The 72,089-nt window shown below is 45.3% G+C and overlaps 2 protein-coding genes across 2 annotated transcripts; one reads left to right on the forward strand and one right to left on the reverse strand.

The window, feature by feature from the left end:
- The first annotated feature begins 21,746 nt into the window (after nt 1–21,746).
- LOC119281656 (probable WRKY transcription factor 30) lies at nt 21,747–23,014 on the forward strand. Its single transcript, XM_037562125.1, has 3 exons — nt 21,747–22,100; nt 22,220–22,327; nt 22,415–23,014. The coding sequence occupies exons 1-3, from the start codon at nt 21,838–21,840 to the stop codon at nt 22,851–22,853; spliced, it is 810 nt and encodes a 269-aa protein (XP_037418022.1). The 5' UTR covers nt 21,747–21,837; the 3' UTR covers nt 22,854–23,014.
- Nucleotides 23,015–23,431: 417 nt separating this feature from the next.
- LOC119277415 (protein FATTY ACID EXPORT 3, chloroplastic-like) lies at nt 23,432–28,854 on the reverse strand. Its single transcript, XM_037558693.1, has 7 exons — nt 28,437–28,854; nt 27,624–28,020; nt 27,263–27,433; nt 25,449–25,495; nt 25,311–25,348; nt 23,959–24,042; nt 23,432–23,805 (listed from the first exon to the last, which is right to left on the reverse strand). Exons 1-6 carry the CDS (start codon nt 28,677–28,679, stop codon nt 23,961–23,963), a joined length of 978 nt encoding a protein of 325 aa, XP_037414590.1. The 5' UTR covers nt 28,680–28,854; the 3' UTR covers nt 23,432–23,805; nt 23,959–23,960.
- Between the last annotated feature and the right edge of the window lie 43,235 nt (nt 28,855–72,089).

A 72,089-nucleotide genomic window follows, 5' to 3' on the forward strand; every position in this document is an offset into this window, starting at 1 on the left:
CCGGAGCCCATGTATGAGCGCCTCATACTTGGCCACATTGTTGGAGGCGGCAAAGTGGATTTGCAGTGTGTATCTGAGCTTGTCGCCCTTGGGAGAGGTGAGGACGATGCCGGCTCCCAAGCCGGTGCGCATCTTGGATCCGTCAAAGTGCATCCGCCAATGAGTGGAGTCGGGGGCCGGCGGCAGGTATTGGGTCTCGGCCCAGTCGACGAGGAAGTCGGCCAATGCTTGGGACTTGATGGCGGTGCGGGACTGATAGTAGACTATGTAAGGAGCCAGCGCGATGGCCCATTTCGCCACTCGGCCGGATGCATCCCGGCTGCCTATGATCTCGGCAAGTGGGGCAGTGCATACGACCGTGATGGGATGTTCTTGAAAGTAGGTCTTGAGTTTCTTGGAGGCGAAGTACACACCATAGCACATTTTCTGATAGTGCGGGTAGTTCTGTTTTGAGGTGGATAGTACTTCGCTCAAATAATATACCGGCCTCTGGACTAGCTGAGCTCGGCCTTCTTCGGGACGCTGGACTACGATGACAGTGCTGACTACCCGGCTGGTAGCGGCGATATAGAGGAGCATGGGCTCCTTCTCAGTTGGGGCCGCCAGGACAGGTGGTGTGGATAACATCTTCTTCAGCTCGTGGAAAGCTTGGTCCGCCTGGGCATTCCACTCAAAGTGAGTGGACATCTTCATGAGTCGATAGAGGGGGAGAGCCTTCTCTCCGAGCCGGCTCATGAAGCGGTTCAAAGATGCCAAGCATCCTGTGAATTTTTGGACGTCTCGCAGCTTGGTAGGGACCTTCATTCTCTCTATAGCCTTGATCTTTACTGGGTTGCACTCGATGCCGCGTTCGGAGACCAGAAAGCCCAGGAGTTGGCCGGCTGGTACCCCGAACACGCATTTCTCCGGGTTGAGCTTGATCTGAAACCGGCGCAGATTCTCAAAGGTCTCCTTGAGGTCTTCCAGCAGGGTGTCGTGCTTCTCCGTCTTCACCACGACATCGTCTACGTAGACGTGGGCATTTCTGCCGAGTTCTTGAGGAGACATTTTTGCATGCAACGATGAAAGGTGGCACCGGCATTTCTCAAGCCGAATGTCATAGTCAGGTAGCAGAAAGCTCCGAATGGGGTGATGAAGGCGGTCTTCAAGCGATCTGCCGGGTTCAACTTGTTGGGGAACGTAGCAGAAATTCAAAATTGTCCTATGTTTCACCAAGATCTATCTATGGAGAAACCAGCAACGAGGGGAAGGAGAGTGCATCTACATACCCTTGTAGATCGCTAAGTGGAAGCGTTCAAGAGAACGGGGTTGAAGGAGTCATACTCATCGTGATCCAAATCACCGGAGATCCTAGTGCCGAACGGACGGCACCTCCGCGTTCAACACACGTACAGCCCGCTTGATCCAGCAAGGAGAGAGGGAGAGGTTGAGGAAGACTCCATCCAGCAGCAGCACAACGGCGTGGTGGTGGTGGAGGAGCATGGCAATCCTGCAGGGCTTCGCCAAGCACCTGCGGGAGAGGAGGAGGTGTCACGGGAGGGAGGGAGGCGCCAGGGCTTCAGGTGCGGCTGCCCTCCCTCCCCTCCACTATATATAGGGTCAAGGGAGAGGGGGGAGGCGCAGCCTTGCCCCTTCCTCCAAGGAAGGGGTGCGGCCAAAGGGGGCGAGGAGTCCATCCTCCCCAAGGCACCTCGGAGGTGCCTTCCCCCTTGAGGACTCTCCCCTTTTTCTTATATCTTGGCGCATGGGCCTCTTGGGGCTGGTGCCCTTGGCCCATATAGGCCAAGGCGCACCCCCTACAGCCCATGTGGCCCCCCGGGGCAGGTGGACCCCCCCGGTGGACCCCCGGACCCCTTTCGGCACTCCCGGTACAATACCGATAAAGTGCGAAACTTTTCCGGCGACCAAAATAAGACTTCCCATATATAAATCTTTACCTCCGGACCATTACGGAACTCCTCGTGACGTCCGTGATCTCATCTGGGACTCCGAACAACATTCGGTAACCACATACAAACTTCCTTTATAACCCTAGCGTCATCGAACCTTAAGTGTGTAGACCCTACGGGTTCGGGAGACATGTAGACATGATCGAGATGTTCTCCGGTTAATAACCAACAGCGGGAACTGGATACCCATGTTGGCTCCCACATGTTCCACGATGATCTCATCGGATGAACCACGATGTCAAGGACTCAATCGATCCCGTATACAATTCCCTTTGTCTAGCGGTATTGTACTTGCCCGAGATTCGATCGTCGGTATCCTGATACCTTGTTCAATCTCGTTACCGGCAAGTCTCTTTACTCGTTCCATAACACATCATCCCGTGATCAACCCCTTGGTCACATTGTGCACATTATGATGATGTCTTACCGAGTGGGCCCAGAGATACCTCTCCGTCACACGGAGTGACAAATCCCAGTCTCGATTCGTGCCAACCCAACAGACACTTTCGGAGATACCTGTAGTGTACCTTTATAGCCACCCAGTTACGTTGTGACGTTTGGTACACCCAAAGCATTCCTACGGTATCCGAGAGTTGCACAATCTCATGGTCTAAGGAAATGATACTTGACATTAGAAAAAGCTTTAGCATACGAACTACGATCTTTGTGCTAGGCTTAGGATTGGGTCTTGTCCATCACATCATTCTTCTAATGATGTGATCCCATTATCAATGACATCCAATGTCCATGGTTAGGAAACTGTAACCATCTATTGATCAACGAGCTAGTCAACTAGAGGCTTACTAGGGACATGGTGTTGTCTATGTACCCACACATGTATCTGAGTTTCCTATCAATACAATTATAGCATGGGTAATAAACGATTATCATGAACAAGGAAATATAATAATAACTAATTTATTATTGTCTCTAGAGCATATTTCCAACAGTCACCCACTTGCACTAGAGTCAATAATCTAGTTCACATTGCCATGTGATTAACACTCACAGGTCACATCGCCATGTGACCAACATCCAAAGAGTTTACTAGTGTCACTAAACTAGTTCACATCATCATGTGATTAAGACTCAATGAGTTCTGGGGTTTCATCATGTTTTCCTTGTGAGAGAAGTTTTAGTCAACGGGTCTGCAGTATTCAGATCCGTATGTACTTCGCAATTCTCTATGTCATATTGTATATGCTGCTTCCAAGTTCCACTTGAAGCTATTCCAAATGGTTGCTCCACTATACGTATTCGGTTTGCTACTCAGAGTCATTTGGATAGGTGTTAAAGCTTGCATCGTCGTAACCCTTTACGCCGAACTCTTTATCACCTCCATAATCGAGAAACATGTCCTTATTTACTCCAAGGACAATTTTGACCGCTGTCCAATGATCCATTCCTGGATCATTCTTGTACCCCTTGACTGACTCATGGCAAGGCACACTTACGGTGCGGTACACAGCATAGCATACTACAGAGCCTATGTCTGAAGCATAGGGGACAACCTTCGTCCTTCCTCTCTCTTCTGCCGTGGTCGAGCTTTAACTCTTAACTTCATACCTTACAACTCAGGCAAGAACTCCTTCTTTGACTGATCCATCTTGAACACCTTCAAGATCATGTCAAGGTATGTGCTCATTTGAAAGTACCATTTAGCGTTTTGATCTATCCTCATAGATCTTGATGCTCAATGTTCAAACAGCTTAATTCAGGTTTTCTATTGAAAAACACTTTTCAATTAACCCTATATGCTTTTCAGAAATTCTACATCATTTCCGATCATCAATATGTCAACAACATATACTCATCAGAAATTCCATAGTGCTCCCACTCACTTCTTTGGAAATAAAAGTTTCTCATAAACTTTGTATAAACCCAAAATCTTTGATCATCTCATCAAAGTGTATATTCCAACTCCGAGATGCTTACTCCAGTACTTGGAAGGATTGCTGGAGCTTTGCATACCTTTTAGCATCCTTAGGATCGACAAAACCTTTCTGATTGTATCGCATACAACCTTTCCTTACGAAGACTGGTAAGGAAACTCGTTTTGACATCTATCTGCCAGATTTCATAAATGCAGCTAATGCTAACATGATTCCGACGGACTTAAGCATCGCTACGGATGAGAAAATCTCATCGTAGTCAACTCCTTGAACTTGTGGAAAAAAAACTCTTCTCCACAAGTCGAGCTTCATAGATGGTGACATTACCATCCACGTCTGTCTTCTTCTTAAAGATCCATTTATCTCAATGGCTTGCTGATCATCGGGCAAGTCCACCAAAGTCCATGCTTTGTTCTGATACATGGATCCTATCTCGGATTTCATGGCTTCTAACCATTTGTCGGAATTTGGGCCCACCATTGCTTCTCCATAGCTTGTAGGTTCATTGTTGTCTAGCAACATGACCTTCAAGACAGGGTCACCGTACCACTCCGAAGCAGTACGCATCCTTGTCGTCCTACGAGGTACGGTAGTGACTTGATCCGAAACTTCATGATCACTATCATAAGCTTCCACTTCAATTGGTGTAGGTGCCACAGGAACAACTTCATGTGCCCTGATACACACTGGTTGAAGTGATGGTTCAATAACCTCATCAAGTCTCCACCATCCTCCCACTCAACTTTTTGAGACGAACTTTTCCTCGAGAAAGGACCCGATTCAAGAAACAATCCCTATTGCTTTCGGATCTGAATTAGGAGGTATACCCAACTGTTTTTGGGTGTCCTATGAAGATGCATTTTATTCGCTTTGGGTTCGAGCTTATCAACCTGAAACTCTTTCACATAAGCATCGTAGCCCCAAACCTTTAAGAAACGACAACTCAGGTTTCTCCAAACGGTGTCGTCTCAACGGAATTATGTGGTACCCTATTAAAATGAGTGCGGTTGTCTCTAATGCCTAACCCATGAACGATAGTGGTAATTCGATAAGAGACATCATGGTACGCACCATATCCAATAGGGTGCAACTATGATGTTCGGACATACCATCACACTATGGTGTTCCAGGCGGTATTAATTGTGAAACAATTTCCACAATGTCTTTGTTGCGTGCCAAAGCTCGTAACTCAGATACTCATCTTTATGATCATATCATAGACATTTTATCCTCTTGTCACGATGATCTTCAACTTCACTCTGAAATTACTTGAACCATTCAATAATTCAGACTTGTGTTTCAAAGTAAATATACTCAACATCTACTCGAATCATCTGTGAAGTAAGAACATAACGATATTCACTGCATGCCTCAGCACTCATTGGACTGCAAACATCAAAATGTGTTACTTCCAACAAGTTGCTATCTTGTTCCATTTTACTGAAAAAGAGGCTTTTCAGTCATCTTTCCCATGTGGTATGATTTGCATATCTCAAGTGATTCAAAATCAAGTGAGTCCAAACGGTCCATCTGCATGGAGTTTCTTCATGCGTATACACCAATAGACATGGTTCGCATGTCTCAAACTTTTCAAAAATGAGTGAGTTCAAAGATCCATCAACATGGAGCTTCTTCATGTGTTTTATACCAATATGACTTACATGGCAGTGCCACAAGTAAGTGGTACTATCATTACTATCTTATATCTTTTGGCATGAAAATGTGTATCACTACGATCGAGATTCAATAAACCATTCCTTTAGGTGCAAGACCATTGAAGGTGTTATTCAAATAAATAGAGTAACCATTATTCTCCTTAAATGAATAACCATATTGCGATAGACATAATCCAATCATGTCTATGCTCAACGCAAACACCAAATGACAATTATTCAGGTTTAATACTAATCTTGATGGTAGAGGGAGCGTGTGATGTTTGATCACATCAAACTTGGAAACACTTCCAACACATATCGTTAGCTCACCTTTAGCTAGTCTCCGTTTATTCCGTAGCTCTTTTATTTTGAGTTACTAACACTTAGCAACCGAACAGGTATCTTAATACCCAGGTGCTACTAGGAGTACTAGTAAAATACACATTAACATAATGGATATATACTTCTATCGACCTTGCCAGCCTTCTCATCTACCAAGTATCTAGGGTAATTCTGCTCCAGTGGTTGTTCCCCTTATTACAGAAGCACTTAGTCTCGGGTTTGGGTTCAACCTTGGGTTTCTTCACTAGAGCAGCAGCTGATTTGCCGTTTCATGAAGTATCCCTTCTTGCCCTTGCCCTTCTTGAAACTAGTGGTTTCACCAACCATCAACAATTGATGCTCCTTCTTGATTTCTACTTTTGCGGTGTCAAACATCGCGAATACCTCAAGGATCATCATCTCTATCCCTGATATGTTATAGTTCATCACGAAGCTCTAGCAGCTTGGTGGCAATGACTTTGGAGAAACATCACTATCTCATCTGGAAGATCAAATCCCACTTGATTTAAGTGATTGTTGCACTCAAACAATTTGAGCACAAGCTCAACGATTGAGGTTTTCTCCCTTAGTTTGCAGGCTAAGAAAATCGTCGGAGGTCTCATGCCTCTTGACGTGGGCACGAGCCTGAAATCCCAATTTCAGCCCTTGAAACATCTCATATGTTCCGCGACGTTTCGAAAACGTCTTTAGTGCCTCAACTCTAAACCGTTTAACTGAACTATCACATAGTTATCAAAACGTGTATGTCCGATGTTCGCAACATCCACAAACGACGTTTGGGGTTCAGCACACTGAGCGGTGCATTAAGGACATAAGCTTTCTATTGTCCGCATAATCGCTACTTTCAACTTTCAACTATATTTTCTCTAGGAACATATCTAAACAGTGGAACTAAAGCGCGAGCTTACGACATAATTTGCAAAGATCTTTTGACTATGTTCAGGATAATTAAGTTCATCTTATGAACTCCCACTCAGATAGACATTCCTCTAGTCATCTAAGTGATTACATGATCCAAGTCAACTAGGCCGTGTCCGATCATCACGTAAGACGGACTAGTCATCATCGGTGAACATCTTCATGTTGATCGTATCTACTATACGACTCATGCTCGACCTTTCGGTCTCTGTGTTCCGAGGCCATGTCTGTACATGCTAGGCTCGTCAAGTTAACCCTAAGTGTTTTGCATGTGTAAAACTGTCTTACACCCGTTGTATGTGAACGTAAGGATCTATCACACCCGATCATCATGTGGTGCTTCGAAACGACGAACTTTAGCAACGGTGCACAGTTAGCGGAGAACACTTCTTGAAATTTTAATGAGGGATCATCTTATTTACTACCGTCGTTCTAAGTAAACAAGATGCATAAACATAATAAACATCACATGCAATTATATAGTAGTGACATGATATGGCCAATATCATATAGCTCCATTGATCTCCATCTTCGGGGCTCCATGATCATCATCGTCACCGGCATGACACCATGATCTCCATCATCATGATCTCCATCATCGTGTCTTCATGAAGTTGTCTCGCCAACTATTACTTCTACTACTATGGCTACCGGTTAGCAATAAAGTAAAGTAATTACATGGCGTTGTTTAATGACACGCAGGTCATACAATAAATTAAGACAACTCCTATGGCTCCTGCCGGTTGTCATACTCATCGACATGCAAGTCGTGATTCCTATTACAAGAACATGATCAATCTCATACATCACATATCATTCATCACATTCTTCTTGGCCATATCACATCACATAGCATACCCTGCAAAAACAAGTTAGACGTCCTCTAATTGTTGTTTGCATGTTTTACGTGGCTGCTATGGGTTTCTAGCAAGAACGTTTCTTACCTACGCAAAAAAAACCACAGCGTGATATGTCAATTTCTATTTACCCTTCATAAGGACCCTTTTCATCGAATCCGATCCGACTAAAGTGGGAGAGACTGGCACCCGCTAGCCACCTTATGCACCAAGTGCATGTCAGTCGGTGGAACCTGTCTCACGTAAGAGTACGTGTAAGGTCGGTCCGGGCCGCTTCATCCCACAATACCGTCGAAACAAGATTGGACTAGTAACCGTAAGCATATTGAACAAAATCTACGCCCACAACTACTTTGTGTTCTACTCGTGCAAAGAATCTACGCAATAGACCTAGCTCTAATACCACTGTTGGGGAACGTAGCAGAATTTCAAAATTTTCCTACGTGTCACCAAGATCTATCTATGGAGAAACCAGCAACGAGGGGAAGGAGAGTGCATCTACATACCCTTGTAGATCGCTAAGCGGAAGCGTTCAAGAGAACGGGGTTGAAGGAGTCGTACTCGTCGTGATCCAAATCACCGGAGATCCTAGTGTCGAACGGACGGCACCTCCGCGTTCAACACACGTACAGCCCGGTGACGTCTCCCATGCCTTGATCCAGCAAGGAGAGAGGGAGAGGTTGAGGAAGACTCCATCCAGCAGCAGCACAATAGCGTGGTGGTGGTGGAGGAGCGTGGCAATCCTGCAGGGCTTCGCCAAGCACCTACGGGAGAGGAGGAGGTGTCACGGGAGGGAGGGAGGTGCCAGGGCTTCAGGTGCGGCTGCCCTCCCTCCCCTCCACTATATATAGGATCAAGGAAGAGGGGGGAGGCGCAGCCTTGCCCCTTCCTCCAAGGAAGGGGTGCGGCCAAAGGGGGGGAGGAGTCCATCCTCCCCAAGGCACCTCGGAGGTGCCTTCCCCCTTGAGGACTCTCCCCTTTTTCTTATATCTTGGCGCATGGGCCTCTTGGGGCTGGTGCCCTTGGCCCATATAGGCCAAGGCGCACCCCCTACAGCCCATGTGGCCCCCCGGGGCAGCTGGACCCCCCCGGTGGACCCCCGGACCCCTTTCGGCACTCCCGGTACAATACCGATAAAGTGCGAAACTTTTTCGGCGACCAAAATAAGACTTCCCATATATATATCTTTACCTCCGGACCATTCCGGAACTCCTCGTGACGTCCGGGATCTCATCCGGGACTCCGAACAACATTCGGTAACCACATACAAACTTCCTTTATAACCCTAGCGTCATCGAACCTTAAGTGTGTAGACCCTACGGGTTCGGGAGACATGTAGACATGACCGAGACATTCTCCGGTCAATAACCAACAGCAGGATCTGGATACCCATGTTGGCTCCCACATGTTCCATGATGATCTCATCGGATGAACCACGATGTCAAGGACTCAATCGATCCTGTATACAATTCCCTTTGTCTAGCGGTATTGTACTTGCCCGAGATTCGATCGTCGGTATCCTGATACCTTGTTCAATCTCGTTACCGGCAAGTCTCTTTACTCGTTCCGTAACACATCATCCCGTGATCAACCCCTTGGTCACATTGTGCACATTATGATGATGTCTTACTGAGTGGGCCCAGAGATACCTCTCCGTCACACGGAGTGACAAATCCCAGTCTCGATTCGTGCCAACCCAACAGACACTTTCGGAGATACCTGTAGTGTACCTTTATAGCCACCCAGTTACGTTGTGACGTTTGGTACACCCAAAGCATTCCTACGGTATCCGGGAGTTGCACAATCTCATGGTCTAAGGAAATGATACTTGACATTAGAAAAAGCTTTAGCATACAAACTACGATCTTTGTGCTAGGCTTAGGATTGGGTCTTGTCCATCACATCATTCTTCTAATGATGTGATCCCGTTATCAATGACATCCAATGTCCATGGTTAGGAAACCGTAACCATCTATTGATCAACGAGCTAGTCAACTAGAGGCTTACTAGGGACATGGTGTTGTCTATGTACCCACACATGTATCTGAGTTTCCTATCAATACAATTATAGCATGGGTAATAAACGATTATCATGAACAAGGAAATATAATAATAACTAATTTATTATTGTCTCTAGAGCATATTTCCAACACAACTTTATCTGGTGGTAGCCTGAATAAGCATCCAAGAAACTCAACAGCTCGCATCCGGCTGTGGAGTCTATCACTTGGTCGATCCTTGGCAGGGCGAACGGATCTTTAGGGCAGGCTTTGTTGAGGCTGGTGTAGTCGATGCACATGCGCCATTGCTTGTTCTTTTTCAACACGAGGACCGTGTTGGCAAGCCATTCTGGAAAGAATACTTCCATAATGAAGCCGGCTGCCAGAAGCCGGGCTATTTCTTCTCCGGCTACTCTTCTCTTCTCTTCCGACAGGCGGTGCAAGGGCTGCCTGACCGGCTTTGCATCACATCAGACGTGTAGCTTGTGCTCGGCGAAATCCGTCGGAACGCCCGGCATGTCTTTGGGGGACCATGCAAAGACGTCCCGATTCTCACAGAGGAAATCGACGAGCTCGCCTTCCTATTTGCTGTCAAGGCCTGTGCCTATGACAGCGTGCCTCTCCGGATGCTCCGGGTCCAGAGGTATCTTCTTTGTCTCCTTGGCCGGCTGGAAAGAACCTTGAGCTTCACATTCTTTGGGGTCAGGGGACAGGGCCGGCTGCTTGCCAGCCAAAGTCACAATTCGATCCAGCATCTTCTCTTCGGCGATCACGAGGGACTCGGCCAGCCGACTACTGGCAGATGCGCACTCAGAGGACTTCTTATAGTCTCCGGCTATGGTGATAATGCCCTTGGAACTCGGCATCTTCATCTTGAGGTAGGCGTAGTGGGGCACAGCCATAAACTTGGCCAACGCTGGTCGGCCAAGCAATGCGTGGTACGGGCTCTCCAAATCCACTACCTCGAACCATATTGCCTCTCGGCGGAAATGATCTTTGTCCCCAAAGAGGACATCCATCTTGATCTTGCCGATTGGTGAACAGGACAGGCCGGGTACGATGCCGTGGAACACAGTCCGGCTTGGCATGAGTTGCTTCGTCTTGATGTTGAGCTTCTCCATTGTATCTTGGTACAGTATGTTGATACTGCTCCCGCCGTCTATCAGCACGTGGGAGAATCGGCCGGCACGCCTCTCTATCGCTAGGGTGGCATCCAGAACAAGGGCATAGGAGCCAGGAGACGGCATCACCTCTGGGTGGTCATCCCGGCTCCAGCTGATGGGCTTCTCTAACCAATGCATGAACTCAGGGTTACTGGAGGCGACCGCGTTGACTTCTTGCTGCTGTCGGCGCCGGCTGCGCCGATCTTCTGTCTGGCTGGTGAACACGATGTAGGCGGCTTGCTCGTCAGGGAACTCGTCTTGGATGGCTCCGACTGCAGGCCGAGCGGCCGGCTGCTGCGGGGCAGGAGGCGGCTGGCCTACAGGCGGAGGCGGCAATAGCCCCTTGCCCTTGGAGATTCGGGTGAGCCAATGACACTTCCGTGTTGTATGGTTGGACGGCTTCGCGCCGCTGTGGAACTTGCAGGGGGCGTCGAGGGTTTGCTCATAGGAGAAAGCCGGCTGCCAAGCTGGCCTACCGCCCTTCTGCTTCTACGGAGTCAGCCGTCCCTCAGGCTGCTCTTCTTCGATCATGGCCACCTGCCGACTGGTGGAAGGCGGCATAGGGGCCTTGCGCTTGTGGCCGTTTTGATACGGGCGCCGGCTTGACTCTCCGGCCGGCGTCTTGGGAGCCGGCGTCAGCACTTTTCCGGAGGCGTCTACCCAGAGCTCAGTCTTCATTGAGGAGTCGGCCGTGGCATACTTGTCCGCGATGATCAGTAGCTCATCGAGGGTCGCCGGCTCGTCGCAGAGTAGTCGGTTCTTGAGGAGAGTGCCCTCGCGGCACCCAGCGGTGAAATACTCTATGGCCTGGACCTCGTGCACCCCTTCGCAGGAGTTGCGGAGCTCGGCCCAACGCGTGAGGTAGTCGCGGGTTTATTCGTTGGGCCCTTGTATGCACAAGGAGAGCTGTCGGGGCTTGGGATCCCGCTTGTAGGTGCTGGTGAAGTTGCGTATGAAGGCTTCGGTGAAGTCTAGCCAGCTGATGATGCTGTAAGGCTTGAGGCTGTTGAGCCAGGTGCACGCCGTGCCTTGGAGCATCAGGGGGACATATTTCTCTATGCGAACGGCGGTGGAGTAGTCGATCAACCAGTCTTCCAGCTTCACGGAGTCGTTGTACTTGGGTGTGTCTCTTGGGAGCGAGAACCCTTTGGGAAAGGGCTCGTCGCGGATGCGGGGGCCGAAACAAGGCGGGCCGATATCATCTTCTTCCTCCAGGGCCAGGGATCGCGCTAGGCGGTCGATCCGATGGCGGGCATCATTCTCGTCGACTCCTTCGCGGCGACCAAGTCGGCCGCTGAGAGTCGGATGCTCGACAGGCGGCGGAGTAGGATATCTTTCCCCGCGAGGCGGAGGAGGAGGCAGGTCGCCTCGTCGCTCCACTCCTCGGGGGTGGCCTTCTACGTCGCGCTCGATGGTAATGCGAGTCTGGTTGCGGCTGGCAGCCGGCTCCTTCTCCTGTCTTGTACGGGCGCCACCCGCAGTCGGCGTACGCGACGTCGCGTCGTGCTCTCGGCGAGGGGGGCTTCCGGCTCGAACATCGGCTTCATGTCATGTTGCGGCCGCATCGATCAGCTGCTGGATGCGTCTGGTCATGTAGGGGAGCTCGTCGGCCCCCGGTCCGTTTAGCTCATCAACGATCGACTGGGCGGCACGCAGGTTCTTGAGGGGCGTGGCGTAGACTGGGCGGTCCGCGCCCAGCATGCTAGAGATGGCCGCGCCGCGTTTCTTGACGACGCCGGCTCGGCTTGGCCCTTCTGGAGGCGGCGTGCCGAAGGCGGCGCGGTCGACTTTGCGCTGGTGGGCTTCCGTGAGGCGTCTCATGGTGGCTATCTTCTGGCCCACTGCAAGGAGGGGAAGGCGGCGTGCCTCCAGTGCCTCAGCGTTAGCGTCCGCCGGGATGGGGGCGGACAGGTCATGCAATGCGGCCTGTAGGGCGTCGCGGGCGTTCTCATCGGAGGCGGCGCCGTGGCTGATGACAAACACTTCGGTGACGGTGCTGCCGCCATTGTCGTCTCGAGGGAGAGGGTCGTCGAAGACGATCACGTCGAAGGGGAAGGCGTCGAGCGACGCCGTGTCAGAATCGACAAGCATCGGGTCGGTGGAGCCGACCGACTCCAAGTCCGCGGTAGGCTCGCCGGAGACGTGGAGTTGGTCGAGGAGGCTGACGAGGCGGCTCTTAAGGCAGCCTGTTCCCGCATTGGATGCGGGCTCGTAGGAGATGTGAGCCTCGCCAAGAAGATCGGCGAGGCAGCTCGCTGCGCAGGCGTCATCGACGCTTTGCAGCGCATCGGGGCAAGCGCCATCGGGCGTGCCAGGCTGGCTACGCTCGCTGGGGAGGAAGAGGGTTCCCGTCCAGAGCAGGTCTCCGGACGAAGGTGCACCTGGCCCCACGGTGGGCGCCAAATGTCGGGTGGTAGGTGCGACATATGCCAACGGATGGCTTATCATTGTGGGAGCCAGTAAGACATCGCCGGTGCCTGGAAACGGGATGAGGCGAAGACATGCACACCGGCGAATCTTACCCAGCTTCGGGGCTCTCCGTGGAGATAACAACCCTACTGCTGCTCTGCGGGGTCTCCGCATGATCACTAGATGAATAAGCGGCTACAAGCTGCTCCTAGAGCTGTTCGGTGAGAGGAAGAAGAAGGGCACGGCTAGCTCCTCTCTTCCCTCTACGTGGTGGCTAAAACTATCTGAGTCCAACCCTTTGCATGGGTGTCCCGGGGGGTTTATATAGGCCTACCCCTTGGGGGTACAATGGTAATCCGGCCTGGGCGTGGGCCCAAGCTATAAGTGTCTACGTCCGCCGGCTTCTGGGGCCCGCCGCCTGGTGGGTCCCGCCGGCTACCGGCCCCACCGCTTGGGGGGTCTTGTCGGGGGCTGGTTACTGTCGCCTCACCTCTGATGACGAGGGCTTTGTCGAGGTAAGCATGGCTACAGTGCCGCCACCTTGCGGGCGCTCACTGTAGCCTTACCTCGTCATGTCCGCTTGATGGTGCGCGCGCCCCGAGGAGGGGGCAAGCCGGCTGCAGGAAGCCGGCCTGACCTTAGGCCGGCTAGGGGAGGCCAGGCCGCCTTCGGATGTCTCTCTGACCGAAGGGGCCCGCCGCATCTGGGTCGTACAAGCGGCCCGTCGTGGATGGCATCATGGTTTGCATGGCAACAGTGCCTCGTCGGATAGGGGATGTCCGCCCTGTACGGTGTACTGTAGCCATGCTTGTTCTGAGATTCGAGGGTGGCAGGGTCCACTGTAGCCCCGCCTCGTCTCACCACTGTTATGGGGAGTTGACTATAGGGTGCGGCCCATGGTCGCCTGCCATAGTCGGCCCTGTTGTGGCGTCCCCCGAAGATTGTTTACAGCCGGGCCGCCTTCCGCTAGTCGGCTCAGGCGATAGCCGGCCAGAAGAAGGTGGCCCCGCGTCTTGGGCGCCTCAAGGCTCCGTCGGCCCATTGTTTTTTCTGAGGGCCAAAGGGAGCCGGTTAGGCTACCCGTGGTCATTTACTCCGACAATACTAGAGCAGGAGGTCGATGACCTAAAGGAGGAAAATTCCATTCTCAAGCATAAGCTAAGGAAGAAGGACAAGTCCACTTCATCATCAATGACTCCATCATCACCACCTCCGAAGAAAGAGACATAACTACATGGGTATGGGCACTCCCCTTGGCAACTGCCAAGCTTGGGGGAGGTGCCCCGGTATCGTATCTCCATCACACCTTTACTCTTATCGTTTTTCTTAGTCCAATCCTTCTAGTTATATCTTGATCTAGTAGAATAAAGTTTTCAGTATGATCTAGCTTTGAGTTTTGTTTTGAGATCTATCTATGTAATCGAGTTCGTGAGCTATATAATAAAGAGTAGTTTTGAGTTGAGGTCTTTGCTTTCTTGCTATGATCTTGAGGGAATAAAAATAAAATAAAGAATAAAAAGAAATAAGAAGATCATATGTTGATCTTATAGAGAGTAATGACTTCACATATAAAGAGTATGATGAACAAAAGTTGTTGAGAGTTCACAAACATAGTTTTGGCCATTGTTGCAATTAATAGGAAGTAATAAAGAAAGAGAAGTTTTACATATAAATATACTATCTTGGACATCTTTTGTAATTGTGAGCACTCATTAAAATATGACATGCTAAAAAGTTGATGTTGGACAAGGAAGACAACATAATAGGTTATATTTTCTTATATTTGAATAGAAGTTATATTGTCATCGATCCTCCAACATGTTGAGCTTGCTCTTCCCTCTCATGCTAGCCAAATTCTTTGCACCAAATAGAGATACTACTTGTGCATCCAAACACCCCTTAAACTCAGTTTTTGCCATGAGAATCCACCATACCTACCTATGGATTGAGTAAGACCCTTCAAGTAAGTTGTCATCGATGCAAGCAATAAAAATTGCTCTTTAAATATGTATAATCTATTAGTGTGAAGAAAATAAGCTTTATACGAACTTGTGATATGGAAGAAATAAAAGCGACGGACTGCATAATAAAGTTATTTATCACAAGTGGCAATACAAAGTGACGTTCTTTTGCATTAAGATTTGGTGCATCCAACCATAAAAGCACATGACAACCTCTGCTTCCCTATGCGAAGGGTCTATCTTTTACTTTTATCTTCTACCCTTATACGAGAGTCATGGTGATCTTCACCTTTCCTTTTTACACTTTTTTTTCTTTTGGCAAGCACTATGTGTTGGAGAGACTCACATATATATATCCACTCGGATGTAGGTTATCATAAAGTAGTATTGTTGACATTACCCTTGTAGTAAATGGTTGGGAGGCGAAACTATAAGCCCCTATCTTTCTCTATGGCCGACTAAGGCTTTGAACCCATAAGTATGGCGTGAGTGTTAGCAATTGTGAAAGCCTAAATGGTAGTTGAGTATGTGGACTTACTGAAAAGATCTTGAATTGACTCCGTCCGATGTTATGATAAACTGCAATTGCTTCAATGACTGAGATCATAGTTTGTTAGTTTTGAATAAAGTTTCTGATTCATACTTTACCTTGTGAACGAATTTTTACTTTAGCATAAGGAACTATATGACATTATATGTTGTTGTTCTAAAGATGATCATGATGCCCTTATGTCCGTATTTTATTTTATCGACACCTCTATCTCTAAACATGTGGACATATTTTTCGATACCGGCTTTCACTTGAGGACAAGCGAGGTCTAAGCTTGGGGGAGTTGATACGTCCATTTTGCAACATGCTTTCGTATTGATATTTATTGCATTATGGGCTGTTATTACACAATATAGCATAATACTTATGCCTTTTTTCTCTTATTTTACAAGGTTTACATGAAGAGGGAGAATGCCGGCAGCTAAAATTTTGGACTGGAAAAGGAGAAAATATTAGAGACCTATTTTGCACAACTCCAAAATTCTTGAAACTTTACGAAGAATCATTTTGGAATAAATAAAAAATATTGGGCGAAGAAAGCACCAGAGGGGGGCCACCTGCCATCCATAAGGGTGGAGAGCGCGCCCTACCCCCCGGGCGCGCCCCCTTGCCTTGTGGGCCACCTGGCAGGCCCCCGATGCCCATATTCTGCTATATAGTGTGTTTTAACCTGGAAAAAATCAGAAGGAAGATTTTGGGACAAAGCACCGCCATCTCGAGGCGGAACCTGGGAAGAACCTATCTAGGGCTTCGGTGGAGCTGTTCTGCCGGGGAAACTTCCCTCCGGGAGGGGGAAATCGAAGCCATCGTCATCACCAACGATCCTCTCATCGGGGGTGGGTCAATCTCCATCAACATCTTCACCAGCACCATCTCCTCTCAAACCCTAGTTCATCTCTTGTATCCGATCTTCATATCAAAACCTTAGATTGGTACCTGTGGTTTGCTGGTAGTTTTGATTACTCCTTGTAGTTGATGCTAGTTGGTTTATTGGTGGAAGATCATATGTTCAGATCCTTAATGATAATTAATACTCCTCTGATTATGAACGTGAATATGCTTTGTGAGTAGTTACGTTTGTTCCTGGGGATCGTTCATCGACAGGACTCCAAGTACGATCTACACCGACACGTTCTTCTTTCGCTACGACTTGGTGATGGTAACGATCATGATCCCAACTTATTATGCATCTTCATATTGATCTTGGGCGATCGTAGGTGCAATTTTTTTTGTTTTCTACTACATTTCTCAACACAAACTATCTGTTACCGATAATTTCAGTGCTTGCAGAGAATACCTTGCTGAAAACCGCTTGTCATATCCTTTTGTTTCTCTTTGGGTTCGACACTCTTACTTGTCAAAATGACTATGATTGATCCTCTATTCTTGTGGGTCATCAGGCCCTTGGAGATTTTCTAAAAAAAGTAGATGGGCCTTAGGCCCACCCTAAAATTTCAATAGTTTGCATTTGAAGTCATCTTAATTACATTTTCTGCCATGCCATAAACAGGTGTAACATGTGCATCTCCAAATTTGTCATAGTTTTTGTACTTTGGACCCATCTTTATATATTTTTTCATCATCTCGGAGAGCAGTATTCAATGGTGAACTCCAAGATTCAATTCAACCTCATCTTGCTCTGGCTTCAAGCCATTCTTTGCAACTGTGCCACTTTTGAGCGTCAACACATGTGCCCCTGTCTCTTGATAATTGAACACGTATGATCTCTGGTCATTAATTCCCTCTTGAAACAGGCTTTCGCCCCGATTTATATATAAAGCAACAACCAAACAGAGTACACGGCCGAACGATACAAGGATATGGGTTCACCCTCATACAGTGTTGATCCCAAGATAACCCGACCACGCAGAACACACGCGACTACACTACCGAAATAGAGCACAGGAGGAACTGAGAGCAACGCCGTGCTAAACCCTATAACACCTAAGCTCCACAACAACGCCCCGAGGACGGACAATGGCGCCAAGCGTCGTCGTTGCCGAGTCTACAATAGATAAAGATTTTCACCCGAAACTCGGACGCAGAGAGAAACACCATGACGAAATCTTTAAGAAGATAACGGCGCCAGTAAGCGTCGCCTTCGTTGGCGACAAAGCGTGGAGTTTTCGCTCAGCAGCTCCCCTGCGTCACCTATGACGGCGGTGAGGAAGGGGGAGGGGGCAGGGAAGGCTGGATGTGGCAGCCCTAGGGTTCGCCTCCCCCGGAAGCGAGCGAGACAAGACGAGGGTCCTCCGAGTGTGGTCATTAATTCCGAAGCGTAACAATCCAGTAACTAGTATACAAAGTACGATCACTCAACTAATCGTGTTGCACGTGCTTCTTGCTACTCCCTCCCTTCACATTTATAAGACCTTAAAACATTTTAGACAATGTGCAAAACAGCTTATTTTGTGTCGTCTGAAACAATTTACAAAAGTAAACGGAGGGAGTACAATACATGCATGCACCATTCTGCCCAAGCGCCGATCTACCTCATACACAGTTGACAGCTATGTTCATGTGCTCCTGCAACGCGCTTAATACTTGTCCTACATTACATAATTTGACCATGAGACCGTCAGTTACTGGCTTACTGCAAAGCGAAGGTCGTGTACGGAGGATGGGAGTTGTCCAAGTCTCTGATGGAGATATCTGGTGAGTAGGCATGCCACATGCCAGCGTGAACTCGGTCGATGAAGCCACTCACCAAACGGTCCCCGAGTTTTCTTCTGGAAATCTCGTGCATGTTGCCAAATCGGTTAACTGCGCATACGCATCCATGTGATGTGCCAGCTGCCGGCCGGCTTCCATGAGATGAGGGCATGTATAATGGTGGCATATGGATACATATGCCTCATGATAAAAAGTAATTTGAATCATCTACATTCATTTTTTTCTCTTCAATGCAAGTTATCACTAGTGGGCCTCATTAAGAAATAAAAAATAAAGACTCTAGTACACATGCATCTCTACTTTTCACTCGAACCTTTTCAGCTTTTGTCACCGGACCACGTTTTTTCTCTTCAAGCACCCGCCTCCTGAAGAGGATCCTGCTCCCCTATCCGAACCTACTTTACATCATATCCGATCCTACATGGCATGCGAGGTATCACCTTGAGGCTATGCATTGTACATGCCCTGAGAACATAGGCACATAGTACTACGACATTATATGTGATGTTCACAGCAAATTTACCCAATCAGTTAGTTGTCCTTCAGAAGCTACAGTTGGCATTTCGGTCCATAGTTAGCCTTACAGCCATTTGGACCCCTTCAAAGACGGTACGAGCAAATCCTTTTCCCTCGAGTAATGTCATTTTCCCGCTCGGCGATCACCAACTAGAAGCGTGTGTGCGTGACCATACTAACCCTAATTTTAACCCGCTAAAGCCAATCAACAGGGAGTCGCAGTTACGCACTGCGTATATGTTTTCTCGATCGGTAGCATAGTAGGCATGGTAGCTCCAGAAGGTTACTGTCAAACCCTAGCTAGAATTCGGGTCAAATACCCGCAGGCAGGGGAGAAATTCTTCGATCGGTTGGTGTATGTTTTCTGGTATAATTAACAAGGACGTAGGCCTACGTTCCGTACTTGGCGTCGCACTCCTCAAACCTGGATCGGTCAAACACGTAGATTAAGAACAATTTTCTTGCGGAGACCCATGAAATGCGAATCGCGCGCAGACTTTGAGGTACATACATATACATACATCAACCTGACCATAATTTGTATCCATGCGTGGAAATCTAAGCCGTTTGTTTCGCATATATGATGATTTTGGAAGTTTCTAAAATACATACACTTCTGATGGTCGTTTGCTCTGACCACTAGGAACATACATAAACCTCGCCATTTTTTGTATCCATGCGTGGAAGTCTAAGCCGTTTGTTCTCGCGTATATGATGAATTTGGAACCTTCTGAAATTACATGATCTGGATGGTCTTCCCTCTGTGCGGAGGTTGACCCCAAGGAAATTGCTCGCACATTCGTGGCGAGTCTCAGGTCAATACGATATACCTTTTCTATAATCGGACAAATCAGGTCAATTCGAAGAGAAGGGTACCGTGCACACAGGTCCTTGATTACGCATTGTTGCGTATCTTTGCATTGATAGGTTGAGGAGAGAGTTACAGAGAGCAGCCCCAGCAGACATGCGCTAGGAGGCGTTCCATGGGGTGCAAGTGAGCACGGAAAGAGGTTGCTCAGCCTCGGTACAAGTTAGTTACATTGCGGGGATAATTAGTCCTAGGCCTTTGGCACCGCCGCGGGCCCACAGGCTAGCCTCGTCTCGGATAGTGCGCAGTAGATCGTTGCTTGACGGCTGAATGTTGTCGAACAACCGCGGCGTTGTGGTGCTTCCATAAGGACCAGGCGACTAGGGCAATGAGGGAGTTTGCACCTTTGCGAAGGCTGGGTGGGGCGGCATTGGCGGTGGCAGACCATCAGACGTAGAAGTTCGTCGAGGCGGCTGGGGGTGAAGTTGCCAGTCTGCACCAAAAGAGGATCTCGTGCCATGTGATTCTGGAGAAAGCGCACTGGACTAGGAGGTGATCAATGGTCTCGAGCTCTTGGCAGCAGAATTTGCAGAAAGGATCATGCGGAAGTCCATGACGAGCACGCCGCTCGGCGGTCCAGCAGCGATCCATGGAGGCGAGCCAGAGGAAGAACTTGGCGTTGGCAGGAGGCCAGCATCGCCAGAGTATAAAGAAGCCAATCTCATGCACTTACTACTTGTCGAGGCTTCTTTAGCTAGTTAGTTAATTGATTAACAGTCGTGTCATGTCAACTTTCGAGACCGAACATTTCGACATGTCAAACCAGGACGTACCGACGGAAGATGGCCGGACATTGCCCATTGGTGAATGGTGACTACTGTGAGTGTGAGAGGCCAGTTTCACGTTCTACCAAGAGAAGGAGATCATCATATCAAGATTCTGAAATCCAAATCAGGCATTATTGCAGCACATGCGGGCCAGTTCTGGTGAGAAACCACCCCCCATTGTTTTTCGCAAGGAACAACCTAATCTCGCTAGCTACTCGAGCATCGTGGATCACTGGCCATCACTTGTTCGACTCGAACACTAAAACAGAACTATTAGACTTAGGGGAAGACTGTACTACCAGTGTTCTCATCATGTCCGGCCGGATCAATCGACATTTTATAAGTTCGCTTTGAATCAGCTCGGGGTGCAACTAAACTGAAGATAGACACACATGAGCATGAACAATAGGAGTATTATACTGGTGCTCGTCGCTTCAATCCGCAAAAGGGTCTTCCCCGAAAAGAAAATCGCAAGAGGATCAATCAATCAACCAACCAACCAAACGTACGCGGCCGGTCCAGGAATTACACGGCCGCTTTGAATCCTTTTGTTTAGGGCCCGACGGCGAGCTGGCGCTGCCGGTACATGCACTGAACCTGAATCCGAATCCAGAGCCGCTGAGTGAGCAGGCAGGCACCACGCACGTGCCAAGGGTCAACCACCATCGAATCTAGGGACACTTGCAGTTTTCTTGCGTCTCTCTGCGCGTGTGTGCGTGTATAGGGTTCCGTTTTCCCAGGAGTTGATTAGGACCACGATCGACTAGACTGCTACGCCGTGTACATCACCCCGTACGTCAGGTCACGATACCCAATCACTCGTGAGAGTGAGCTCGAGTCGCCCATGTGACGGCGTACGTACGTACCACATGCGTAGGGCAACGGGTTCGCTTAACGACTACACGTCGCCTTCGATCTCACTCGGACTCTGAGCGTATCTCTACTAGCTTCGATCTCTCACACAGATTACAATTGTCTCACCTGACACGTATAGATTATCCTTATCGCTTATCAGTTATCTCTTGGCTCTTGACTTCCTCTTGGATCGGCTGCAAAGGGAAAGAGAGGAAGGGCTGGGCTCCCGGAGTGGACTTCAAAAGTTGTCGCGTCGCTGAGCTCAGCTTCGGCCGCTTCCATGCGGCTTCCCAGCTGGTTCCCCTGTCCTAGGTTTCTATAAATTGCCGACGATATGGCACGACCCGCCGATTCATTCGCACTCTCACAAGCTCGACACCCAAAAGCCAAAAAGGTTGGTGCACGACGTACTGTCCAGTTCTAGTGCGAAGTTCAAGCTAGCACAGCAGAGAGACTCTCGCCATGGCGCTGGCCACCCCGACCGCCGTGGTGCTGGAGCTGATGACCATGGGGCAGCAGTCCGCGGCGCACCTCGGGGACCTGCTCAGGGCGGCGTCCCCGCCGGTGCGGGCGGAGCACCAGGCCCTCGCCGCCGAGATCCTCCGGTGCTGCGACCGGGTGATCGCCGCGGTGAGCGCGGGCGCCTCCGATAAAAAGAGGAAGATGACGGACCCTGGCGCCACGACCTGCCATCCTCCCGCGGCCGCGATGCCATCCAAAAGAAGGTGCGAAAATTCGATCGCTACTAAGTACTCCTACTTGCCAGGATGGAAGAATTCTGAATTCCTCTGCCCTTGCACGAAGCACGAGCGTTTGACTGACAGGTTTGCCGTCGATTTTGCAGGGTGCGTGGCGCGGAGGCGCACAGAGAGGTCCATGCCGACACGACGGCGGACGGGTTCGTGTGGAGGAAGTACGGGCAAAAGGACATCAACGGAAGCAACCACCCGAGGTACGGACAAGAAATGCCCCTGGTGGTCCGGACAAACGGCAAGCTTGTCGATCAGAGCAGAGCCTAACGCTATTTTGTTGCATGCAGGCTCTACTACCGCTGCGCGTTCAGAGGCGAGGGCTGCGCTGCGACCCGGCGGGTGCAGCGGTCGCAGGAGGAGCCCGCGGCGTTCGTGATCGCCTACTACGGCGAGCACACCTGCGGAGCCGCCTTCTCTCAGCAGAGGGCGGAGCCACAGCCTCCTACTGTCGTCGACTCCGGCTCAAACGCTTGGGGAGTCTTCGGTGCCGTCGACCGGAACAGGGGCTCGCCTCTGATGCCGTCGCTCGCAGCCGAGCACGATGTGCGGCGTCACGGCGAGGCGCCCCGTGACACGTCGCAGCGATGGTCGTCGCCGTCGTCCTCCTCGTCCTACTCCGAGGTGGAACTTGGTGCTTCTCCTGTCGAGGGGTTCCTCGATGGCAACTTCGACTGGGAGTGGGAGACCGTCGTCAACTCGCTCAGATTCGGCGATCTGCTTCACTAGAGCACAGTAGATTGCCTGCCTCAGCGAACGTGCGACACGACCTGTGCACTGTTTAGTGGACAGATCTGGAGTACATCGGCTGTCGCAGTGTGACTAATGAGTAGTGATAATGTACGTGGGTGGGTGAGAGGTTCCGGCTGCAAGAGGTTGTGATGTAGAGTTGGCTAATCAAATTGGTTGCAATACTAAGCGTTTGTTCACCAAAGGTAGTAGTTAATCAGATGGTTAAACAAATTGACAAACTCGGCATAAGTAAATACAGTACAATACAATCTAGTAGTAACAAACAGTAAGCAAACAAAAGATAGAATGTGGCCTTCACTCCAAGGCCCAGTTCTTTTGCCAGAATCTGGGGATTCTCCCAGAATCCGCCCCCTACCCAGCTTCTCCCAGAATCTTTGAGCCCCATTTGTTCTACAATCCTGTCTAATTAGACCGTAACTAGACAGGATTGTAGAACAAAGGGGGCTCAAAGATTCTGGGAGAAGCTGGGTAGGGGTCGGATTCTGGGAGAATCCCCAGATTCTGGTAAAAGAACTGGGCCCAAATTGTTGCCCTCGGGCCAAACAGCAACATACTGAGTGAGACAGACCGATTTTTGGGATTTCACTGGATATTCAATGTGTTACAACTACGTTGCATAAATAAACAACATAAATGATGAACAGATTGATACATACTAGAGACCTTCAAGGGCCATTCCTTATTCTGCTTATGGGGCAGCATCTATATTACACGAGGAAAGGAACAAAGGTGAGGGGCGAGTATGCGAGGCAAGTCTTGTGAGTCCAGGTATCACTGTATAGAACCACTTAAGAGTTCAGAGACACCACAGAGTGTGCCTGAGTTGAAGGCTGATGAAAGAAGGAAACCTTAAGGCGAAGGGTCGCCATCAATCTTCAGAACCCAAGTTTCCGCGGACAATATGATTCATCCAAGTGTGTTGTATAACCTAGAGAAGTGTTGTGCCGTGAGATATAGAGCAATTTAGTTCAATCATTTAAGGCACATATGGTTTAGCTAGTTCAGTATCCAAGTGCATATACTATACAACATACACTGGTTTATACAAAAGGATCTTTAGGTGAAACAAGTGAGGTGTTACCATTAGTTATCTGAACTGCTCTCCGCGCGACCTTTGTGGCCACCAGTCACAATGCGATGAATGTAAAAGGTCGCCACCATTCCACTGCAGCACGAATAAAAAATATATAAATATTGTGCATGTTTTTCGTGGTCCAACTCAAAATAGCCCTAGTGGCCTTTGCAAACAAGCATAAAGTGTTCTCTAAATGAAGTACACAGATTGCCAACTTAATTGCTGAAAAAAAATCTCCAAAAAAATCAGGCCGCCTGCAAGTTCACAAAATGCTGATTTTTTTTGACATAGGTGTCAAACTTTAACCTTCAATGTTTTAATATATTTAGATTGGGCAATCATATGTGCTGAATTGTCTAGAAAGTACTTCCATAGTATCATAGCATTATTAGATTCAACAAATAGAACAGAATAGAAATTATGGGTCATTGTGCTTTGAAGAGCATGTGAATGTCCAAAGCGCCAAAATTGGGGAACTAGAGGAGCTCGCCAACCCTCGTCCGATCCGCAGGGTGTCACATTTCTACCTAACAACGTACAGTTAAGGGAAGGAACTTCACCCCTTAACACGTTTTTTAGGGGGAACTAGAGGAAGAACTAGAGCTACCAGACATTTTAGACTTTTAGTTGATGGGGGGCTAGTACATGTCCAACAAGTATTACTTGACAGCAATATGTCTAATGCTTGACATCAACTATGTGATAGATACTTCCACTAGTTCCATCCTTCTGTTTAAAGGAAACATTCATCACATTTGGGTTGATAATGGTGCAAGTCTTGCACTATAAGACACATTCAAAGTGTAGTAGGCAAACTCAAGGAGTCAAGGGCGACAAAAAGATGAAAATGATGTATTCACCAGTTTAGCCTTTAGTAATCATCAGCTTCTTGTTCACACCTTACAAGTATAACACTATAAAACTACTGAAAGGTGGTACTAACAGAAGAAGGGGAAAAAATAGGATTTCTAACAGATCAATGAGAAGTGTTGCCCCGTCAGGGGATTGCAGCAGAGGTAATTAATATGGTTTCGGAAAGAACTATGTGGTACAGTGGCAGTACAGTAAAAATGAGAGGTGGTCTATTGGGAGCACGGTTGCCAGAAAGGTTGAATGCAAAATTGCAAATAGGTGAGAATATCCACCAAGGAAAAACTGTGTACTGTGTAGAGCCATTGTAGCCACAGGAACAAGCCATTTTATGCAGTCTTGCAGGTATATATGCACAGGTAGAGGAACATAAACATGCAAGGAAGCGACGTAGTTCATGACAATAACTGTTTATATATCACTATATGTTTTTCTGATTCTAGAATGAAAGTATTCCTAGCAAGTACAAGGATTAAATGTGTACTGACCTGAGAAGGACCGCGAAAACATTTGGAAACCACCCATACTGCACATACACAAAATTCAATTAAATCCTGGCATTGCTAAATGGCAGAGGTGAAAGCTATCACAGTAGTAATACAATTTGAGCCAAATTAGAAACCTACCCTGAAGAAAACTGACAAGTCCTTGAAGAAGATAACGCTTGCAATAGCTGCATTCCACAAGTCAAGTATGTTGGAATTTTGCAAGTTATTAAAGGAAACAAACCAATAACTTATCAGAGGTCAACTGATAACTTCATCTTGAGACTTACTCAATGTGCAACTAGAAATTGAGCCTCGCTAGTGTTACACAGTCAAATACAAGTCAATACAAATAAACAGATATATGAATCATACAAGAAGTGCATTGCATTATCAATCTGAACAGTTGAAACCTTGGAGGCTCAACTTGAGTCTAAACTCCATCATTAATATATGTCCAATATTTGTATGTGTTATGGAACTCAACTTGAGTCTAAACTCGATGTGTGCTATGTGTGGAAACTCCCAGACAATCTCAAAATAATAGTGGATATAGCCGCAGCACCCATAGTCGTGTAAAAAAAGAGAAATCAAGATCAAACAGAATCACATCCTCAAGATTAAAAAAAAATCTGCATGAAAAACACTAGTCACTGTACATGCAGAATTTTTCTTTTCTTCAGATCTTTCAGAAGTGATCAATTTTAACACCAAAATTGCATGTGGCCATAAGATACCACCTACTCTATGTTTACAGCATTGTTTGACAACTTCAGAAAAGAAAAGTTACATGTGGCTTTCTTTACACTTGGTTGTGTTTCATTTGGTATTTGCCTTTCAAATATATTTACTATCATGACTGAACTGAACATCAGCTCCAGTAGACAGCAAAAACAATTTTATTGTACTATGGAAAATGTCAAAATAAGTAGTGAAATCTTCTTTTTTGCATGGACCAATTATCAAAGTTAACTGTTGACGCATAAGCAACAATGATCGGTCAAGTTTGCAGAAATAACAAAAACAATTCTTAAAATCCATTTCAACAGAAAAAACTGAAATCCAGATATATTTAGGGCCTCTTTGATTCACAGTATTCGCAAAATGCAGGAATAGAAAAAATGCAGGAATAGAGTGTCATGCCCTCTTGTATCCTACAGGATTAGCAGACTACAGGAATTTGAATTGGAGAGTGTCTGATAGCACAGAAAAAACAAAGAAATTCTACCAAGAGGTTTGAGTGGATGGAAATTTTCCTCTAAAATGTAGTACAAATGAATCCTATGGAAAAATTCCTAAGGATTCCAATACTGAGAATCAAAGGACCACCGTAGGAAAAAAAATCCTAAGGATCCAAATCCTTAAAAAATCCCATGGATTTCCTCTGGATCAAAGGAGTTATAGTTGCAAACAATATCATGCTGGAATACTGGATTCCTGTTGATTTACTTTTAACTAATCTGATTGTATTTTATTGGAAGCTGTCAAATTTAGATAGAGGACATGAGAAGCCTGATGAAAATATTCTTCAATTCGCACGGAAGTCCAAAGCTATTTTGCAATACCCATAGAATTAATAGCTGGAAGCAGTCACCTATTTGCTCTCAGCAGAATTGTGATGGGTCTGATAGTATGCATAACAAAAACTGATACATATCACCTCACTCAACAAATGCAAATAAGCACAAAAACATAAAACTCCTAGATAGACAAAACAAATAGATCAGTTGAAGAGCAATCTTCTGAACTCAATACATCACAAACAAATGTACTCCTATTTTACTTCTCTTTTCTTTCATTCTGTTTTTCTTAACTTTGCCAACATTAAAACCATGTCACATAAGTATACACATAATACATACTGGCAGAATTAGCTATGCCAATGCCACTTCAATCATGAAATAGGGGGAAATAAAATCAAGCAAGGAAAATAATGTGAGAAGAAATGAACTAACCAGCTTGCCCTTTCAGCAGAAGACGAGGCTGACGACCGCCTGCTCTTTGTGATCTCAAACTTGAGATACCCAGAGCCAATAGTGCAAAGCCAAGAACAAAGCCAAAGCGAATTGCAGATGTACTTCCAGTTAGCATGAAGTTCAGGAAACCTCCTACAGTAAGAAAGGTACCTACAAGAAATAATAAAGTTCTATGAATACTATTCAATTGCAACCCTTACATAGCAAGGCAGCACCAAGCTGCCTATACAACTGATGATCTAACAAAGACATTTCCTAAATGAGTCACATGTTCGTCAACTTGCAGCATGAGTATTACTTAGATAACTGGAAATGCTACCAACATAATGCCTTTACGTACCAAATGAAATGCCGACATGATAATCCTTATACTCTGATGGCCCATTGAGGTTGCCAACTGCATTGATTGTCTCGGTGATATCCTTGATTGAATCTGGGGAGTTCTTAGCTGCCAGCTGTAGATATTCCTGCCCCTCCTCACCAACCTCTGCAGCGATAATGGTCAGGTCCTTTTGTGCTTTATCTGCCTGGATCCTTAGCTTCTCTGAGGCCTCTAACAGCACCTCCCTCGCCCTCTTGGAGTAGACATCGTATGCCTGCGTTGTCAGGGCCTGCATTCGGATGGCCTCGGCCTTGAACTGCTTGAGCATTTCCCTCCACACTTCCTGGGCCTCCTCAGGCTCTATTTCGATCTTTTCCGTTTCCTTTTCCTTGTCATCACCCAATTCTGAACTCATCTGAATTCAGCAGACAAAATAACTTGTAAACTTGGCATAATTTTACATCACAGTTCAGCCATGGAATATCGTATTCTAGCACAATTAAATCGTCAAAAGACCTCGATGCATTGACAGAAACACCGCTGCAAATATTTCCCGTTTGGCACAACGAAGATGGCACGAAAAGAATATACCCGCGCATTATCCTCAGTGGACTCCACGAAGCGAAAATTGTAAAGGCGGGCAGCGATTATTTCAGCCCGTGCATCGCGCGAGGAAAATAAAATAAATAGAAATGCGGGTGAGGTGACCAACTACAACCTAGCAGATCAGATAGGCAGGGGCGGAAGGAACACGCCTCAGAAGTCAAAACGGGGCATCAGCACTGGAAACAGAAAACCAGCGCAAGGATCTCGGACAGGGCGGGCACTCACCGGTTCCTCCCCCGCGAGGGCGGCGACGAAGCGGCGAGGACGGAGGGCGGCCACTCCGGTGGAGAGGCGAGCGCCACCCGAGAGCGCCCGGAGCGGGAAGTCCAGTCGGGCACGGCGGTCGGGAGAGGAGCGCGCGAGGCGCAGGAATGGGGAGGAAGCGAGGGGGCGGAAGGCCGCGCGGGCGGCCGGGTAGGGGCCCGCGAGCGGGGAGGAGGCGGCTGCGTGGAGGAGAGAGGCCGCCATGGGAGACGGGGGCGAGGGGCTCCGCGGCTGCGCTCCTTGGGGAGGAGAGGGGGTGGCGAGGGGTGGCAGACGAGACGGCGGAGGCGGACGGCACGAAGGAAATGGGAGCGGAGGATGGAGGAGTTTGGTGGGGTTTCTTCGGGGCTTTTGTTTTGGAGAATCGGTGGGGGACGGGGGCTCGCGTGCTGTTGTGCTTGGTTCCGTTGCGTTTGCGTGGTGCTTGACCGCTGCGGGGATTTTGCTACAGATTCGTTTCTTTTTCCTTTTCGGCTTTCGTAAGCAGGCAGCAGGGTGCTGAAGTGAGATTGAGATCCGAGGAGACATGTCGTCCATCCAACGTTCAACTAGGGGGTGATTGTAAATCTCACACTTGATATTGGTACATGGATTTGTGCCCAAATTTGTGTACATAGATTTGTGCCCAAATTTGTGTCGAATGCGAGAGCGGTTTGAGTTACGAAGAGTTGTGTGTTTGCATCGAACACGTGTAATATGGAGTGTAAAGTTATCGGTAGGTAATCAAACTGTAATTGATGAAACATATATGCAGTGATACGGATCACGAGATCGGACGGTCTAACCGTATGTACTAGAGATGGCCAAAACCATCTGCGATAGGTGATCAAAAATGTCGGCAGTCTCGGTGGGTTTCGTCGTCGATTATATCATGTCATTTTAATACATAGGGGGGAGGACTCGAGCAAGGGCTCCCGAACGATGTATGAGCTATTGAGCAGAAGGCGTCGACCTACACTTGGCCTCGCCTTATAAAAGGGGCGAGAGCTAGGGTTTTACAAGGGCCCTAATCGACCTCGCCACAGGAGCTTCGTGGCTTGCGCGCCAAGATCATGTTTCGTCCTAAAGCTGGGCCCTGGATTGATCGATGGGCTAGGGATGCCGCCAAGCCTCCTGGGCCGGAGGCCAACCCAGTGTCAGGCTTCCCAGCCGACGAGCCACCCCCAGTATATTGTATTGTCAACTTTTGGGTTCTACGGTAGGATCACATATCGTTACCACTAGACGCGCAGTGTCGTGCAGCGAAAGTAGAGTTGAGGCAGCGCGTCTTCGGAGTCGTCTCCTTCTCGTCTGATCTTCCTCGAACAGCCGGTCGTCAGATCTCACGTACAGGTTCGCCGGAGCGGCGCAAGCGCACCGCCTCTAACGATATCCGCACGTGCAGGAGGAACACCGTGCGGCGGACTGTTAGGTCCGATCACACAGTCGGCGGCAAGTGGAGGTGGCTACTTGCAACACATGCAAAGCCCTAGTGACGGCGCCGAAGCGATCAACCAAAGAGTGTGCCGCACCTCCACTTTATATAGGCATCTGTCGTGGGCTCAACACTTGGGCCTCACACGGATCCTCAAGCCAAAAGTCTGTTCGGTCTGGATCCGAGTCCGAGTAGGATCACATCTGACTCGTGGAGTCGGATCCAGCCTCACTGGTTCCTTCCCTTAAGTGCGCGACCCCTTAGGTTCTCGTTCACTTGGTCAGAAGTCAAATCACATCTGGCTCGACTAGTCGGTAGCGGCCTCTAGCAAAGCATGCTGACTCCAAGTGTCCGATGAAGCTGGTTAGGCGAACCTGTACATCACACTTCGGTTCCCTTGCCACACGATATATGTTGTTGGGCTCAAGGCGAGTCTGTCATCCTTGTGCTAGCCCGACCTCTTTCTCATTACAGTGATGCTGATCACAATCGGATTATCTCATAATCCTTGTCTGGCCATGCTTATCTTGGTCAGGTCACACGAGGGGCCTGATACGTCCATTTTTCATCATGCTTTTATATCAATATTTATTGCATTATGGGCTGTTATTACACATTATATATCAATACTTATGGCTATTCTCTCTTATTTTACAAGGTTTACCATGAAGAGGGGGAATGCCGGCAGCTGGAATTCTGGCTGGAAAAGGAGCAAACATTAGAAACCTATTCTGCACGGCTCCAAAAATCATGAAACTCCACGGAACTTATTTTTGAAATTAATAAGAATTATTGAGTGAAAGAAACACCAGAGGGGGCCCACACCCTGGCCAGGAGGGTGGGGGCGCGCCCACCCCTACTGGGCGCGCCCCCTATCTCCTGGGCCCCCTGGTGGCCCTTCGGTGTCCATCTTCTGCTATATGAAGGCTTTTACCCTAGAAAAAATCAGAGGCAAACTTACGGGACGAAACTCCGCCGCCACGAGGCGGAACCTTGGCGGAACCAATCTAGAGCTCCGGCAGAGCTGTTCTGCTGGGGAAACTTCACTCCGGGAGGGGCAAATCATCACCATCGTCATCACCAACGATCCTCTCATCGGGAGGGGGTCAATCTCCATCAACATCTTCACCAGCACCATCTCCTCTCAAAATCCTAGTTCATCTCTTGTATCCAATCTTGTATCAAAACCACAAATTGGTACATGTGGGTTGCTAGTAGTGTTGATTACTCCTTGTAGTTGATGCTAATTGGTTTACTTGGTGGAAGATCATATGTTCAGATCCTTAATGCATATTATTACTCCTCTGATTATGAATATGAATATGCTTTGTGAGTAGTTTCGTTTGTTCCTGAGGACATGGGTGAAGTCTTGCTATTAGTAGTCATGTGAATTTGGTATTCGTTCGATATTTTGATGAGATGTATATTGTCTTTCCTCTAGTGGTGTTATGTGAACGTCGACTACATGACACTTCACCATTATTTGGGCCTAGAGGAAGGCATTGGGAAGTAATAAGTAGATGATGGGTTGCTAGAGTGGCAGAAGCTTAAACCCTAGTTTATGCGTTGCTTCGTAAGGGGCTGATTTGGATCCATATGTCTAATGTTTTGGTTAGGTTTACCTTAATACTTCTTTTGTAGTTGCGGATGCTTGCAATAGGGGTTAATCATAAGTGGGATGCTTGTCCAAGTAAGGGCAGTACCCAAGCACCGGTCCACCCACATATCAAATTATCAAAGTACCGAACGCGAATCATATGAGCGTGATGAAAACTAGCTTGATGATAATTCCCATGTGTCCTCTGGAGCTCTTTTCTCATTATAAGAAATTGTCCAGGCTTGTCCTTTGCTACAAAAAGGATTGGGCCACCTTGCTGCACTTTATTTACTTTCATTGCTTGTTAGTCGTTACAATTTATCTTATCACAAAACTATATGTTACCTACAATTTCAGTGCTTGCAGAGAAAACCTTACTGAAAACCGCTTGTCATTTCCTTCTGCTCCTCGTTGGGTTCGACACTCTTACTTATCAAAACAACTACGATAGATCCCCTATACTTTTGGGTCATCAAGACTCTTTTCTGGCGCCGTTGCCGGGGAGCGTAGCGCTTTTGGTGAGTGGAACTTGGTAAGGAAACATTTATATAGTGTGCTGAAATTTTCTCTCACTTATTACTATGGAAACTAATCCTTTGAGGGGCTTGTTCGGGGTATCTTCACCCCGACCAGAAGAGCAAAGAGTTTCTCCTCAACCTACTAAACCTATTGAAAATATTTACTTTGAGATTCCTTCGGGTATGATAGAGAAACTGCTAGCTAATCCCTTTGCAGGAGATGGAACATTACATCCCGATTTACACCTTATCTTTGTGGATGAAGTTTATGGATTATTTAAGCTTGCAGGTATTCCCGATGATGTTGTCAAAAGGAATGTCTTCCCTTTATCTTTGAAGGGAGATGCATTGACATGGTATTGTCTATTTGATGATACGAGATCTTGGAATTATAAATGATTGAAGTTGGAATTTCACCAGAAATTTTATCCTGTGCATCTTGTTCATCGTGATCGTAATTACATATATAATTTCCGGCCTCGCAAAGGAGAAAGCATTGCTCAAGCTTGGCGGAGGCTTAAGTTAATGTTATATTCATGCCCCAATCATGAGCTCTTCAGAGAAATGATTATTCAAAACATTTATGATCGGCTTTCTCTCAATGATCGCAACATGCTTGATACTTCCTGTGCTGGTTCTTATATGTTGAAGACTACTGAATTCAAATGGGACTTATTGGAAAGAATTAAAAGCAACTCTGAAGGTTGGGGTTCCGATGATGGTAAGGAGTCAGGTATGACACCTAAGTTTAATTGTGTTAAATCTTTTATGAATACCGATACTTTTCGTGGATTTAGCGCTAAATATGGACTTGACTCTGAGATAGTAGCTTCTTTCTGTGAATCTTTTGCTACTCACGTTGATCTCCCTAAGGAGAAGTGGTTTAAATATAATCCTCCCATTGAAGTAAAAGTAGTTGCACCTATTACAGTTGAAGAAAAGACTGTCACTTATAGTGATCCTATTGTTCCTACTACTTATGTTGAGAAACCTCCTTTTCCTGTTAGGATAAAGGATCATGCTAAAACTTTGACTGTTGTCCGTAAGAGTAATAGTAGGACTTATACACCTCTTGAGCAAATCAAAGTTGAACCTAGTATTTCTATGGTTAAAGATCTCTTGGATGATGATTTAGATGGGAATGTTATTTATTTCTGTGGAGAGACTGCTAATATTGTTAGACCAGATACTAAGATACATAGACTTGTGGTAGGCATGCCTGTTATTTCTGTTAAAATAGGAGATCATTGTTATCATGGCTTATGTGATATGGGTGCTAGTGCTAGTGTAATACCCTATGACTTATATAAAGAAATTATGCATGATATTGCACCCGTTGAATTGGAAGGTATTGATGTTACTATCAAACTTACCAATAGAGATACTATTTCACCAATTGGGATTGTTAGAGATGTTGAAGTCTTGTGTGGTAAGGTTAAATATCCTGCTGATTTTCTTGTTCTTAGTTCCCCACAAGATGACTTTTGTCCCATTATTTTGGTAGACCCTTCTTGAATACAGTTAATGCTAAGATTGATTGTGAAAAGGATACTGTTACAATTGGCTTAGAGGGTATGTCTCATGAGTTTAATTTTGCTAAGTTTCGTAGACAACCTCGTGATAGAGAATCAACTAGTAAGGATGAGATTATTGGTCTTGCTTCTATTGTCGTGCCTCCTACTAATCCATTAGAACAATATTTGCTAGACCATGAAAATGATATGTTTATGAAGGAAAGAAGGGAAATAGATGAAGTGTTCCTTCAATAGGAACCTATGCTGAAACACAACCTACCCGTTGAAATTCTAGGGGATCCCCCTCCACCCAAGGGTGATCCCGTGTTTGAACTCAAACCATTACCAGATAATCTTAAGTATGCTTACCTTGATGAAAAGAAAATATATCCTGTTATTATTAGTGCTAACCTTTCAGAGCAAGAAGAAGAAAGATTATTGAAAACTCTGAAGAAGCACCGTGCTGCTATTGGATATACTCTGGATGATCTCAAGGGCATTAGTCCCATGTTATGCCAACACAAAATTAATTTGGAGGACGATGCCAAACTAGTTAGAGATCCTCAACGACGACTGAATCCTAAGATGAAAGAAGTGGTAAGAAAGGAGATACTAAAGCTCCTTGACGCAGGTATAATTTATCCCGTTGCTGATAGTGATTGGGTAAGCCATGTCCATTGTGTTCCTAAAAAGGGAGGTATTACCGTTGTTCCTAATGATAAAGATGAATTGATCCCGCAAAGAATTATTATAGGTTATAGGATGGTAATTGATTTCCGTAAATTAAATAAAGCTACTAAGAAAGATCATTACCCTTTACCTTTTATTGATCAAATGCTAGAAAGATTGTCCAAACACACACATTTCTGCTTCCTAGATGGTTATTCTGGTTTCTCTCAAATACCTGTATCAGCGAAGGATCAATCTAAAACTACTTTTACTTGCCCTTTCGGTACTTATGCTTATAGACGTATGCCTTTTGGTTTATGTAATGCACCTGCTACCTTCCAAAGATGTATGATGGCTATATTCTCTGACTTTTGTGAAAAGATTTGTGAGGTATTCATGGATGATTTCTCCGTCTATGGATCCTCTTTTGATGATTGCTTGAGCAACCTTGATTGAGTTTTGCAGAGATGTGAAGACACTAGTCTCGTCTTGAATTGGAAAAAGTGCCACTTTATGGTTAATGAAGGCATTGTCTTGGGGCATAAGATTTCTGAGAGAGGTATTGAAGTTGATAAAGCTAAAGTTGATGCTATTGAAAAGATGACATGTCCCAAGGACATAAAAGGTATAAGAAGTTTCCTTGGTCATGTCGGTTTTTATAGGAGGTTCATTAAGGACTTTTCTAAAATCTCTAGGCCCCTGACTAATTTATTGCAAAAAGATATTCCTTTTGTCTTTGATGATGATTGTGTAGAAGCATTTGAAATACTTAAGAAAGCTTTAATCACTGCACCTATTGTTCAGCCACCTGATTGGAATTTACCCTTTGAAATTATGTTGATGCTAGTGATTATGTTGTAGGTGATGTTCTAGGGCAAAGAGTTGATAAGAAATTGAATGTTATCCAATATGCTAGTAAAAATCTTAATACTGCCCAGAGAAATTATGCTACTACTGAAAAAGAGTTCTTAGCAGTTGTGTTTGCATGTGATAAGTTTAGACCTTATATTGTTGATTCCAAAGTTACTATTCACACTGATCATGCTGCTATTAAATATCTTATGGAAAAGAAAGATGCTAAGCCTAGACTTATTAGATGGGTTCTCTTGCTCCAAGAATTTGATTTGCATATTATTGATAGGAAGGGAGCTGAGAACCCCATTGTAGACAACTTGTCTAGGTTAGAGAATGTTCTTGACGACCCACTGCCTATTGATGATAGCTTTCCTGATGAACAATTAGCGGTCGTTAATGCTTCTCATACTGCTCCTTGGTATGCTGATTATGCTAATTACATTTTTGCTAAATTTATACCACCTAGTTTCACATACCAGCAAAAGAAAAAGTTCTTTTATGACTTAAGACATTACTTCTGGGATGACCCACACCTTTATAAAGAAGGAGTAGATGGTGTTATTAGACATTGTGTACCTGAGCATGAACAGGAACAGATCCTACGCAAGTGTCACTCTGAATCCTATGGAGGACACCACGCTGGAGATAGAACTGCACATAAGGTATTGCAATCCGATTTTTATTGGCCTACTCTCTTCAAAGATGCTCGTAAGTTTGTCTTATCTTGTGATGAATGTCAAAGAATTGGTGACATTAGTAGACGTCAAGAAATGCCTATGAATTATTCTCTTGTTATTGAACCATTTGATGTTTGGGGCTTTGATTATATGGGACCCTTTCCTGCCTCTAATGGTTACACACATATTTTAGTTGTTGTTGATTACGTTACTAAGTGGGTAGAAGCTATTCCAACTAGTAGTGCTGATCATAACACTTCTATTAAAATGCTTAAAGAAGTTATTTTTCCGAGGTTTGGAGTCCCTAGATATCTTATGACTGATGGTGGTTCACATTTTATTCATGGTGCTTTCCGTAAGATGCTTGCTAAGTATGATGTTAATCATAGAATCGCATCTCCTTATCACCCGTAGTCTAGTGGTCAAGTAGAGTTGAGAAATAGAGAGCTCAAATTAATTTTGTAAAAGACTATGAATAGATCTAGAAAGAATTGGTCCAAGAAACTTGATGATGCATTATGGGCCTATATAACTGCATACAAAAATCCTATGGGTATGTCTCCGTATAAAATGGTTTATGGAAAAGCTTGTCACTTACCTCCTGAACTTGAACATAAAGCATATTGGGCTATTAAAGAGCTCAACTATGACTTCAAACTTGCCGGTGAGAAGAGGTTATTTGACATTAGCTCACTTGATGAATGGAGAACCCAAGCCTATGAGAATGCCAAGCTATTCAAAGAAAAAGTCAAACGCTGGCATGATAAAAGGTTACAAAAGCGTGAGTTTAACGTAGGTGATTATGTGTTATTATTCAACTCTCGTTTATGATTTTCTGCAGGAAAACTTCTCTCTAAATGGGAATGTCCTTACATTATCAAGGAGGTCTATTGTTCCGGTGCCATAAAAATCAACAACTTTGAAGGCACAAGTCCGAGGGTGGTGAACAGTCAAAGAATTAAACATTATATCTCAGGTAATCCTATCAATGTTGAAACTAATATTATTGAAACCGTAACCCCGGAGGAATACATAAGGGACACTTTCCAGAATGTTCCAGACTCCGAAAAGGAATAGGTATGTGGTACGGTAAGTAAACTGACTCCAAAACAATTCTAATGGCATTTTTTATAAGTTTTGGAATATTTAAGAATTTTAGAAAGAAATAAGTAGTCCGGGAAGGACACAAGGCCTCCACGAGGGTGGAGGGCGCGCCCACCCTTCCTGGACGCGCCCCCCTGTCTCGTGGCCACCTCGTGTGCCTCCTGGACTTCGTTTTCTTGCACGTTACGTATTTTGGTCGGTAAAAATTCATTATATAATCTCCCGAAGGCTTTGACCACTGTATCACACAAATATCCTCTGTTTTCGTTTCGAGCTGTTTTTCTGACAGATCTAGAGCATCATGACGTCTCCAAGCACTCCCAAGGACAAGTTTTTCGAGAGGGTTATCAACCCTTATCTCACGGAGGTTCTACAACACCCTCAAACCATTGATATGCGTGAGGGGGTGCTGCACATCCGCGATGTGGAGGGACCAAGGCGTACTGAAAGCGTGGAGACAAAGCTCGAAGCCATGGAGTAACAAGTTTTCAAGTGCCAAGGGATGGTGGAGCGTGGACTCAACACCAACCAGATGATGATCAAGGAGTTCACCAACAACCACAAGCTGGATGCCAAGGTCATTGGGGAGACCGTCTTCAAGCTGCAAGAGAAAATCAAGCACCTCCAAGCCCAGATCTATGACCTGCAAAACCAAAACTGTGAGTATGAATATAGATTCAAGAGGATGAGTTTGGCTGCAGATTTGAGGTTCCCGGAGACTCGATCATCCTTCTATGATGGTGAGCCTATGCCTTGTGTAGGACCTTGAAGTAAGTCTAGAGGGGGGGGGGTGATTAGACTACTTGACCAATTAAAAACTTAACCTTTTCCCAATTTTAGAGTTTGGCAGATTTTAGCTATCTTAGGACAAGTCAAGCAATCATCACACAATTCAAGCAAGCATGCAGAGAGTATATAGGCAGAAGAAATTAAAGCATGCAACTTGCAAGAAAGTAAAGGGAAGGGTTTGGAGGATTCAAACGCAATTGGAGACACGGATGTTTTTGGCATGGTTCCGATAGGTGGTGCTATCGTACATCCACGTTGATGGAGACTTCAACCCATGAAGGGTAACGGCTGCGCGAGTCCATGGAAGGCTCCACCCACGAAGGGTCCACGAAGAAGCAACCTTGTCTATCCCACCATGGCCGTCGCCCACGAAGGACTTGCCTCACTAGCGGTAGATCTTCACGAAGTAGGCGATCTCCTTGCCCTTACAAACTCCTTGGTTCAACTCCACAATCTTGTCGGAGGCTCCCAAGTGACACCTAGCCAATCTAGGAGACACCACTCTCCAAGAAGTAACAAATGGTGCGTTGATGATGAACTCCTTGCTCTTGTGCTTCAAATGATAGTCTCCCCAACACTCAACTCTCTCTCATAGGATTTGGATCTGGTGGAAAGAGGGTTTGAGTGGAAAGCAACTTGGGGAAGGCTAGAGATCAAGATTCATATGGTAGGAATGGAATATCTTGGCCTCAACACATGAGTAGGTGGTTCTCTCTCAGAAATGGTAAGTTGGAAGTGTAGGTTTAGTCTGATGGCTCTCTCCATGAATGAAGAGAAGGCGGAGGGGTATATATAGCCTCCACACAAAATCTAACCGTTACACACAATTTACCAAACTCGATGGAACCGAATAGTTAAACTCGGTCGGACCGATTTAGTAAACCTAGTGACTATTAGTGATTTTCGGTGGGACTGACATGCATCTCGGTGAGACCAATTCGGTTAGGGTTAGGGCATAACGTAATCTCGGTAAGACCGATTACACAAACTCGGTGGTACCGATTTTGGTAATTAGCTAACCAGAGAGTTTGTCAGGTAAACTCAGTGGGACCGATTTGCTCTTTTCGGTGAGACTGAAGTGTTACAAAAAGGAAACAGAGAGTTTACATTGCAATCTCGGTGGGACCGATTTTGGCTTTAGGTTTAGGTCATTTGTGGATGTGGGAAAGTAGTTGAGGGTTTTGGAGCATATCACTAAGCACATGAAGCAAGAGGCTCATTAAGCAACACCTCATCCCTTCTTGATAGTATTGGCTTTTCCTATAGACTCAATGTGATCTTGGATCACTAAAATGTAAAATGAAGAGTCTTGAGCTTTTGAGCTTGAGCCTATCCTTTGTCCTTAGTATTTTGAGGGATCCACTTTCATCATCCATGCCATGCCATTCATTGAGCTTTCCTGAAATAATAGTCTTGGAATAGCATTAGCTCAATGAGCTATATGTTGTTATGAATTACCAAAACCACCTAGGGATAGTTGCACTTTCAATCTCCCCCTTTTTGGTAATTGATGACAACATATAGATCAAAGCTTCGACAAATGATAATAAAATTTAAATAACATCGTCGCTTTGAGAAGTATGTGATAAGCAAGAGCTCCCCCTAAATTTGTGCATAGTTTTAGATTTGCTTTGGACTGCAAATGCACAATGAATTAGGTGCATGGGTTACTCTTCCATGTCACATACATCTTGGTGGAGCGCTCAAAATAATAAACAATGAATACATGCACTCATCACCAAGCATAGTGAGTGATCACATAAGATAGATAGGATAATATCATCAAACATGCATAAGTGTAGCTTATGATCAAACACATGATCATCAATGTCTCACAAGCATAGTATCTCAACCAAAAGCAAACAAAGATTGACAAACCACCAAATAAAGCAAGAGAGAACAAAAGCAACACGCTCTCTCTCGAAGCCTGTGATCTATACATTTTTCTCCCCCTTTGGCAACAAGTTACCAAAAAGTTCATAGAAAACGCATAGTGCTAGATCGACTCTCAGGCTTGATCTTCTGGTGGTGGTGTAGAGATGGCTCCTTGGATGAAGGCTTCAGTGGAAGTGGATGGAGCTGGAGGAGTTGGTGCTGGAGCTGGTTGCACTAGAACTGAAGGGGCAGTAGCTGGTGCTGAAGATGTTGCTCTAGTGTCTGTCACTGGCACTGCAACTGACCTCTGGGCTCTGGGCACTCTGGCAAACACATTGGTGGTAGTCTTGCCCTTCCTCTCCTGCATGTCATCGTGCAGCTGCTCCACAACTGACTGAATCTCAGTTACCTTGACATCTAGATCATAGAATTTTTGTTCCATGATTCTTTCCAGGCTCTCCTGGTTTTGAGTTAGGGTGGCCAACCCCTTCTCAATCCTTAGAGATGATGCTATCAAGTAACCAAGCTGCTCCTGTTTGGTTTTCAAGAAATATTCAGATGCCTCCTCTTGAGTTGGCATCTTGGCAGCCTTCTCCCTCTTTGCCTTCTCCTTCTTCTCCTGAGCTTGAACTGATTGTGGATCATCTTCATTCATGACAACCTCATTTTCCTCAAAGTCTGGATAAAGTGGAAAGTGTTCCTTATCCAACTGATATTTTCCTGTGCCCATCTTTGAGTTTATCAATTCTTGAATTTGAGGTGCATATCCACAGCCCCTCTTCTGATCTGCTGCAGTCCTCTTGATTGTTTCAATGATCAGGCTCATGACTTTGAATTTCTGTGGCACATCAAACACATGCAACATGTTGATGGCATGCCCTCTGATCATGTTATGGTCACCTGACTTGGGCAACAAAGTATGTCTCAGAATCCAATTTATGGTAGGCAGCCCTGACAACAGAAAATGGACTGATCCAAAAGTGAAAGTCTCTAGGGCTTTGTCTGGGATCTCCTTGTACATGTGTGCCATGGTATTGTGTCCCATTTTCTTCTTGGCATATACATCCGGATCATCATCATTTTCCTTTGGGGCATTTATCAGTTTTGCCCATTCTTCTATAGTGGATTGGTACCTTGTACCTTCAGACATCCAAACAATTCTTCCATCTGTGTAAAAATGTGTTGTGGAGTAGAATTGCATGATAAGTTCATCATTCCAATTTGTGAGCTTTTGCCCAACAAAATCTGCAACTCCACAAGCAACAAAGCTGTCTTGCACTCCAGGATAGTGCTATTCATTTTCCTTGATGAATTTCCAGTCAACCCACCTCATGTCACAGACTATGGGCTTCTTGTCCAACAGAATTGTTCCATAGAAGTCCTGTTGTTTCTTTGTGTGGAACCTGTAATCAACAGTAGTTCTTCTCCTTGTGGCATATGGATCTGCCATCCTCCACAGTCTCAACCCTGAATCCTTCCTGATTCTCATGTCCTCAGCCACAGGATGGGCATCATTGTGATCTGGTATCTTTGGCTTGAGCTTCCTTAGAACCTGTCCTTCTTCATCTTCCTCCTCAGCAACCTCAGGCACTGGGGCCTTGTTCTTCTCAGCAGCTGGAATACTCCTGGTATTCCTCTTTGGTGCAGACTTGGCCTTGGGGGCAGCTATGGGTGCTTCCTTGGGCTTAGATGTTGCAGCCCCAGATTTGATTGCATCTCCCATAAGCTTAGCTGCCTTTGGAGCTAGTGCAGCAAGCTCTTCCTCTTCCATCATGGAAGGTTGCCCAACAACTCTGGCAATGGTCTTCTTGACCCTTTCCTTCCTCTTCTTGCTTTCTTCAGCTGGCTCTTTGGGATCAGGATTTTCAGGCAGTTGAGTTGATGCTCTGGCCTTGGGCATAGGTTGCCTTCTTGCAGGACTTCTAATCTTCATGCCTGGCTTTATATCTTTTGCTGAGCCATATTCCTTCTTGAGCACCACTTTCTTGGAAGTAGCCTCATCTTCCTCAGCCTTGTAATCTTCATCCTCTGAATCTAAAGTTCTTTTCCTCCTTTGCCTAGTTGCAGCCTTAGGCAAATTGCTAGGAGTACTTATGCTCCCTTCATCTGAAGTTGAGGGACTAGTGCCCTCACTCAAGTCCATCTGCTCTTCTGGCCTGTTTGGCTGTCACTTTGATTAGACATACTGCAAAAGCTGACTGTTGACCCTGTGAAGAGTTATAGATGAGATAGAAAAGATGAGCATCACAAAATGTAGAGGTTTTTGCAAAAGAATGACTCAAAAGTTCAGTCTTAGTTTTCCACAGAAAGCATTTCGGATCCACCGATTTTCAAACTCGGTGACACCGAAGCAGTTTTGGAACCTAAACTGATGATCTCGGTTGGACCGAGTTTCAGTTCGGTGGTACCGAGACTGGTAGGGTTTCACAGAATCCTCAAATCGGTTGCACTGATTAGTAATTCTCGGTCAGACCGAGAGTCACTAGTGCAATGGCATAAGCCAAATCGGTGAGACCGAGTTTTTCAACTCGGTGGGTCTGAGATGGTTTCGGCGGAAACCTAACCCTAAAAATTTGAATCACATCTAATCTATGAACTACTTTGGCTGGATAGAAGAGTTTCAATCGTGGCAAGAATCAATATGAAGACAATGTGCTAGGAATCAGACGTGGATAGCACAAAGATTAAGTCCATACCCTAACTTGGCGGTGGACTTGCTACGGCGGCAACGGCGGGGTCGAAATCCGTTGACGGCGGCGGAGACCAGCGACAGGAGGGTGCTGGCGACGAGGAGATGATCTGGAGACCACGATGGCAGAGCGAGCTGTTGCGCAGGCGTAGGGTTTCGGAGAAATTTCCAAAATTTTGCCCGTGTCTATATATAGCCCGACCCTGTCGGTGTGACCGAGTGGAACAACTCGGTGGCACCGAGATGCATAACTATGTTCAGTTACAGCAACTCGGTGTGACCGAAAAGTTCAAATCGGTTGCACCGAGATTGAAAACTCAGATCAACTTGATGATCTCGGTAGGACCGAAATGGAAGAATCGGTCAGACCGAGAATCACAAAGAGGTTTTGTAAGTTTAAGTCTATGACGAATCGGGGACTCCGAGTGCTCCTCACACAGAGTGGTTCGAATCTGACTTGATCAAATTTTGTGATGTAGCATGAATAGAGTTTGAGACGAGAAAAGCATAGATAGCTAGAGAGGGTTCTTAGGCATTCTTGTCCATCCACTTGGCCAAAAGAAGAAAGAACCAAACAATCAAAACAACAAGTGGATGTCCTTGAATGAGTAAAATATGCACCAACATGCTCACACAATAAAATGGCAAATGAAATATGTGGCAAAGCATGCACAACCAATTCTAGCATCTATCAAACAATTGGCGATGACTAGGTCATCTATATATGAGTATATTGACTTAGGAGTCAAATGAGAACATTTGATCATAGGTCATACTCATCGTTTAAGCTCAAGTGGGGTTACCACTTCTACATAATGCATTAATGTGTTCACACCATTAGAGTTGCTTTGACTCAATTCTTTGAGTTAAGCTCCCCCTAGATGTGAGATCCCCCCCTTAGAGGGATGAACTAACCTTGGGTTTTGTCAATGATGACTTCATGTAGGTGTTGAAGATGTAGATGATCAATGTTGATGTAGATCATTTGGAGCAATCCTTTGGAGTGAGTTGCACATTCAACTTGCCTACATGGGTTAGTCCCACAAGGAACAAACAAGAATATCCATAGACATAGAGTGATGCACACACACAAGATGATGTCCATGAAAACATTAGGTTACCTTGTCCCTTGCCTTACAAACAAGAGGGTTTGTGACTCCTTGAACTAGTGCAATATGTGAAAGTTGATTGCACTTGTTCTTGCCAAAATGATATGAGTGAAGAATGTTGGCGGAGTCACCCTCAAGAACTCTCTAGTTCTTCTTCTTCGGGATCCACATCATCTTGATGGGAATCCTTGGAGTTGTAGTTGTACTTGATGAAGTAGAACTTGACGTAGTCTTGGGGACCCAACTGAACAAGGCTTTAGGTGCTTCTTCAAATGCATAAATCTCTTCTTGAAGCTTGTCCTTGCCTTTGTTCTTGTGGTCTTGTGGTGGAAGATCATCTTGAGATTGTGTCCCCTTGAAGGAAGTAGGATCATACTTCTCTTGTTGAGGAACAAACTTTGTCTTGGGGTATTGATCTTCTTCCCACTCAACTCCATTGGCATTGAACTTTCGTTCAGAACCAACACCTTGATTCTTCCGGTGCCTTCCTTGCTTGCGTACAATTTCCTCGAATTGCTTACTCCCGACAAGGCTCTTGTAAACACCTTTCTCTATAATTCCCTTCAATAAACTATTTTCTTGCTCAAGTGTAACTTGGCTAAGAGAATCATTAGTGGAATCAAGAGAATTACTAGAAGCAACAACATTGGATTTAACATTATTATTGTTACTACTAGAGGAAGTATCTTTCTTGTACGTGTTACTAGACTTGACTTGAGGCATGTAAGTAGATAAGAGTAAACGCTTGGCAATGTAAGAAGAACTTTTCTTGCGGAGATCATCATTGATTGCCTTTAAGAACTCATGCTCTTGCTCAAGATTGAGCTTTTCAAAGCGTAACTTCTCATGAGACCTTAAAAGTTCTCGATGATCTTCGAAGATAGTTTCATGAGCCAACTTAAGAGTGTTTAGTTCTTTAGTTAGAAGCTCAATTTTCTCCTTATCATTGTCATTCGTTTGATTAGCATGATTAATTGACGTTTCATCATAGTATTCATTACTAGAGTTGTCAACAAGTAAATCATCATCCACAAGCAAGTCATCTTCATCACTATTGAAATCAACATACTCAGGATGTGTTACCTTTGGACCTTTGGCCATGAAGCATCTTCCAATTCCTTCATTTGGTGAATCAAATATGTCGTAGGAGTTGGTTGACACAAGTGCTAGACCGGCAACACCTTCATCTTGAGTATGTTCGGAGTCGAAGTGATAGCTTCTCTTGGAGTGATTGTCGGAGTCGGAGCCGGATACCCATTCACCAACATGAGCTTGATGTCTTCGTTTTGTGTAGCTCCTTGATGACTTGTCCTTCCTTTCCGAATCCTTGCTTCTCCGTGAGGCTCTTCGTTCATAACTATCATCTCTACTCCTCCTCTCTCTTGGTGGTGATTCTTCTCTTTTGCTTCTTCTTTTTGGAGAATCTTCTCTTCTTTTGTAGGGTGCCGTACACTCAGTGGAGTAGTGTCCGGGCTTCCCACAATTGTAGCAATTGCGCTCTCGACTAGAAGATCTCTTATCATGATAAGACCTTGACTTGGAGCTTCTTTCTTTGCTTCTACTCTTGTAGAATTTGTTGAAGTTCTTCACCATTAAGCTCAATTCTTCATTGAAGGTTTGTTTCTCACTTGATGATGTGGGGGCTTCACTTGAGGCTTTGTAAGCACCACTTGACTTGTTGTGAAGTTCCTCCTTATCCTTGAGTGACATCTCATGAGCAACAATTCTTCCAATGACTTCTGTTGGCTTGAGATTTTTGTAGTTTGGCATCATTTGGATCAATGTGCACACTGTATCATACTTTCCATCCAATGCTCTTAGGATCTTCTTGATGATGAATCTGTCGGTCATCTCTTCACTTCCTAAGCCGGCAATCTCATTTGTGATAAGTGCAAGCCTAGAGTACATTTCAGCGACACCTTCACCATCCTTCATTTTGAACTTGTCAAGCTGACTTTGGAGCACATTCAACTTGGATTCCTTGACGGACTCGGTACCTTCGTGCATATCAATCAAAGTATCCCAAATTTCCTTTGCATTCTCAAGACGGCTGATTTTGTTGAACTCTTCGAGGCACAACCCGTTGAAGATGATATCACAAGCTTGAGCGTTGTATTGCAGCATCTTCAATTCTTCCGCATTTGCTTCACGATTTGGTTCTCTCCCATCAAAGAATTCACCTTGCAAGCCAATACAAATAATTGCCCAAACAGCGGGGTTATGTCCGAGAATATGCATTTTCATCTTATGCTTCCAACTAGCAAAATTAGTACCATCAAAGTAAGGACCTCTACGGTGATAATTTCCCTCGCTAGACGCCATACTCTCCTAGGTTGTGAAACCAAGGCTATGACCACCAAAAGCTATGGAAATCAAAGCAAATGGAGACCAAAGCTCTGATACCACTTGTAGGACCTTGAAGTAAGTCTAAAGAGGGAGTGATTAGACTACTTGACCAATTAAAAAACTTAACCTTTTCCCAATTTTAGAGTTTGGCAGATTTTAGCTATCTTAGGACAAGTCAAGCAATCATCACACAATTCAAGCAAGCATGCAGAGAGTATATAGGCAGCGGAAATTAAAGCATGCAACTTGCAAGAAAGTAAAGGGAAGGGTTTGGAGGATTCAAACGCAATTGGAGACACGGATGTTTTTGGCGTGGTTCCCATAGGTGGTGCTATCGTACATCCACGTTGATAGAGACTTCAACCCACGAAGGGTAACGGCTGCGCGAGTCCACGGAGGGCTCCACCCACGAAGGGTCCACGAAGAAGCAACCTTGTCTATCCCACCATGGCCGTCGCCCATGAAGGACTTGCCTCACTAGCGGTAGATCTTCATGAAGTAGGCGATCTCCTTGCCCTTACAAACTCCTTGGTTCAACTCCACAATCTTGTCGAAGGCTCCCAAGTGACACCTAGCCAATCTAGGAGACACCACTCTCCAAGAAGTAACAAATGGTGCGTTGATGATGAACTCCTTGCTCTTGTGCTTCAAATGATAGTCTCCCCAACACTCAACTCTCTCTCATATGATTTGGATCTGGTGGAAAGAGGGTTTGAGTGGAAAGCAACTTGGGGAAGGCTAGAGATCAAGATTCATATGGTAGGAATGGAATATCTTGGCCTCAACACATGAGTAGGTGGTTCTCTCTCAGAAATGGTAAGTTGGAAGTGTAGGTTTAGTCTGATGGCTCTCTCCATGAATGAAGAGGAGGTGGAGGGGTATATATAGCCTCCACAAAAAATCTAACCGTTACACACAATTTACCAAACTCGGTGGAACCGAATAGTTAAACTCGGTCGGACTGATTTAGTAAATTTAGTGACTGTTAGTGATTTTCGGTGGGACTGACATGCATCTCGGTGAGACCGATTCGGTTAGCGTCAGGGCATAACATAATCTCGGTAAGACCGATTACACAAACTCGGTGGGACCGATTTTGGTAATTAGCTAACCAGAGAGTTTGTCAGGTAAACTCGGTGGGACTGATTTGCTCTTTTCGGTGAGACCGAAATGTTACAAAAAGGAAACAGAGAGTTTACATTGCAATCTCGGTGGGACAGATTTTGGCTTTAGGTTTAGGTCATTTGTGGATGTGGGAAAGTAGTTGAAGGTTTTGGAGCATATCACTAAGCACATGAAGCAAGAGGCTCATTAAGCAACACCTCATCCCTTCTTGATAGTATTGGCTTTTCCTATAGACTCAATGTGATCTTGGATCACTAAAATGTAAAATGAAGAGTCTTGAGCTTTTGAGCTTGAGCCAATCCTTTGTCCTTAGTATTTTGAGGGATCCACTTTCATCATCCATGCCATGCCATTCATTGAGCTTTCCTAAAATAATAGTCTTGGAATAGCATTAGCTCAATGAGCTATATGTTGTTATGAATTACCAAAACCACCTAGGGATAGTTGCACTTTCAATCTCCCCCTTTTTGGTAATTGATGACAACATATAGATCAAAGCTTCGACAAATGATATAGATCAAGGTAAATTTTGTCCCTTACAAAGCTTTGAGGATCTCAATATCCGGTTTACGTAATTCCGGTTCAAAACATGGGTATCCTGCTTTACATCTTATCTTATTATGATCACTTAGGGGCTTCCTGCTCATCGGGCATAGCTATCAGTACGCTCTTGATCGGCGCAATGCCAAAATTTATTACGGTCATTTGGGGGCTTCCTGTTCAAACATAGGTCGTATTCGAACCAAAGAGAACATAGCTGTCAATACCCTTTTGATTAGCAAACTGCTGAACCTAATTGGGGGCTTCTTGATTGTATCCGAATCATAGCTCAACCCCTTTGGGAATCGACGTGGATCGTATACAAATCAGCGTCGTTAAACAACTCTCATGGTCACTTGGGGGCTTCCTGTTCAAACATAGGTCGTATTCGAACCAAAGAGAACATAGCTGTCGATACCCACTTGATCGGCATCGCCAAGCCACTGGGGGCTATATGATCGTATTCGAATCTTAGCTTAACCCCTTTGGAACGGTTTACTGATCGTATCCGAATCAGAAGCCTCAAAAAGTTTTATTCTATCTCTGGTAAAGTTTATTGTAGCCACAATTACTTAGCTTGAGACCTTTTTGGAGATTATATCCCGAATGTATATAAGTGTTTTATGATTAACTGGCTTGACTTTTGACTATAAGTCACCGGCTTATGCCAACCATCATTTATATGGAGGCATTGGCTTCTAAGGATTGGGTTATCACCCTTATTACACAGGTCATATAACCCGGCAGTACAAATTCAATATTACAGTGGTCATGGGGGTTTTCCTATTCAAACATAGGTCGTATTTGAACCAAAGAGAACATAGCTGTCGATACCCACTTTGATCGGCATAGCCAACACCATTGGGGGCTATATGATCATATTCTAATCTTAGCTTAACCCCTTTGGGACGGTTTACTGATCGTATTCGAATCAGAAGCCTCAAAATTTTTATCTATTTTATACGATCACAAGTGTTTGAGTTGTCACAAATATCTTATGTGCCGGCTCTTACAGAGTTGAGTTATCGACTTCGCTATCCGGGTCACATAAGCCAGCGGTATCATTCAAAGGATCATAAGGATCTTGTGATCTACTTGTATGCAGGATAAGACTACATTTGGGTGGCTACCCGCCCTGGCTTTTGACGTTAAGTCGCCAGGGCATATGTTGTTTAAACTCTTTGCAGGATTTGCAGGAATATGACATGTAAATGATTAAGTTCAAGCTCATTACAAAAGTTGATGCTTCAAAATGATGATCCGTTCTGGATTTTTCTCAAAGGCTATAAGCCACCGAGTTATAAAAATTCCGGCTTACAATGAAGACGAATTAAATCATCGTTGGCCAAGAGCCGCCGGGTATTTAAACTCCGGGTTTACTTATCAACCGATGAGGTATTCAAATTTTTTAATAGCCAAAGCTGGCTGGATTTTCATGATGATATTGAATGATTGAGGTTTTCATACCGGGTTATATTATTCAAATCTCGAATAGCCAACATGGCTGGATTTCTATTGTGATTATCAATAACCAGTATTATTGAGGTTTTCAAAGTCGCTTTAGCGAAATGGCTATTATTTTATCAAAGGATATGATTTATTCTACAATGAAAGGAATAGTCCTGAGTCGCTGCAGGCTTACAACCCGGCACTTGGGGGCTACATTATTCAAATTGAGGTTATATCAAATATGCAAGTCTCATGTCGCTGCAAGCATGCACCATGACACTTGGGGGCTACCAATTGCTCCTGTCAACAGTTCAAGGTACATAAGTTTTAAATCCATTATAATTGAAGGATCCATTGCTCAGTTGGTAAAGCACAAAGCTCTTAACTTTGTGGACGTGGGTTCAAGCCCCGTGGTGGAGATTACATCATATGATGTTATTATCAATGAAATATATATAAAGTTCCAGCTTAGTATTATCTTACTAAGCCGGCCCTTGGGGGCTACACATTGCTATTCAAGTTTAGATAATAATATTTACAAAGTCCCTGCTCATTATTGCATAATGACTCGGCCCTTGGGGGCTACACTGGTTGAAGTTTTATGAGCATAAGGCAATTACAAGTCCCAGGTTGCTGCAAGCATGACAACCCGGCACTTGGGGGCTACAGGTAATATGGATATAAGGGAGAAATATCTTCCAATTTTCAGTTTTGAGCAGACCAAATTGACTCGGCATCACCAATCATTATGACCCGGTGTATGCAACAATCATAACCCGGCGTCATCAATAATCATGAACCGGCATTGGAAACAATCATGAACCAGCGTTGGAAACAATTATGACCAGGAATTATCAGTTTTATAACCCGGAGATTTTGGAAATTATAACTCAGCAAGATCTATACCTTTAAGCCGGTTGAAATCAGATGAGTATTTCAAAAACTATAATTTTAAGCCGGTGCTTTGGAAGCCGACTCAGATGGATTATTTGTTTACAATATTTCTTCTACAAGCAAATTGATTGTGAAGCTGGTCTATTGACCCGGATTTTCTAGAAGAAGGAAATGGCAAGGACTTAAGGATGTTCAGGTGCCGGTTTACAAGAATTCTTAACCCGGAGCACAACCTGTCAAATTTGTTCTTGTGTTTATTTTTGCAGCATAAGTTTACCATGGATAAATCCAAGCTAAACTTGGGGGCTAATGTCGGGGATATACCCCGCTGTGTAACCCGTCCGCAAGGTATAACCCGGCCGGACTTGGCGATTCACCAGAAGACCCGGCTGGAGCTAGGCGACTCACTGGCGATCTGCCTGGACATGGCGGTTTACATATAACCCGCCTGGACATTGTGACTCACTGGAGACCCGGCGGGCGGGTCAAAATGGACGACAAGGCCCAAGGCCCAGTAGGCCGGCTTACGTTATGATAGGCCGGCTTACGTTATGATAGGTCGGCTTAAGAGGAAAGGCGTAAGGAGTATCTCCCTTACAAGGAATCAAGACCCGGACTTGTATCCGGCTTGTAGTACAAGATAGGTTAGTCCTACTAGGACTCCACATGTAACCCGCCCCTCTAACTTATATAAGGAGGGGCAGGGCTCCCCAAAGAGGGAGAGGCAACAAGAAACAATATCTAGGGCTAGACACAAAGGGGGAGCCGGCTTACGACGACTCTTCTCATGAGCATAATGAGACCTAGCCACAAACAGCATGTAGGGTTCTTACCGGATGATGTTTCCCGGGGCCCGAAGCTGTCTAAATCCTTGTCTTGCGTGTTGCGTCTCTCATCCCGATCAACCCCTCTCAATCTACCACATGGATGCGTTGGCCTCGCGACTAAGTCCTGACACTAAGGACATCTGACGTGATAATTCCACGACATTGGGAGAGGTGCCCCGGCATCGTATCACCATCACACTCCTATCTTTACCGTTTTATTTAGTTTGATCCTTTTAGTAATATCTTGATCTAGTAGATTGAAGTTTCAAGTATCAATTAGTTTTGAGTTTTGCTTTGCGATCTCTTTATGTAATCGAGTCCGTGAGCTATCTATAATAAAGATTAGTGTTGAGTCAAGGGCTTTGCTATCTTGCTATGATCTTGAGAAAGTAGAAGGAATAAAAAGAATAAAAGAGCTTATGTTGATCTTATGGATAGTAATGACTTCACACATAGAAAGTATGAGGGATAAAAGTTGTTGAGAGTTGACAAACGTAGTTTTGGTCATCGTTGCAATTAATAGGAAGTAATAAGGAAAGAGAGCTCTCACATACAAATATATTATCTTGGACATCTTTTATGATTGTGAAGCACTCATTAAGTATAACATGCTAAAAGAGTTGATGTTGGACAAGGAAGATAACATAATGGTTTATGTTTTCTCACATCTCAGTTAAGGTATATTGTCATTGACCTTCCAAACATGTTGAGCTTGCCTTTCCTCCTCATGCTAGCCAAAATTCCTTGAACCAAGTAGAGATACTACTTGTGCTTCCAAATATCCTTAAACCCAGTTTTTGCCATGAGAGTCAACCATACCTACCTATGGATTGAGTAAGATCCTTCAAGTAAGTTGTCATGTTGCAGGCAATAAAAATTGCTCTCCAAATATGTATGACTTATTAGTGCAGAGAAAATAAGCTTTATACGATCTTGTTGTGGAAGCAATAAAAGCGACGGACTGCATAATAAAGGTCCACATACAAGTGGCAATATAAAGTGACGTTCTTTCGCATTAATATTTTGTGCATCCAACCCTAAAAGCACATGACAACCTCTGCTTCCCTCTACAAAGGGCTTATCTTTTACTTTATGTTTTTACTTTATGCTTGAGTCAAGGTGATCTTCACCTTTCCCTTTTTCATTTTATCCTTTGGCAAGCTCCTCGTGTTAGAAACATCTTGATATATATATCCAATTGGATGTAAGTTAGCATGAACTATTATTGTTGACATCACCTAAAGGTGAATACGTTGGGAGGCAACACAATAAGCCCCCATCTTTCTCAGTGTCTGGTTGAAACTCTATAACCACAGGTACTGCGTGAGTGTTAGCAATTCTAGAAGACTACATGATAGTTGAGTATGTGGACTTTCTGAAAAGCTCTATTCTTGACTCTTTCTGATGTTATGATAAATTGCAATTGCTTCAATGACTAAGATTATAGTTTGTTAGTTCCCAATGAAGTTTCTGAACCATACTTGGCATTGTGAATTGATTGTTACTTGAGCATAAGAAATTACATGATAAAATCTATATATGTTGATGTTATAAGAATGATCATGATGCCCTCATGTCCGTATTTTATTTTTATCGACACCTCTATCTCTAAACACGTGGACATATTTTTTCGATATCGGCTTCCGCTTGAGGACAAGCGAGGTCTAAGCTTGGGGGAGTTGATACGTCCATTTTGCATCATGCTTTTATATCAATATTTATTGCATTATGGGCTGTTATTACACATTATATATCAATACTTATGGCTATTCTCTCTTATTTTACAAGGTTTGCCATGAAGAGGGGGAATGCCGACAGCTGGAATTCTGGCTGGAAAAGGAGCAAAAATTGGAAACATATTCTGCACAGCTCCAAAAATCCTGAAACTCCACGGAACTTAATTTTGGAATTAATAAGAATTATTGAGCGAAAGAAACACCAGAGGGGGCCCACACCCTGGCCAGGAGGGTGGGGGCGCGCCCACCCCTACTAGGCGCGCCCCCTGTCTCCTGGGCCCCCTGGTGGCCATCCGGTGTCCATCTTCTGCTATATGATGGCTTTTACCCTGGAAAAAAATAGAGACAAGCTTATGGGACGAAACTCCACCGCCACGAGGCGGAACCTTGGCGGAGCCAATCTAGAGCTCCGGCAGAGCTGTTCTGCCGGGGAAACTTCCCTCCGGGAGGGGGAAATCATCACCATCTTCATCACCAACAATCCTCTCATCGGGAGGGGGTCAATCTCCATCAACATCTTCACCAGCACCATCTCCTCTCAAAACTCTAGTTCATCTCTTGTATCCAATCTTGTATCAAAACCACAAATTGGTACCTGTGGGTTGCTAGTAGTGTTGATTACACCTTGTAGTTGATGCTAATTGGTTTACTTGGTGGAAGATCATATGTTCAGATCCTTAATGCATATTATTACTCCTCTGATTATGAATACGAATATGCTTTGTGAGTAGTTACGTTTGTTCCTGAGGACATGGGTGAAGTCTTGCTATTAGTAGTCATGTGAATTTGGTACTCGTTCGATATTTTGATGAGATGTATGTTGTCTTTCCTCTAGTGGTGTTATGTGAACGTCGACTACATGACACTTCACCATTATTTGGGCCTAGAGGAAGGCATTGGGAAGTAATAAGTAGATGATGGGTTGCTAGAGTGACAGAAGCTTAAACCCTAGTTTATGCGTTGCTTCGTAAGGGGCTGATTTGGATCCATATGTCTAATGCTGTGGTTAGGTTTACCTTAATACTTCTTTTGTAGTTGTGGATGCTTGCAATAGGGGTTAATCATAAGTGGGATGCTTGTCCAAGTAAGGGCAGTATCCAAGCACCGGTCCACCCACATATCAAATTATCAAAGTACCGAACGCGAATCATATGAGCGTGATGAAAACTAGCTTGACGATAATTCCCATGTGTCCTCGGGAGCTCTTTTCTCATTATAAGAAATTGTCCAGGCTTGTCCTTTGCTACAAAAAGGATTGGGCCACCTTGCTGCACTTTATTTACTTTCATTGCTTGTTACTCGTTACAATTTATTTTATCACAAAACTATCTGTTACCTACAATTTCAGTGCTTGCAGAGAAAACCTTACTGAAAACCGCTTGTAATTTCCTTCTGCTCCTCGTTGGGTTCGACACTCTTACTTATCGAAAATAATATGATAGATCCCCTATACTTGCGGGTCATCATGGCCCAGAGTATATCTCTCCTAATCGGAGGGACAAATCCCGTCTTTCTCGACCATGTCTCGCAGCATGGGTTTGGACAAGCCCGAAACCTACCTTTGTAACTACCCATTCACGGAGTAGCGTTTAGTTGGCCCAAAGCAGGTATGTCGCCATCCCGAGTACATGCGCCAGCTCAAGTCATAGGACATAGAACGTATGTTGTACTAGAGACTCACAGATGGCCTATCTATGCGTCTCATAGTTGGGTATGCCCGACTCAAACCTTATCTCAACTCGGATCCGACTATGTCGAATCCGACCAGATCCTTCCGAGTCCATATTATACGGTTAGAATACAATGCTCCATGGCTAGTGATACCAAGTCATCGACAGTGTCATATGCTAGTCTAGTCGGCTACACGTTCACAAGCCCTTTTGACTAGGGATCTTTTAGGACAATCGTCATATAATGCATAGTCCCACAAACAAGTCACGTACTTGCTGATACATCATTGATAATGTCCAATGACTATCTTTATTCATAAACACATAGGAAATATCATCATACATGATTGCTTCTATGGCATATCACCAACAGTCTCCCACTTGCACCAGAGTCAATCAACTAGACATCGAATGACAACAACTCTAGTGTGCCTCTCATGCTTGGGTTGTGGTAGCGGCTTAGTCAACAGATCTGCAACATTTGCATCCGTGTGAATTTTGCATAACTCTACATCACCACTCTTTACGATCTTTCATATCAGATGATATTTCTGATCCATGTGTCTGGTCTTGTGGTGGTTCCTCGGCTCCTTGGCTTGTGCGATGGCACCAGAATTATCATAATAAAGGTCCAACGGTTTTACCGAGGCTGTGAAAACACCAAGATCATCTAGAAAATTCTGGATCCAAAGACCTTCCTTTGCAGCTTCACAAGCCGCAATGTATTCGGCTTCCGCGGTAGAATCTGCCACCGTATCTTGCTTGGAACTCATCCAGCTCACTGCTTCTCCGTTCATGACGTATATGAATCCGGACTATGATCAACAATAATCTCTGTTGGTTTGAAAACTAGCCTCGTCGTAACCCTTTATGCAGAGCTCCTCCTCACCTCCATAAACAAGAAACATCTTTTTAGTCCTTTTCAGGTACTTCAGAATATTTTTAATCACCGCCCAGTGACTCTCACAGGGGTTGGCCTGGTATCTGCTAGTTAAGCTTATTGCAAAGGCAACATCATGGCGAGTACATATCATGGCATACATGATGGATCTGATTGCCGAGGCATACAGAATCCTACTCATCCTGCTTCGCTCATCAGATGTCGTAGGACTCTGAGAATCTCGCTTAGCCTTATACCACGTGAGAGTGGCAAGAACCCTTTCTTTGCCTCACTCATGTTGAACCGCTTCAACACTTTATCTATATACGTGCTCTGGTTTATGCCGAGTAGCCTCCTTGATCCATCTCTATATATCTTAATGCCCAATATGTAAACTGCTTCACTAAGGTCCTTCATTGAAAACTTGCCATTCAATGACTCCTTTACTGAGTTCAACATCGAAACGTCATTTCTGATCAGTAGTATGTCATCCACATACAAAATTAGAAACACTGAAAGAACATGCGGTGCCCCCATGTTTGGTTTTGGTAATTGATGACGATCTCTATGGACTAATGGTTGTATTGAGTTATATTTCAAGGATTTGTCCATAGGCTTTTCTTGAAGTCCATGTGTTGGTTTCAAGGAGTTTATGAGTTGACCAAGGTGCTATTAAGGAATTATCCAAAGATTGGTCATGTGAGTGTTGAGCTTATTGCAAGCATGTCTTGAAGAAAAAGATTGTGTGATCATTCATGTTTACCTTCAAGACATCATCCAAATGAAGAGAGTTGGAAAGATTCAAGGTTGATCAAGACTAAGTCAAGAGTGAATCAAGTTGATCAAGACTAAGTCAAGAGTGAATCAAGTTGATCAACTCACAAAGCGTAGAAGATGTACCGAGAGGGATCAAGTTATCCCATGGTATGGTAAGCATTGTCCATTGCACTTTTGTACTAACCCATGGTCTATGTGATAGTTCTATGTGGGGTTAGGTACGTGTCCATGGGCTTGCGTCAAGAGGCAGATATCATACAACCCATGGAAAGGATGAAATCAAGTGGTGATCGTCATCAAGATTGCCGTGTGCAAGTTCAAGTGGAGCATCACGAAGAGATCAAGTGCTTGAATCTTGCCATCCATTGTGGTGTCAATGGACTTGTGAATATGTTCCTAAGAGTGGCTCACCCATAGTGGACTATGGGGGAGCAATCATCTAGTCTTCATCGAGCCAACACAATCAAGAAAGGTGGTCCAACTTGAGGGAGTCAAGATCGTCTTCATCTAGCTCAAGTGGACCATGTGCAAGGCAAAGGTTTACCCTTGATAGGTTTTCTATTTTACCAGTCTCGTGGTGGTAGTTGGGAGACCGGGTTATAGGATCGTTTGTCGTACTATCAAGGGGGGCTCTCAAGTTGGTAGCTTGATCGTATCGTTAGTAGAGAGCTCAAACCATTGCATCCTTGCATCATATTTCTTGGTTCTTGTTTGGTTATCTTTGTGAGTCTTAGAGCTTATGATCATCTTGATGACAAGCTTGAGTTCATCGAAAATGGAGTTCGCATGCGTCTTCTATGATGTTTTCGGTGTTGGAGGTTTTACCGGTCTTATCCGAGGAAGGGTTCTCACCATTTTCTTATGGGACTTTTCTAATTTGCTTCTTATTGATATTTATTTCAAGATTGTGTTAGTCCTTGTCGCTAGCTTTCCACCAAACTTGGTTTCATCGAATTCAGAGTCTGTTTGCAAAAGTTGTGGCAGTTTTGGTGTTCTGAAAAGGCTGCAGCGGTACTACCGCGAATTGGAGCGGATGTAATTTTTTACTACCGCTCCAGAGCGGTACTACCGCGGCTCCGGACCAAAAACTCGTCCCAAGTCCTGCGGTGGTAGGCCCGGATGTATTCTTTTAGTACCGCTCGCAAGCAGTAGTACCGCTACCCTTTGCGATAGTACCGCGATCCCTAGCGGTAGTACCGTGAGGACGAGCGGTAGTACCGCTTCAGCGGTTCTACTGGCCTTTTGCCTCCTCGCTGTTGTTTTTCAAAGGGGTACTACCGCCCTAGCGGTAGTACCGCTCCTTGGAGCGGTAGTACCGCTCTGTGCGGGTTGTGAGCATAACGGTTGGATTTTTCCCCACCTATAAAAGGGGGTCTTCTTCCCCATTGAACCTCATCCTTTGAGCTCGTGTTCTTCCCCCATTGTTGACCTTCTTCGAGCTTGCTAACTCTCAATCCCTCCATGGATTCTTGCTAGTTTTTGAGGGAAAAGAGAGAGGAAATCTAGATCCACATTTTGGAGTTCTTGGTGTTCTCCTTCTTGTTCTTCCTCTCATCTTCCTCCCTAGCATTAGTTGCTTCGGTGGGATTTGAGATAGAAGGACTTGGGCACTTCGTGTGCCCTTGCCATTGCATTTGGTGCATCGGTTTGAGTTCTCCACGAGATACGTGGAAGTTACAAGTTAAGAAGCTTATTACTCTTGGGTGCTTGGTACCCTTGAGCTTGTTACTCTTGGGTGTTTGGACACCCTAGAGCTTGTTCCTCTTGGGTGCCTTGGGGCCCTAGACGGCTGGTGACGGTGTCCTGGACTAGGGGGTACTCAACGCGTCGTCTCCCAATCAGTTGGATTGGGCCAAGGACCCCCATGGCCGTATACTCATGGGCCAGTCCGGACAGCTGCCGCATACAAGGAAGAATCAACAAGACTTGGCGATCAAGACAAAGACTCCTCCCCCACCGGCGTATTCGGCTAGGACTCTTGTTATCCTAGGCCTCTGGTGCATTATATAAACCGAGGCCAGGCTAGTCGATAGATATACAACAACAATCATACCATAGGCTAGCTTCTAGGGTTTAGCCTCCTTGATCTCGTGGTAGATCTACTCTTGTAAACATCCACAATATCAATATCAATCAAGCAGGACGTAGGGTTTTACCTCCATCAAGAGGGCCCGAACCTGGGTAAAACATCGTGTCCCTTGTCTTCTATTACCATTGATCCTAAGACGCACTGCTTGGGACCCCCTACCCGAGATCCGCCGGTTTTGACATCGACATTGGTGCTTTCATTGAGAGTTCCGCTGTGTGATCGGCGAAAGGATCAATGGCTCAACTGCAGGTCAACTGCGACGTCGGCTTCTTCTTCACCAGCTCGATTGGTCACCTTGGCTTGACCGAGGACTGCGCCCTACCTCCGATCGTCATGTTCGGATGAAGGCCTTCATCGACACCAACTCCGATCTCTATCAAGATCATGGAGGAGTCATCCATGGAGCTCGGGGGCTCAACGTCAACATTGCCCTCAGGCGACCGTGCTGTTTTTCTGGACAACAAACTTGTATCCACCGCCACCGCCTCCTCGAGTGTCGCCTAAACGATTACTTCGGTGGAATTATGCGGAATTAAATCTACAACAACCCTGCAAAAATTTCGTCGAGTTCCGATGGAGGAATCTCCGGCAATCTCCGATATATCGAAGCCCTGTTGAATCTGGACGAGAATCCGGACGAGTTTAGGGCGTGGTATCCAGCGTCTAGCTCGGATGTCCTTTGGAGGATCCAACCGTTGATTTGCTGCGGAATTCCCTTATCTACCACCTGCCAAAAATTCAGCTCGATCCGACCGTCCAAACTCCGGGAAACTTCCGATTAGTGCATCACTTTTTGGCTCTGTTTTCTGCGCGAAAACGAATCCGACCCGAGTTTGTCTTTTTTATGAACGGGATTTCAGACATCCTTTTTGAAGGAAGTTTTGTATGGGGTATTGTGTTTTGTTCCCGAACACATCCCACTAACTTTAAGATCTTTTGAACATGATCTTCGACATCATGCTGGTGTCAAACCAGTCCGGCAATATTGCTCCACGGCTGCCGACCTGCGCTAGACATGTCGTCACTTTGTTGAGCCAAACTCAACTTCTTCGGATCATCACCTTGGCAAGCCGAACAAGAGTCCGGCATCGCGAAGGATAAATCATCACCAACATCACCGCCCCACGGATTACACGGAGCGAGCATACCGGCATCGCCGCACGGTCGCTTTATCAAGCCGGCATCAACCACGTCACGACCTGCATCGGCAGGGCCGCACTATTGCTTCTTCAAGCTGGTGTCCATCACGCCGACTACTTCGCCATCTCGGCTGGACCGGGGGCTTCGCCATCTCTTCATCAACCTACTCCGGACACTTCGGCGTCACTAGCCGACCAGGCATGGGTGCGTGGACCGAGTCCCAATTTTGGGAATCACCTTCCTTCGGATTGCTACAACAAATAAACCAGGTGCTATTAATCCTAGTATTTCTTTTTGCTTGTTTGGGTTAAATTTTTTCCAAGGAATTATTACTCTGGTTAGTCCAGCATATGTACACAGGTCTATCAAATGGTGACCGCATTATTGACGGTTGCATGATGGTTCGGTCAGTTTCCGTACACAGTTCGGCGAACGCCGCATCCGGAACTCGGACCGACCTGTGAATCCAGGCTTTGCCACGCCTTTATTGCATTACGCCGACGACCTGCATCGACATCGACTTCGGCGCCAGGCCATATTTCTTTTACTACTCACTTTGCATAAATTATTTATTATGTAACATTTTTTTTAATTCCTATTATTACTATTATCCCCGATCTGCACTATTTTTTGTGCATAGGAAAATGATCCAGCCGGACTATATCCTTTGACGTCACCTCGGCTGGACGGGGGGCTTCGTCAACACTTCATTACCCCATGCCGGGGACTTCGGCATCACTCTGCCGTCCTGCATTGACCGTGCTATGTCACCACTTCGGAGTGCCGAGCTCCTTGCTCCGCCACCTCGGGACCGGCTTGGGGATGGAACCTTGTCCCGCATCAAGCTCGGACCGCGTCGTCAATACCGAACACATTAACCAGCTAAGTTGCCTTCATGCTCAAAGTTTTAAATTTCTAACTTGTGTTCGATTCGACCAAGAATTATACTTTTTTGTAAAAAATTTGCTTGTAAAAATTTTCCTTGTCGAAACTTTGTTCGCACACACTTGACGCGCTACCCGCGCTCATTATACCTGGGGGCTTCTTTAACAGAAGCTTATTAATACGGGCTTTATGCCCAACACATGTGTCACACTTCCGCATGTACCTTTTATTCACCATTATATGCATCGATATGACTTAAGTTTTGGCCAAGCTGGGTTGCCTGGCTCCTGTGCTTACCCCTACGTTCCCGATTGTTCGGCTAGGTAGTAAAGGGAGCACCTCTGCGATTGTTACTGTCGGGTCAGCCAGATGTGTACCTCAGATTGGGTGAAGCCGAAAGCTAGCATTCTTAAGGGAATACTCGGTCGGTGAACTAAAAGATGATTTCTTACCTATTTATTTACCTGCCCCCAAATGTTTTTCTGCTCTTTTTGCAGTCCGGACATGCACTTTAGGGCATGCCTCCTAGGGAAAGGAACCCCTAACGGAACTATTCTCCCTGGAAGATGTTTCTTACTAACCATGTAATATAACATAACTAGTTGGGCACTTGTCTGATAAAGCACTAATGACCCCTACGCCTGGTCTCCACGCATGTCCCGGTTTTTATAACTGCGAGGGTATTCGGACACACTCCGGACTATTGGGTCTAGAGGTTGAAGCGAAAAGGTCCGCTACGACAAACGATCTACAATCCAACTAGAAGGCATTCTACATGTCACCTTACATTTTATAGTCAACTTTTACCCAAGTCGCTTGGGGGCTCTTATGTTTATTTGAGTTGTTTCATACTAAGTGTTTTTCTTCTGTCGTTGCAAAGTTAAAGCACGGCAGAAGCATTTTTTTCTAAAGTCCAATTTTCGGATTGGCACCGAACACTTGATCTTGTTCGGACGTCATGTTTTTACTGACGTTTTTTGGTTTTCCAAGCTTTTGGCACTTTTAACTATTTGTGTGTTTTCAGCACAAGTCTCGCAGTGCAACGCCGGACACCTTTAGAGATTCGGCAAAAACATTCTCGGATATTGCTATATATGCATCAGCTTCGAATTGTGTCTTTGGTCAATAGTTGGGTTGCCCGGCTCCCGCGCTTGCCTCCTACGTTCCGCTTTGTTCGGCTAGGTGTGCAAAGGGAGAACCACTGCGATTGTGCTTCCAGCTCGCATGGTCAAGCACCTCAGTGGAGAAAGCCGAAAACTGACTGTCACAATAGGTGTAAACTGGTCAGCGATCCGATGACTATATTAAATGACGGGCCATTCATAACAATTGGCCGAAGTGTTTCCGGCTTGACCTCGACTGTCGCTGAACACTACCAGGGGCTATTAACTGGCCTCCCAAACTAAATCCTTGATCTTTTGCTCTTACATTGGAGCTGAGGTTTCATGATCATGCTTAGCATGACAACCCAAAGAAAGGAACCGATAGCGGGACTATTTTCTTTGGAAGCCATTTCTTCTGTTAAACAGCAATATAACATATCTCTCTGCGTACCTTTGTTTAGAAAGCCGTATGACCAGATTGCCTTGTTTGTCGTAAATCTTTGCCCTCATAAAGGCTTTATAAAGTAGGACAAACACTCCTCGGCTACCGGCCGAGGAGGTTGAAGCCCATGGTCGGTCAACAAAGTTTTGTACAATGCGGATCCGAGCATTAATGACATAAAGTACTTGGATACATTGAGTCATTACACATAATTTGTGATTTTACTATGGATATTGATCCTTAATTCGGCCACCCGTGCCCGCATTAAGGCTCGGGAGCTACTGGGCTTCGGGCTTATTATTTACAAATATTAAAGGGGCACATTGATCCCCTGATCTGGTGTTGCCACCCGACCAGTGTCTCGGGGGCTACTGCATTGCTTGTTCTATGCAGAAAATCTTAAGTGCAATACAGTTTCCGAGGAGATTTTGATCCTCAGGTTGGTCGGCCGCACCCAACCTGAGTCTCGAGGACTGAGCATGCCGCTTTTTGTGTCCCGAAGTATTCTGCCGAGCTAGGACTTGATCCTCAGACCGATTTTGCAAATCAACTTGAGTCTCAGCGGCTACGGGGATCAGTGGTCTTATGTCATCCTTCAGGTGCATCTCGGGTTTTAGACCGATACATACCTTGAGGGCTACTGGCTATATATCTCGTCAGAGAATAAATTACATCAATAAAAAACATTGACCAAAAATCAGCCCATGACCGAGGTGCTTAACCACCTCGGAAGCAGTTCGACATATAGCTCGGATGCAAGTGGCTGGCTCCTTAGAGGGCATTTCCGGCATTAAGCTCGGTTAAACTCCTTCAAACTTCTTTGAACCAAGGTGATTTTTGACACCTCGGATAAAGTCCGGCGTTGGAGCTCGGATACAGTCCGGCGTTGGAGCTCAGATACATAGTCCGACGTTAGAGCTGGGAAGCAGTCCGACATTGGTGCTTGGCTGCAAAAGATACCTCGAATGCAGTCTGGCGTTGGAGCTCGGACGCAAGAGGACGTTGCCACCCGGGAACAACTTCAAACCCGAGGCATGGCATAAAAATAACAAGGCATTGATAAAGGCCGTAAACTTAAAGGGGCTCCTCAGATACCCAACGCGTAAACTCGTCGAATGCATTTCGGCGATCCTCAAGATAGAAGATGAGAAGATTTGTTGAACCAGTTTTCAAGATCGGGAACCGAAGATGAAGAACAGTTCGAAAGAATTGAGGAGCGTCCCTAACTTGAAGACCGGTTCAGGGGGCTACTGACAGTGTCCTGGACTAGGGGGTACTCAACGCGTCGTCTCCCGATCAGTTGGATTGGGCCGAGGACCCCCATGGCCGTATACTCATGGGCCAGTCCGGACAGCTGCCGCATACAAGGAAGAATCAACAAGACTTGGCGATCAAGACAAGGACTCCTCCCCCACCGGCTTATTCGGCTAGGACTCTTGTTATCCTAGGCCTCTGGTGCATTATATAAACCGAGGCCAGGCTAGTCGATAGATATACAACAACAATCATACCATAGGCTAGCTTCTAGGGTTTAGCCTCCTTGATCTCGTGGTAGATCTACTCTTGTAAACATCCACAATATCAATATCAATCAAGCAGGACGTAGGGTTTTACCTCCATCAAGAGGGCCCGAACCTGGGTAAAACATCGTGTCCCTTGTCTCCTGTTACCATTGATCCTAAGACGCACTGCTTGGGACCCCTACCCGAGATCCGCCGGTTTTGACACCGACAGTTGGTGTTGTTCGGAGCTCAATCATTGTGGTGTAAAGCTCCGGGCAAGCGTCGGGGTCTCCAATTAGGTTGTGGAGATCGCCCCGAGCAATTTGACGGGTACCGGTGACCGCCCCCAAGGGTTGCCAAAGTGTACGGGTTTAGTGAACGCCCCCAAGGGTCGCCATTTGTACGGGTTCGGTGACCGCCCTCAAGGGTCCCTTAGTGGAATCACGACATCTTGCATTGTGCGAGGGCGTGAGTAGATTATGGTGGCCCTAGTGGCTTCTTTGGGAGCATTGTGCCTCCACACCACTCCAAACGGAGATTAGCATCCGCAAGGGTGTGAACTTTGGGATACATCGTCGTCTCCGCGTGCCTCGGTTATCTCTTACCCGAGCCCTTTATTTATGCACTTTACTTTGTGATAGCCGTATTGTTCTTTGTCATATATCTTGCTATCACATAGTTGCTTATCTTGCTTAGCATAAGTTGTTGGTGCACATAGGTGAGCCTAGTTGTTTTAGGTTTTGTGCTTGACAAATTAACCACTAGGTTTATTCCGCATTTGTTCAAGCCTAAACCGTAATTATTTTAAAGCGCCTATTCACCCCTCCCTCTAGGCGACATCCTCGATCTTTCAATTGGTATCAGAGCCTCGTCTCTCTTTTTTAGGCTTTACCGCCTAGTGAGTAAAGATCTCGACTAGGGGATTAGGATTCTTTGACACCCTTAGTTTCGATGGCACAAATTTTGATGTTTGGGTAATTCACATGCTTAATCTCTTTAGGGTCATGGACCCAAATTTAGAGAGAATTGTAGATATGGGTTTTTCTCCTCCAAAGGATCCCCAAAGATTATCTTTAGAGGATGAGAAAAACTCTTATCTCAATGCTCAAGCTTCTAATGTGCTTTTCGATTGTTTGAGCAATGTAGTTATATTTCAACTCATGCCGTTCCGGGATGCTCATGAGTTGTGGACGAAGCTTCAAGATAAATATGGTGTGTCCAAGATTTGTGGGGATGATTGTTCTCCCTCCACCTCCGGTCATATAGTCTTCTCAACTTCTTCTACTACACCTACATGTGGTTTGCCACAAGATAATGATATGGTGAGTAGTGTTGGTCATTGCAATGATGATAGTATGCTTATTGTGGATGATCCTTCATCACTATATTATTGCAATGCTCCTTATTTGGGCTTTAACACTTCGAGCACTCCAAATGTTTCACATGCTTGTGTTGATAGTCCTTACATATCATGTAGAAATTGCTTGACTAAATCTCATGATGATATGCTTGTTATGTCTTGTTGCCATGATAAAAATGCATCTATTTCCTTGAATTGTTGTGCTAACAATGTAAAGGAAACCCAACACTCCATGGAACAAGATGTGGTGTTTTATGGTGCTTCAAGGGATCCTACATCATCATCTATTGCATTTTGCCTTATGGCCAAGGCCTCAAAGGTATCTCCCACTTTGAATCCCAATATATCTTGCGATGATATTGATGATGGCAAGAATGATGATGATGTTGATTATGATAAAGAGAATGATAATGTTGCCTCCTTAAAAATTAAGGGGGAAATGGTTTTTAAAGCTCTTCATAAAAATAAAATTGCTCGTTCCAACTTCATGGAAATTATGTCCATTGCCATTGAGGGCAAGAAATATATTGAGGAGTTGGAATCTCATCTCGAGGAGCATGAGGTCACCATTGAGAAAATGGAAGGTCATGAGCGTGATTACGCTAATGAGATTGCGGACCTCTCTCAAGCTCTTGAACTTGAACAAACCAGCAAGGAATCTCTTGAGGAGACTTTTGCTCTAGAATTATCTAGAGTGAGGGAATCTCGTGATAGATCTCTTGAGGTGGCCAATGATTTTGAAACTAAAAATGAGGAGCTTGAAGTTGCGCATGCTAAACTCCTTAAGGACTTTGAGCACCTCGAAAATGGCTCAAGGTTCATTAAGAGTGAGCACATCAAACTCACCGAGTCTCATGCTCAACTTAAAGCTTCATATTCAAAAGAGCTTGCCAAGTTGTCTTCTCCTCTTGTTGCTAATGATGATGCTTGTGCTACTAACTCTATCTCTTGTGAAGCATCCATATTGAAGGAGAATGTTGAGCTACGGGCTCAACTTGAGTTGCTATCTAGCAAATATGGGAAATTGGAAGAAAGTCATGAAAAACTCTCAAACTCTCATGATTATCTTCTAGTATCCCATAATGTGCTAAAGATAGCTCATGAGGCCATGCTTGCTAAGGTAACATCTAGTGAGCCTCATGTGGATACTAGCACTACATCTAGTCAAAGTGCTATATTGCCATGTGCTAGTCCTTGTAATTCGTCTACTCACAATGTTGGTACATCTTGTGATGAATTGATTTCCTTGCCTTGTTGCTCTAATGATGAAGCTTATACTTCCTCTAGTACATGTGTTGAGACTAACCATGTAGAGGAAATCAAAGAGCTCAAGGCCCAAGTCACTTCCTTGAAGAAAGACTTGGAAAAGTGTCATGAAGGGAAGGCCACACTCAACAATATCTTGAGTGTGCAAAAATCCCCCAATGACAAAGGTGGACTTGGATTCAACTCCAATAATAAGAAGAAGTCCAAGAGCAACAACAAGAAGGGCCAAAAACAAGTCAAGAGTTCGACCAAGATTATTTGCTTCAAGTGCAAAATTGAAGGGCATCATGTTAGATCTTGCCCATTGAAGAAGAAGGCCTTTAGTGACAAGCAACAAGGGAAGCGGCTACAAGTGCATTCTCATGCTCAACCTCAAGTTGAAGAAAGGCCTCTTCCCAAGAAGACTCAAGCTAATGCTTCTCAAGTTGAGAAATCAAGTGAGAAGAAAGTGAAGAGTAGACGTTGCTACCTATGTCATGAGAAAGGTCACCTCGCTTCTTCATGCACTAGTGGTAACTTATACAACCCAATTATTATTGATGATGTCTATTCTCTTGGGAAGGATAAGGTTGGCAATGTGGTTGCCAAGTTTGTTGGTACTCAAAGTGGTTTGAAGAAAAGAACCATTTGGGTAGCCAGGCCTATTGTGACTAACCTCTTAGGAACCAACTTGGTTGGGGACCAACTAGCTCAAACTTGATCAATAGGTGTTGTTGGAGGGCATTGGAGACTTGGCTACATTATGAAGAATTAAGGGGACTTCATCATTCTTATTGTCTCAAGCCAAGTCAATTGGATTATCAAGTTTCTATCTTATATCCAGTGTGCCTCCTTGCGGTAACTTGTACTTAAATTGTTTACATTGAAAGTTACTTGCCCCCTTGCATGTGTTTGTATATGTTGTGATTCCAACTTGCTTATCTTGAGCAATCAAGTATGTGTGTGTTGGTTTGCACATCATGTAAGTGTGTGTCGTGCGTTGAGCCTTTATGCTTCTTGTTTGTATCCTAGTTGGCTCGTGTGAGAGATTAATGGAACATCCCATTTTGGGGGAGTGATGTGCTTTGTGCACCTCACAATCCTATAAATGTGTTTACATGAGAAATACCATCTAGTATTGATATTACAAGATTATCTAGTCGCTAGGTGGTATATCTCTCATGAGAAATTCAAATTCTAAATAGTCCATTAATTATCTCTTGTTTGTTTCTCTTATTGCCTCTTGTTAAGTTTTTATTGGTATCACATTATGGGGGAGTAATATGCTAAGTGCATATTACAAGCCTAGAAAATGTGTACATTTGAGATATTGTCACCTAGAATTGATATTGTAAATTATCTTGTTCCTAGGTGGCATGTTAGCTCTACAAGTTGCAATTTGCTTGTGTTTGTTGTGAAGATGATGTTGGATGTCCTTGTTATCTACCACCGGGAATTATTTCCAAATACTTCTTGTCTTTTGACAATTCGTAGTCACTTATGTGTGGTAGAATTTGTTGATCATCTTTACTTTGGCTTTTGTTTTTATTTGCCTTTTCTCTTGCCAAGGTTTGTGTCAACTCCCGTTGTCTTCCCTACCACTTGTGGATCTTGTTTATTTCTTGTTCTTGTCTAGTGTTTTCTAGATATAGTGAAAGTGGTGATCCCACCTTGTGCATTTTGTATTCAAATGCAAATCCTATATAATGCACAACTCGTGGGGGAGCTATCCTATTTTATTTAGAACACTCTTCTTGTGATCCTTATCAAGTGTGTTTTGGTGGAAGGCAAGCCATTTCTTTTTGGTACTTTGTGCCATCATGAAACTTTGTTGAGAGCTTGGTTTGTTTGGAACCATCCTCTCTTTGGGAGTTTGACATCTTTAGTTTAGTGTGTATCAATGGATATCTCATTCCTTGATGTATCTTTAATGATATCTTCCAAGTGATGATTTCTCCATTTGGTATCCTTTTCACTTGGCATTTCTTTGTATTTTGGTTTCGGGTTTTGAAAGTCTTGAGCTTGCATGTTTACTTCATGTATTTTATTTGGCATGCTTTCTTTCTTTGACTCAATATATAGGGGAATCTCCACCAAGTCTCAAATCGGATGAGATGTGTATGAAATTCATTTTCATATCTATTTGCACATATTTATGTGGAGATTGTCCTATGTATTTATGTTTCTAACCCTTTGGTCCCAATGAGTTTGGGTACCATTTTGTTTGTGTTGTTGTTCTAGGAACAATTGGAGATGCATTGGATGCTCGGCTCACTCACAAGGAAGGTGGTGTCACCATGTGCTTATTGGAGTCAAGCTAGGATGATCAATGATCTACTATCTACCTTTAATTGGTATCTACTACATCCTTCCAATGCTATCTTGGTGACAAGTATCTACTCATGCATACACCTCTTATATTCAACCTTGTGTAGGTTGCATCATGGCATGAATTTCTTGATTAGTTCTTGTGATACTTGTTGCTCTTCTCAAAGCATCTCAACAATGATCTCTTGTTACTAGTTGTGATGTCTTTGATGTTCATGCGGTTGGAATTCATTTATATACAATAAGACCATATCTAGCTATGTGCTATGCTTCCAAGCAAATATCTTATTGGTATATGTATGACTTCCTTTTGGATATCTTGTTCCTTCATGATTGTAACTATTTCGGGTGTACATCCTTCTTTGTAGATATATATCATCATGATTTCGTCTACCTAGAACCTTGTACACTTGAGAGAAATTACATCTCTAGATGATATCCCTTCTTTCACGTCCACCCTGTCTTTCTTATGTTATTTCTTTGGTGGCTCTGTGAAAGCTTTTGCCTTGAGTGCGTGTATTATATCGTTGCATCTTGATGCACTCTTGTGTGGTGAAGATTATTTCCTCATGCTTATCTTTACGAGGCTTTTGCCATCTTGGTATCCCTCATCTTGATGAGGATTTCATCTTCTATCTTCACCATGGGTTGTCACAAGCATAGGTTCTTTATATGCTTATTAGTGAGCTTGTGAACCCGTTTGCTAGTTGTGTGTGGGAATGACATGCCTTGTACCGTGTATCTCATTCTTTCAAGACTATATTGATGCTTAATGCTCATCCGTACATTAGTCTTCTCAAGTGCATTGGCTTGACTCACACACATCGATTTTGGTTGAGCCTATTCTTAGTTGCCTATGTTACATGTTGCTCAACCATGTGCTTATTGCAAGTGCTAGGCTTTGTCTCCTATTTGCCCACTTGCACTGGTTGTGAGTTTCTATTGATTTTGGGGGAGCTATGATCCAATTTTGTTCACTTTGTATCCAATACAAATATTCTTATTTGTGCACAAATCATGGGGAGTGTCGGTGTCAAAACCGGCGGATCTCGGGTAGGGGGTCCCGATCTGTGCGTCTTAGGCTGATGGTAACAGGAAGCAAGGGACACCATGTTTACCCAGGTTCGGGCCCTCTCGATGGAGGTAAAACCCTACTTCCTGCTTGATTAATATTGAAGATATGAGTAGTACAAGAGTAGATCTACCAAAAGATCGTAGAGGCTAAACCCTAAGAGCTAGCCTATGATGGTATGATTGTAATTGTGATCGGCCTTCTAAGGACCATCCTCTCCAGTTTATATAGACACCGGAGAGGGATAGGGTTTACATGGAGTCGGTTACAAGGAAGGAAATATAATATCTGGATCGCCAAGCTTGTCTTCCACGCAAAGGAGAGTCCCATCCGAACACGGGCCGGAGTCTTGTGTCTTGTATCTTCATGCTTCAATAGTCCGGACAATGTATATAGTCTGGCTCTCCAGATACCCCCTAATCCAGGACTCCCTCAGTAGCCCCTGAACCAGGCTTCAATGATGATGAGTCCGGCGTGCAGTCTTGTTTTTGGCATTGCAAGGCGGGTTCCCTCTCTGAATACTCCGATGTACCCATCACGATGAACAGTGCCCGGCATCTCATCAATATTGTACTCCTCGGCTTCAGTGCTTCAATAATGACCATCTCCACGTGTCGAGCGAATGCAAGGAGTCGAGGCATTTTTGCATTTGCCACCCTCGATCCTTCGGGCTAACCGTCTATTTGAAGAGATGGGGATTCCTAGATCCAAACCTCACTCTCCCTCCTCGAGCAAGCATCCAACAGAGCGCCCCGGAAAAACATTCCAACATGGCTGGTCGTCGCAACTCTTCTGCTCGCTCCCCTTGCCCCAAGCCGGGGGACTGGGGAGAGTGTTCAGTTTCTCATAGTCGTTTGATAAAATTACAAACCCAAGGGCTTCTCCCCCCGGTGTTCATGGTCCCTATCCGAGCCGAAGTAGCCACCTATAACGGCGGAGAACAAGCGGAGAGATCCCCCAATCCGTCTCCAGAGGAGCAAATATGCCTCATTCCGCATCTGTTAAGGGGCGTCGGGTTCCCTATTCATCCATTCCTTCGTGGGCTCCTGGAGTTCTACGGCCTCCAGTTGCACAACTTTACCCCAGCCTCCGTACTACATATAGCAGGGTACGTCGCTCTTTGTGAGATATTTCTAGGCTGCGAGGCTCATTTCAGTTTGTGGAAGAAGCTGTTCTGTCTTGTCCCCTGCAACCAGGGAGAGTCCCTATGTCAAGTGGGCGGGGCCAAAGTATGGCATATTGTCGAGACCGGATACCTATCCGGCACTCCCAAGAAGGCACTAGATAACTGGACTTCAGAGTGGTTTTATATTGATGACGCTCCCCTTCCGGATCCAGTCCGGACAGGAGTCCCCAAGTTCAGTAACGCCCCGCCGAGGGCACGCCTAAGATGGCACCCCCGAGGCCCCCAAGAAGAGGATACCAGGGAAGTACATTTCCTGATGAGCAGGATAAAGTTACTGGCCAAATCCGGACCGACGATAGTTGAGGTCATGGCAATATGCATAATGCGGGGAGTGCAGCCGCTTCAATATCGGGGCAATCCCATGTGGCATTACAACGGGACATATGATGCCACCCACTGTGGCCGTAAGGGTCCGGACTCCGCCACTGCTCTGGCAAGGATACTGTCCGATCTATACAAAGGAGAAGAGGAAGACTTCCTTCATATCAAACCGTGAGACGGATTCTCCATGTACAATCCCCCAAACCGGGTAAGTCATCATTTATTTTCACGCTTCACTTATCGTGGCGTTCTTTGCTAAAGTTACCTGCCTCAATATTTCCGAGCAGGAACTGAGGAGGGCCGTAGAAGGAATCTCCAGCCCTTCCTCGCAGCCAGAGGACCCCGAAAGGGCCCTGGATCCAGGAATCGAAGAAGACCCGGATGCGGTCGTGGAGCTTGTCGACGGGATATTTTATCGGGCGAGCCGTGACGGTGCCTCAGTGGCTATTACTGTTGATTATCCCGGACTGCTACCTTCATCGCGTGCAAGCCAAGCCGAAGACTCGATCCTCCGAAGAGGACTCTTTCCTGATGTCACGCCTTATCCCTGATGCATCGTGCTCTTGTAGAAGCGACGTTCGGAGCGTAGGGCCGAGCCCCTAGGGACCCGTCAGCCACAGGCGTCCGGATTGGGTAGGCTCAAGAGGAAGGCGGTTAGGGCCGACACGCCTTTACAGAGGTAAGGAATCAACTTGTCATGTAATTATTGTTATTTGAAGTATAACAGCACCCCTTACATCCTGGCAGGAAGAGGAGCATCCGGACTATATCCGGGGATCCTGCCAACCACGCCTCCACCAGTTGGGCTCTAGAACCGACTTCGAGAGAGGAGGCGGACGTAGGGCCGACGCCGCATAGTCCTCCTACAGAGGACGCAGATATGCTCTCTGCCACAAATTCCGAAGTAGAGAGCGCCATGAATCACCGGCGTCGACGGGCCGTGCTTCGCAACAACATCTTTTTTGAAGAAGCATTTAATGCTTTCAATTCGGTAGACGCATACATCCGAGCTTCTCAAAGCGGGCTCGCCCGGGCCACAGTCCAGTACACCAAAGATATACGGGTAAGAAAGTTTGATGAGCATGTATAGCAGTAGCCCCCGAGACTTGAAACAGTTGGAATAACAGTTTGAAGTATCAATTTATGCGCAGGTTCTTGTAGATAAGAATGAGCAATTGTCTCGGGAGCTAGAGGAGTGCAAGACCCAACTGAGGGCCACAGTTGCCAAGCTAGAGGAATCCCAGAAGGCCTCATATGGTAACATTTATCTCGGTTGTACGAAAATGTACCAGTTAGCAACTGGCTGGTATGACAAATTTAACAGAAAATTCTGTAGATAACCCCGGAGTAAATCCGGGGGGTGGGAGAGATGACGAGTGGCATCTCCAGAGGCAACTAAAGGTCGGCGAGTGCATTCTTACACAAGTTAAGCAGGAGAAGAATGCTCTCCAAGATGCCAATGTTCGGCTGGACGTGGAATTGAAAGACGTCCGTGCGCAGCTGGCGGACTCCGTGAAGGAGAACAAAAGGCTTCACCGCGGCATTTATGGTAAGTGCCTAAATGAAGTGTAGCATAGTTCGGCGGGGAAGTGTATTAATAGAGTTTTTCTTGTAGGAATGTTGATGGGTCGCCCTGAGGAGGAGATGCCCGCATCTACAGGCGATTTACTGCAAGACCTCTCACAGCTGCATGAGCGAGCTCGGCAGGCGATGCAGGGCGTAGCGCAGGCCTTGTGGCCGTCAAGCCTCCTGCCAAATGGCATGGGAGAGCTTGTGGACATGCTTCAAGGAGCACGGCGACGCTTCCGACTATGGAAAATGTCAGCCTGCTGGCAGGGTGCAAGGGAAGCATGGGCTATGGTGAAAACGCGCTACACCAAGCAGGAC

Source organism: Triticum dicoccoides, chromosome 3B, assembly GCF_002162155.2.
Source record: "Triticum dicoccoides isolate Atlit2015 ecotype Zavitan chromosome 3B, WEW_v2.0, whole genome shotgun sequence".
Classification (NCBI taxonomy): domain Eukaryota; kingdom Viridiplantae; phylum Streptophyta; class Magnoliopsida; order Poales; family Poaceae; genus Triticum; species Triticum dicoccoides.

Excerpts from the sequence above, each read along its gene's own strand:
- LOC119277415 (XM_037558693.1), bottom strand. The coding sequence starts at position 28,679 with ATGGCGGCCTCTCTCCTCCACGCAGCCGCCTCCTCCCCGCTCGCGGGC. Across the intron at positions 25,349-25,448 it reads ACTTGTCAGTTTTCTTCAGG|TATGGGTGGTTTCCAAATGT; the intron begins GTAGGTTTCTAA and ends GTGTATGTGCAG. Across the intron at positions 24,043-25,310 it reads GTTTTCGCGGTCCTTCTCAG|TGGAATGGTGGCGACCTTTT; the intron begins GTCAGTACACAT and ends TTCGTGCTGCAG.
- LOC119281656 (XM_037562125.1), top strand. The coding sequence starts at position 21,838 with ATGGCGCTGGCCACCCCGACCGCCGTGGTGCTGGAGCTGATGACCATG. Across the intron at positions 22,101-22,219 it reads GCGATGCCATCCAAAAGAAG|GGTGCGTGGCGCGGAGGCGC; the intron begins GTGCGAAAATTC and ends TCGATTTTGCAG. Across the intron at positions 22,328-22,414 it reads AACGGAAGCAACCACCCGAG|GCTCTACTACCGCTGCGCGT; the intron begins GTACGGACAAGA and ends TGTTGCATGCAG.